Genomic DNA, 72,089 nt, shown 5'->3' on the forward strand with positions numbered 1-72,089 from the left:
TTTTTTTTTTTTTGTTTTTTTGTTTATTAACAAACAATATAAGTTTGTTAAAATATCACATACAAAAATTGTTAGCCTAGAGGAAAGAAAAAATTTTTTGTCAGTCGTGAAACAGGTATTTCATCGAATCAGCATCTGGTCAGGTAACCTTTTACTTTGATACATCTTTGTAATTTTTGTATACCTTGTTAGTTTCTTCTAAAATAAGCTTATCACCCAGTTCACAAATAGCTCGTGCAGAAGCTCCATCTTTACATTCTTCTATAAGTTTCTTCAATACACCTGTATTAAAAAAATACTAATAATAACTAAAAATAAACTAAGATTTCTTTTTTAAGTTTACTTACTATTTTATGAAGTTATAGCCTTGCATAAATGAATTTTATTAAAAAAAAAACATAAATTTTGTTTAACCGTTGTTCTTTTGGTGTGCCGAAACATCAATTAACGCTTAAAAGTCTAAAAAATGTTTAAGTATAATTTGAACAAGTTTTAAATAAAAGACAAATTATAATCAGTATCTACTTATCGTTAAGTTATATTCACGCTAATATTTTAAATTATCATTTTACTATTAATACATATATTTGTAAAATGATAATTTAAAATATATATATATATATATATATATATATATATTAAATTAAATTATCATTTTACAAATATATGTATTAATAGTAAAATGTGACCTTTAGGTTTTCTTGAAATTCCAACCCAATAGTAACGATACCAATATAAACAGTGATCGCACTGAATCCACTTTTGAAGTTTACTGGCTGATTAAATTTGTTGACAGTGATAACATGGCCAACTATAGGATGAAGTGCTCTTACATCGCACTTCAATTTCTGCCCAAGCAGACTCATCAAAATATTGTTTAAGCTCATGTAAATTAGCTCTTTTATCATTAATGATATAAGGTACAGTTGGAGAAAGATCATTACTTGAGATTTTACTACCACTTTCTAATGAATTTTGTGCAATAGAATCTTTGAAAAACCAAGTTAAACGAATAAAATCTTTTTCATAAATGCCAAGTTTCTCAAGAGGTTTTGTTACGTTGTAAGAAAGTCTCTGTTTTTTTACAGCTGGTCGATCTGGGGGAAAGCGCTGTGGTTTACGTAATACAATGTCAATGTCTTCTAAAATTCTAGTGGTATACCTTTTTTCAACAGGAAAAGTCTTACAAGTGATTGTTGGAAAAGTTTTTGATGTAGTTACAGAGTTTGTTTGTAGAGAAACTTGTGGTGAAATAGGCAAAAAAACATTCTAATGTTAAAGAAGAACTTTCAGGAAATATTTCAGCATTTGTCTGGAAAAGATTTTCTGAAATAACATCATCTTCAGAATGCTGCTGTTGAACCTATACAAAATTTAAATAGCATTATGATTACAAGTCATGATGGATTGCACATAAAGAAAATAAATGTAAATGATTTATCAGGAGATTTAATGAGGTAGTATAATAGGTTCTTGCTTATCATTAAGTGGTTTACAGTTCAATGCTCCCTAGAAATATGTTGTTTAACTTGCATCTTCATTTAACGACCTTGGAGATTGTATTTCAGAGTTGAGAGAGTTACAACTAAAATTGAATTAAAAAATGCTTCCTTGACTATATTGGCCCCAGCCTTGTGCAAGTATAACTTTAGTTTAACTTATCAAATAAAATTTAATATTTTTATTTATTTATTGTTTATTAAATTGATTATGGATTTTATTATTTTTACCTGCAGTTCCCACTCTCCAGATATGCATTGTTGGCAAACTGATTCCAGCCATTTAGTAGCTAAATCAAACTTACTTGGTGTAAAATCAGACAAGATAGATGCCAAAGGCTGCAAATGGCTCAAAGTTGTATTATATCTTTCCTTAACAGTGGAATTGCATAATGCCACTGGCTGAATTGAAAATGTCATGCATGAATTAGATAAATTGTTCCCTTGTTTACATTTGCAATTTGATAGGTAGGAACAAACCACCTAAAATTATTTTATTCATTTTAAATATTTTTTAACATACTACTACTATTAATACAAATCAAAAACAATTATTGAATTTTATGAATAAGATCTAGATCAGATAAGTTCATATTTTTTTATCTAATTGCAAAGAAAGCAAAAGAGCACGGAACTCCATAACCAGCAGCATTATCACATTGGCAAGTCCAGTTATAAAGGGGAAACAAACAATCATTGTATCTAACTTGCAAGCAATTATTTTCCTGAAGATATTTTAATCTCATATTTTATAACATGTTAAAATAAAATAAATTGTACTTATAATTATCTTAATTAATATAAGTATAAAAACAGAAGTTTAAAATTCTTTCATTATTTTTTTTAACAAGAACAATCTAGAGAACAAAAATTTTTTTTTCTCTAGATTGTTCTTTAATGAAACCTTTTGCAATATATGTAAAAGATGAAACCTTTTGCAATGTCTTTGACACTATTTAAATTAGAAAATAAATTTAGGGCTATTAAACTAAATAGTGTGAAAGACATTTCAAAAGTTTTCATTTTTTAAACTAAAAAAAAGGCAAAGGTTATTGTCAAAAATTACTAATTTAAATAGTGTTGCTTGCATTGTTGGTAGTGACAAAAACAAAGTAAAAAGTAAACTTTAAGCAAGAAAAGATAAAGTAAAAGAGAAAGAATTGTTAAAAAAGTTAAGAAAAAGTTGAATTCTCTCCTGTTTTTATGTTTTCCTAAATCATACAATTTGCAATTAAAAAATTACAAATCGTGTGATTTAGGAAAACATGAGAACAGGAGAGAATTCCAACCTTTAATGCACAAGAAATAATAATGGATGAATAAAGATTTTTAGCGCACGAAGGAACAGATACAGTAGGTATATGCAAATTTGCTAAATGACAACTAACGTCAGATTGAGTAACAGTTGGTGGAATAAAAGAAGATAGCTTGCTGAAGCTGAGACCATGTTAGTATCTATAAAAAAGAAAAATAGATGCCATCATACGATGGTGGGACAGGAGCTAAATCTAGTAAGCTGGAGAAGATCCAACTATATTTACAAACATTTTTTACCTTGTCTAGAAGAGAAAGTGAATCATTAGAAGAACTCGCCCAAATGTGACAATTGTCTTCCATAGTGGGATGAATAAGATATTTATAAAGGTAGAGAATGGAATATGGTGTAAGAAAATGGTGAGCACAATTAAAAGTTTTAAATTTCGCTTAGTAAAATTTCACAACTAGGAGTTGAAATTTTCGCTAAATAAAAACTTTGTTTGCTTAAAGAATAACCAATTGAAGTAATATTAAAAGTTCTTTGTGTTTAATAGATAGCATAAAAATTTTATCCTATCTATTAAACATAACTAAAATGGTGAGCACAATTAAAAGTCAGCCAAAGCAGATACTTTGTAATGATTTGTAAATAAGATTTACTACTCATTAACTCAGGAAGATGAAAATTAGAGGACTCAGTAAAAGTGTTTCCATAAATCAACAAAAGGATATCTACAACATTGTGATAATTATTAGCAGTAAACAACTGACTATGTTCAACATGACGCTGTTAATATTCATCCAGTGCTCATCATCATAAGCAGGAAATGATGTAATACAAGCTTACATCAATGGCAGCCAAATAAATAAAGAAGGGTCTTAGTAAAGTTTTTGCAAAAGAAGTACTTCTATAAGACAGTAGTCAGGTGCAATTAAAACATGTTTAATATGAGTACATTTTCTGAGATACCATCTCTAACTTCTCCTCAACCAAGAACCCTAAGGCAGGGGGTATTTCATATCAGAGTTAATTTTCCCTACCTTTACTTATAAAAGCAAACTCTACAAGGCAGCAGAATGTGTAACATCTATTACAACTATGTGGCATGGTTGTACTGGACTAGATGTTACCAGTAGCAGGGTGATCATTATGATATTATCATAATGATCATAATGGTCATAATAATTATGACCATTATGATTAGGTCATAATGATTATGACCTAACCGAACATTTATTGCAAAAAAATCAACTCAAATATATATATATATATATATATATATATATATATATATATATATATATATATATATATATATATATATATATATATATATATATATATATATATATATATATATATATATATATATATATATATATATATAGTTTAAGCAAACGAAGTTGTACTAACGGTTCGTTGTGTTTAATAGATAGGATAAAATTTTTATGCTATCTATTAAACACTAAGAACTTTTAATATAACTTTCTTTGTTTAATCTTTAAGCAAACGAAGTTTTTATTAAGCGAAAATTACTTAAAGCTTTTAAAAACAAAGCAAATGTTTGTACAAATACTTGTTTTGTTAATTTTGATTGACAATATATGTCAATGAATACTAAAATTAATCCTACATAAATCGATTGTCAGTATATTATAAATATTCAAACACCACAATACTTGTCTCCAATATTCTTTAAATTTTTTAAACGTCGATTGGTTCACTTATAAATACGTCATTTTCACGGAAAATAGCCAAAATTGCTTCTTAATTTCCGTGAATTTTCATGGAAAATATAATTTACGGTTTTCACTGGTAAAAACTATTAAAACTATTAAACCCATGACGTTCTAGAACTTTTCCGTAAAGGAATTACATTAGAGGTAAGTCAAGAAACGATTATTTCTTAACATCACCTACGAAAATAATACTTTATTTGAGGTAAATATATATGGCAAGTGCTAAAAGCCCATCTTGGTCCCAGAAATCAAGAGCAGAAAAGGAGAAGATTAATACAGAAGACATACTTAGAGATTTCAGTAACGCACTTGATGAAGAATGGATCTTTAGCGCTGCAGTATCTTGTTCAGTATCTTCAGTTATGAGTTATTTCGTCTCAGATTCAGCAGATGATGTTGGTTGCTTTAGAAAATTAATGAAAGGAATTAAAGATGTATTGGAAACAAAGTTTGAAATTGAGGGTGCAAAGTTAGTTTATGAAGCGTGCATTGACTCCATTTATGATTATGCTAAAATCAATGATGATGCTCAGCACCTAGAAGTATTAAATGATATCAAAAACGAACTTTCTCTAGTGTAGTTCAGATATGAAGCAACGAGTTATGTTGGAGGTAATCTTTGAACCTAAAAAGTTATGCTTCACTTTATTCTTTACCTATATATCTGTTTTCTTTATGTTTATGTACATTATATAATTTCTTATTTGTGTATATTTGCATATGCATATGTAGGTGTGGACACATTATGATAAGTGTTGGACCTATATTTTAACTCTTTTAAAAGCCTGTTTAAAAATGTTACTTATAGGTTTGTGCAAAGTTCTACTTTTATTATGTGACTTATTTCTTACATTTTTTTTTTTTTTTGTCTTTTCTTTATCTTATTTAGATCGTTGTGTTTTATTAGTAAATTACTGTTTGCAATGACCTGTGTTTTTTGTAAGATCTTTAACACAAAATATATTGATATTCATTGATACTGAAAAAGGTTTTGTTCAAACACAAGGATTATGCAGTTACTGCAAGCACACAAAAACAGTAAAGAATTTTTATTTTACAACTTTTCTTTTTTTTTATTTTAAAACTTTTTTTTTTGTTTATTATCTTTTTAATTCTACTTAAAAGAGAAAAAACAGTAAAACAACAACAACAAAAAAACAACACAAGAATGCAACAAACTCGACCCAAACCAAAAAAAAAGTTTTTACCTTTCAAGAATAAAAAGTTAAAATTATTTTGCATATAAAAAAAATGGATTTGTAAGTAGTTGGGGACAGCATAACCACTTAATCAGCTTGAAGTAAAAGTTCTCCACTTAATTAAGCCATATCTACATTATACCATTCATGTATTAATTCTTGAAATGCCATAGCCAGAATTTTTACTTATTGCATATCTAGCAGCAAAAATAGAATCCTTTCCGGTGCAAGAAAGAATTGTGAGTGGTACTTCATAATCATCTTTGGTAACTGTGAACTCTCCATCATTGTCTTCAATTGTTGACTTTTTATCCTTTACCCCTATTCTAGTACTATTGCCTAAAATTTCCTCGAGTTTTTCAATGGAGCTTTGAAATGTTAACATTTGTTTTTCTGCCAGGAAAGTCTTATTAACATTCATTTTGAAATATAATAACCAATCATATAGAATAGCTTTATTTCTATCGTTTAAGGCTTTAATATCTTAACGATATAAACTTGATCTAAAGTCATAATATAAAATAGATGAAAGAGCTCCTCTGGTTTCTCCATATTTTGCACCGAAATCTCTTTCTACTTTAATGCTTGAGGGAACAGCTTTTTCCATTGCAACAGGTAATTTATTTACTAAATCATCTATAGAGGGTTGCAAAAAAACCGTTTTGCTGAGTTTAAGAGTGACAACTTTACCAGCTTCATACGCTTTTTTAATTTTGTTGAGTTGTGTGTTAGTGACAGCTAGAGCATGTTCCCCGGTTAAGTCTTGATGAGAAAGTTTAATGCTAGCATCAGTTTTATCATGCATTGCTTTCTTGATTTTATCAGCTTGTTCTTGCGAGATGTTTATGTTGATCTTTTGATAATTACTCATTTTTTAATAGAAAAAGTATTTATTTCACTTCTCGAATATGATATCGTATTGTAATATCCTCTCCACGAAAATCAATCAAATCTCCATTTTGATCAATGATACGAGTAACCATTGTTGAAATTTCGAACAGTTTAACAGGGAGATAAATCAAATGCATTGGTCTCTCAATGATTTTGTATCCAGGATTAACATTTAGATAAAAGGAGTAAATGCAATTTAATTGGGTTCCATTAATATAGGACGATCCAATAACGTTGTTAACAATTCTGATAGTGTTGGTGCTTAAAATTCTAGCGATATGATCAGACTCGTATTCAGAATTGGAATTTAATTTTCTTTTATTAAACCCTAAAACTGAAGCGATGCTGTTCTCCGCGTTAAAGTCAATCAAATAATTCATTCCAAGTTTAATGGTTGATTTTAAAGTGTTAAGATTGATTCAAATTTGAAGGTTGTTTGAAGAGTAATTAATTTTATTCGCAATAATATAACTTCCACGTTGAGCTGTTTTTATCGTGTTTAAAATAGCCTTTTGCAAATAATCGTTGATGTCTTTAATTTCATAGCTTCCATTAGGAATGATAATGTTTTCCCAATTAGCTCCATTGTTCATGCTGTATTTGAAAGAATTGTTTTTACTTGTGATGTTTGGAAAGCTGTTGTACGTCTCAAGCCCGAGAAAAGCCATTTCATAACTTTTTCCTTTATCAAAAACGATTTTGTCTAAAAATTCAGTCGTGATAACACTTGATTTTCCATCTATATCGATTATAATACCAGACATTTTCTAAATAAGAATTATTTTTTTAAGTTGTTTTTAGAAGAATAAAAAATCGTCAAACCCTCTTCGGTATTTTCCATTATCTTTTTCGGAGGATAAATCAATGACAGCAAATCCGCGAGGTTTATACCAGCAACATCTGCAAAACTCTCTAAATTCTTTTAAACTCATGTCTAATGAAGCATGATTTTTATAAATTTGACAAACATTATTATTGTCTTGAGGAAAAAGGCAAATAAAGTTGGAATTTGTTCTAACTGCATGTCTATCAAGGTCGAAATAGTTTTGAACAAGATAAAAGCAATCTGCATTAGAGTGGCTTCCTCGCGTGTAATATTTTTCGCACATGCTTTGTTTTTCTCCTTTTAAATCGTCAAAGATCATTAAATTGTTTTTGGTAGAATTTAGATTTTGAGGTTCAGGAACGACTTCTTCACTTTCGAAAAATTGGCACTCTATATCTCCGCTATCGAAATATTCTTTAGAAATTCTTTTAATGACGTCCTCAGGATCCACATTTTTTTGTTTGGCTTTTTTTAGAGCGATGAACAATTCGCAAATGATTTCTTTTGGAAGGTTATTTTCAAAGGCTTTTTTAAGTATTTTGTATTCGGGTTGAAAAAGGGATTTTCCAAAAACTTGCAAGTGGTTGTAATCAAGCCATCCAGATCTCATTGAGGCTATAAGAACAACAAAACCTGTCATTGGGTATGGACCTCGTAGGCGGACGACTGAGGCAAGACCTCTTCCCCGTTCGATAGATCAAAGTCCTGTTTCGAGACCGGTTCCAGCACCGCGTCCTGTTTCCAATGACTTGATTTCATTCGGACCTGCTCTCTTACAAAATCGGGTGATTAGATCCGATTACACCGCGTCTATTATAGATGAGCCTTTTCAACATTCAACGAATGTTATTACACCGAGACCAGTTCCAGCACCAAGACCTGGCTGGTTTTCAAAAATTACAACAACTGTCTCCAACGGCTTCAACCAAGTTCTTACTTCTATTGATCCGTATGTTCCAAACACGGTGAAAAATACAGTGAGAAGCGTAAGAAATGGAGTTGAAAAAACAATCAAGCCTCTCAAAGGCATCGTATTTGATGCTCCTGTTCCTACTCCTAGTCTTGTTAAAATAAAGTTTAAAATGACTGAACATTCAGCAGAGCGCTCTGTTAGACAATTTTCGTACGAGCCTTCTTCTAGATTTCAGGACCTTGCAGCTTTTTTTAATTTGGTGAGAGAGACTGCTATTGATACTATGGAAGGAGAAAGAAACACAAAAGTTAGGATTATTCTAACATGCGAAATGAAATGTGTAAGCATCCTAACTGGTGAAGAAGTTACTCGAACGGCTAGCTTTTCATCCAACTCGGAAATTGTTCTAGCAGCTACGGATTTAAGAACGTCAATGGGTGAAATGGAAGAAAAAGTCTTAGAGCGTAGCACCAATTACAATAAGTTGGGATCTAATTGCGTCATGTCTAAGATTTTTAAAATGGATATCAACTTTATCGATTACAGACCATTAAGCGCTTCTTCCTACATTGAACTACCTACTGACTTGAAAAACAAAAAGGCGATCATTAACATGGAAAACAACGACAATGAATGTTTCAAGTGGTGTGTCACCAGAGCGTTGAATCTGAAAAATATGCATTATACAAGAATTGATGAAGACTTGGTTCTAAAATCAGAAGAGCTTCATTGGGAAGGAATTGAATTCCCTGTTGATTACCATAAATTCAGCACGTTTGAAAAAAATAATCCAACTATTAGCATTAAGGTCTTTTGCTATACTGAGAAAACACCTCAACCTTTGCGAGTATCTGAATTTGAAGAACGAAAGCATTGAGTTGATCTGTTGTATGTCACAGACCATTATTGTCTCATTAAAAGTTTCAGTCGGTTTGCTGGTTCTTCGGTATCAAAAGGTTAAAGAAAACAACATTTTTGCAGAAGGTGTATGCAAGCTTTTGACCAGGAAGAAAAGCTTCAAAAACATAGAGAAGACTGTTATAATAACGCACCAATGAGAATCGAACTTCCAAAAGAAGGGTCGACCGTTCAGTTTAAAAACTATTGCAGGAAAATGAAAGTTCCATACATCGTATATGCTGACTTTGAAAGTTTCACCAAGGCTGTTAACACTTGCACACCAAACTCTAAACAGTCATATACCAAACCATACCAAAAGCACGTTGCAAGCTCCTTCTGCTATTATATCAAATGCTTCGACGAAAGCCTTTATAAAGAAAAACCCGTCACATACACAGCAGAAAGCGATGATGACGATGTAGCTCAAAAGTTCATAAACATGCTTGAAACAGACCTTAAAAAGATTTTCGATAAGATTGATTTAGTAAAAAAGTAAGTGATGACTGATAAGGATGAGAAAAGTTATGAAGATGCAACCGAATGTCACATTTGCAATAAAGATCTTGGAGATGATAAAGTCTTAGACCACTGCCATTTGACTGGGAAGTATCGTGGAGCTGCGCATAACAAATGCAACTTGGATTATAAACTTCCAAAATTCATACCCATCGTTTTCCACAATTTGTCTGGTTATGACAGTCATTTGTTTATTAAGAAATTAGGTGGAAGACTCAATTGCGTGCCCAACAATGAAGAGAAGTATATCAGCTTCTCTAAACAAATCAAAGTGAGAGAATTTATAGATAAGAAAGGTAAACTTCGAGAAGTATGGAAAGAATTGAGGTTTATTGACAGCTTCAGATTCTTACCCTTCGGTTTAGACAAACTATCTAAAAATCTAAACGATAATCACTGCAAAAACGTAGCTGAATATTATCCCGAAAAGAAACAGTTCAGTCTGATAAGGAAAAAAGGGATTTACCCTTACGATTGGGTAGACTCCATTGAAAAATTCTCTGAAACAGCATTGCCTCCTATTGAAGCATTCCATTCCAAACTGAAAGATGAACCAGCAAAAGAGGAAGACTATGCGCATGCTCAAAACGTTTGGAACGAATTTGGGTGTAGCACCTTTAAAGATTATCACGATCTTTATAACATTTCAGACGTGCTGATACTTGCAGACATTTTTGAAGATTTCAGAAACACATGTTGTACTCACTACAGCCTTGATCCTGCTTGGTACTATACCTCTCCTGGATTAGCTTGGAATGCAATGCTAAAGAAAACTGAAATCGTCATAGAGCTTCTAACCGATATTGATATGCTCAACATGGTTCAAACAGGAATTCGAGGTGGGATTAGCATGATCTCAAACAGACATGGAACTGCCAATAACAAATACATGGGCGACTCATACGATCCTTCAAAACCTTCGAAATTTATTCAATACCTAGATGCTAATAACCTTTATGGATGGGCAATGAGCAAACCTCTTCCCGTTAGAGCATTCAGATGGATGACTGAAGATGAACTCGACCATTGGTGTAGCAAGCCGTGCATTTTGGAAGTTGACTTAGATTACCCAAATCACCTTCACGATTTACACAATGACTATCCTTTAGCCCCTGAAAGAATGGCTATTGGAAAAGTAGCCAAACTCGTTCCCAATTTAAACAACAAAGAAAAATACGTCGTTCATCATGAAAACCTAAAGCTCTATGAACGGATGGGCTTAGTTATTACCAAAATTCATCGAGGAATCACCTTTGAAGAAGAGCTATTTATGAAAAAGTACATTGATCTCAACACTGGATAAAGAGCAAAAGCTGGAAACGAATCTGACAAGGAATTTTTCAAGCTTATGAACAACTCTGTTTTTGGGAAAACAATGGAGAATATTCTAAAGCGTGTTGATGTTAAACTCATTACCACAAAAAAAGAAGCTCTAAAATTGTCTAAAAGTCCTCGATATGAACGAAACACCATTTTTGATGAAAACTTGATCGCGGTTCATATGAAAAGAACAAATGTCTATTACGACAAGCTTGTTTTCTTGGGAATGAGCATCCTCGATATCAGCAAGACTTTGATGTTTGAACACCACTACGACTACATGAAGCCTAAATATGGCGATAAGGTGAAATTGTTAATGACTGATACAGACTCGCTCTTTTATGAAATTGAAACTGAAGATTTTTATAAAGACATTGCTAATGATGTAGAAAACAAGTTTGACACGAGCGACTTTAAACAAGATCATCCTGCTGTTAAAAACGTTGGGTTCAAAGTTGGTTTGAATAAAAAGGTTATTGGAAAGTTCAAGGATGAGGCTGCTGGCAAGCAAATTAAAGAGTTTGTTGGACTTGGACCTAAGCTCTACTCTTATGAGGTCTTTAATGAAAAAGAAGAACACAAAAGATGTAAATGGGTTCAGAAAAGTGTGGTTGAAAATCGCATCACTCACCAAGATTATTACAACTGCTTAATGGATAAGAAAGAAAAGCTCACAACCATGAATGTTATCCGTTCCCATCTTTACGACGTCTATACTGAAGAAATTAACAAAGTCGCTCTCAGCGCAAAAGATGACAAGAGGATCCTATTGAATGATGACACTCACAAAACCTTGGCCATTGGACACTACAAAACAAGACCCTCTCCTGAGCCCTGCTTTAGCTTCATGGACTACGATCAAGTCTTTGGTTCGGAATAAAACCTCACAGGTATAGGAAGCCACCATCTTGGAAACCATTTTTTTTTATTCAAAGGTAAGTCAACTTTTTATTTTAATAAACCGCCATTTTGGAATTTTTTTAAAGATTGAAAAAAACCTTTAAAACTAACAAGATAAACAGCCGCCATCTTGGAAAAAAACATCGACACCCTCCCATACTTAAGGGGTATCAATGTCCCAGAACCGGCATATCCTAGTAGTAATCATTTCGAAAGAATACTTGCGAACAATTCCTTACCACGGTTGTTTGGTTGCGCTGTTATTGTACGCATGCGCAAATTTTAACGGAAAAAAAATCAACGCTTTCAAAATGGTTACGGATCTTAGCAACGAAAATAATTTTTCCCTGGAAACCAAGTAATTGCATATACTCCAATATAAATAAGTTTTTTTGTTGCTGTTTTAATTTAAATTAGTTTAACGATAACCCGGTTGTGTACTAAAACACTTAAAACAAGAGAAGGAACATCTAAATGTTCGTTAACATTTGTTGTTGAGAAAGATGGCTGGTTAACTACACGTGATTTGTTTACATTTTTTGGACCCTATGTTCTAGGTTTTTAATCGTGGAAATCTAACCATATTTCTTGAAAAAGTTTAAGGAGACCTTCTTCTATTTATTTCTTATGGCTGTTCTTAGAATTCAATTTTTTTAATGGACAAAAAAGGCACTTTTCTGCATTACCTTATTGACCATTATAGCTACATTTTTTTTGCCTTTAGTAGAGACAAATAAAAGAAAAAAGGAAATACATATTATTAAGAAATGTAAACTGCTATCGCCAAAAGTGTTTTTAACTATGACAATTTTCGTTTTTTCTTTTTCTTTTTCATGATTCTGGAATTAACACCCTACTTTTAGGATTAGTTTTCTGATGGTAAAATTTTTTGATGCTTTTTAACCGCTTTGTTGGACAACGGATAGATTGATAAATAGGCTTTAAATTTTGAACTCAAGATAAATTAATTCTTCACCTTTTTCGCCTTACAATCCAAAGCCAGCGCCCCATTTTTTCAAAAAGGGAATAGCGTGATCTTCCAACATGTGTAACTTTCAAGGTACTAAAGCCTTAGGTCAAGTTGTGCGATAAAAATGCATCAGTTCAAAAATATTTTTTTCTAAAGAAAATATGATAGCAACATGAATCATGTTGTACTTTTAATCCCAGCTTTGTAAGTTAAATCATCATAAATCATAAAAATTATCTTGCTAGGGATTGTTGTAGTTTCAGTAAACTCTTCAACCTCAATAGCAATAAACACAATAAATTTCCAAAGCGCTTTGAGAAACTCATTATAAACAGAAAGAAAAAGAAAAAAATCAAATAAAACTTATTAAGTTCATTTAGTATTTTTGTTGTCATCGTATTTTTTGAGTAGAATATGGTATAGCATGCAGAAAATTTATGAAAGTGTAGTTTATGTTTTGTAATGATTTCAACTGCTATCTTGTGCAGACTTGTCCCAGAGAACCCTTCATCATAAACAAGCTTTTAAATAGAACTACACAACTTTAGCATATAGTTTTTCTAAAAAAGAAAAATGTCTCTTTAAAAGATATATTGCATGATTTTATATTACTTGTTATTTTTGTTATTAATAAAAATGTTTCAGATTTGGAATAAACTAATTTATAAAAGAAATGGAACCTGAAGCATTTTATGCACATGATTTCTGATAAAACTATTTCCATGGTATGCTTATTGCTAAACTTTCATTTTTTGCAATATAGCTTCAATCTGTTGTGTGCATGGTCCCTCACCTTTCTTCAGCGTAGATTCAAGCTCCAGAGTATTACATTGTTTTGTCTAAAGAAGTGTTATAATTGCTTTTAAATTAAGACTAGTTAAACAGTATCTTAACATTATATAAAAGATTAAAGGTTTTAATCAAAAACTAAACTGAGATTCATTTAAAGAATTAAAAGTATAAAGAAAGGATTATAATTTGGTTATAAATTATAAACTACTTAAAATTTAACTTTTTTTAACTACATATCTTAATATTAAGAAATAATAATGAATATTTTATACCTGAATCGGTTGTCTTAGTTGTCTCAACCTATATTCTTCAAAATAACGATTCACATATTCTACAGCAACTTCTTCCTCTTCACCATTAGGTAAAAAAACAGTAGTAGTCGTTGAAGATACAACAGCCATTTTTTAATAAAAAATTAAATAAACTGGTAGAGCTTCCGCTGGGCAGTGTGGCGTAGATCGCTGTACTGCTCTGAATGGATTAAAACAGACAATATTTGCTAACTCTTAGAACTCTTAATCAGAGTTCTAAGAGTTAGCAAATATTGTTTTTTCCTTCTACTTTTTTCCTTCTACTTTTTTCCTTTACAGATTCCAATTCTATTAAACTTTGTGGAAATCTAAATCTAACAGAAGAATTAAAACTAACCATTTTTGTTGCCATACAAAACGGTACAAGGCATACACAGTTTGATGAGATCAGAAGACAGCGCCGCATGTGTGGCCGATGAGATTGTAAAACACAGAGAAATTTTATTTCGAAGGGATCGAAACATTTTACTTTCTCAACGCCGTTAATGCATGTTCTTGAAAATACACGAATTTTGCGTTTTTATAAAAAGGTTAAGTTTCACTGTATTTTTTTAGCCCAAATAATTTTTTTTTTTTTGTAAATTTACGTATCATAAATTTTTTGATAAGATACATAATGTTGATAATGTTTGATAACATACAAAATATATGTTATCAAAACATTCCCTTAATGATTTGTTTTGAATAACAAGTTAAAAACAATTGTCTCAATTATTGAGAGCTGAAATATTACAAAGAATAATATATAAAATAACATATATTAAAAAATAATATTTTGTACTTAATATTTTTATTAAATACTATATCCATTAATTACATATATGTATTAAATAATCCTAGAAGGAACCCCTGAGTTGTGTGTACTCACAGCACTCAGCTAATAGTTCATGCAGCATGTACATATCTGGTATCTTGCTACAAACATTGAAAATATAAAATTTGTCAAAATTGTAAGTAGACACCACTGCCGCTTACCATACAGTCATGTTATCAACCTTCTAGCATACTGCATTGGGTAACTAAGAACTAAAAGGTACATAGATTATGCATAAATATTATTTAATTGTAAAGTATATCGAATATTTTGTACCAAAGTAATTATATATTATTATATTATATACTATTAACATAGTATCAAAATAATTACTTTAATTGTCTGATTTTTTTAGAAATTATTTTATTTCTTTAGAGTCATTAAAACTTTATTTCATAGTCTAGTTTTTCTTTCAAAACTCTATTTATTTTCTTTAATATTTCTGTAAAAAGCTTTATAAAACGTACATCGATCACCGCTAAGAGCTCCGATCGCCGCCATCTTGGGAGGCCAATTTTGGCTTCAATTTTTTTTGAAAAAGGCAATTGAATACGCTATCCAGTTATATTTTGAGATCAGTGGTAAAATAGCGGGCAGAATATAAATTTTTAAAACTTAACATATCATTTTGTTTATAAACAAATATTGCAGACCGGAAAAAAACAATGTTTGTTATCACCGAGAACAAACAACCAAAAAAGTTTGAGTACATGCATTAACGGCGTTGAGTAGGATCCGGGTGCTGTAACATGGTCATTTACGTAAAGCGAAACAGCGCTGTTATTTGCGCATGCTCCAGAAATAGAAATCGAAAGCGATGTAAACTTGAAAAAAATGATTTAATCTATATACAACATTACAAAGCAAGTTTTACTGAGCATTCAATATTTTTACTTTACGTGGATGGCTTACAAGTGATGACAATATTGCACTGGTGTTGACTGGTTCTAAACTATGTACAAGTGCCACGACTCATGGAGCTAGCATTGTTTATAAATTCGTATTCTCTAAATAGTTGCTGAAACCTGGTCTGGAGATGAAAATGTGGTTGAAAATACTCCTTTCACCTTTTACAAAGAAGAGAATGGAAAGTTTGAAATAAATCTAGCCCCTTAGGGTTATGTAAAAGATCTATCAACACATATTCTCACACATCTTGATCCACTAGAAAGGTCTAAAGTTACCTAAGCAAAAAGTAAAATTTTTAGAAAAAAATTAGTTTAGCAAATGTAGCATGAAAGAGTATAGCATATGTCAATATGTTGAAAAACTTGCTTTAATGTAAGAGTATAGCATATGTCAGTTTGCAAATGACATATGCTATACTCTTACATTAAAGCAAGTTTTTACACTGCTAGTGTAGCTTACAGCAATAAAATAAGATTTATGTAATATGTACATCTTTAAAAGTTGCCAAATTATTTATATTTTTGTTTTATGCAGCTGTAATGGTCTTTTACATCATAAGTTCATTCCTGAAAAAAGATATTCAAGTTAAAATTGTAGGAGATTGTGTTTGAGGAAGTTTTAAGTTGAGCTACCAGATTATAAATACTTTAAATCTAAATAGTAAAAAGAATACTATCATTTTCAACATTTTTTAAGGCAAAGGACTACAGATTCAACATCAAAGTAGCCATGACATGATATCAAGAACATATAGAAGATCTGCAAAGAATGAAGTATAAGTAAGAGAAACAAGTTATATATATATATCTAGGGATATCAACATTACAATATTTAGGTGATTTGAGTTTCAACTTTTAGTGACTCATACACCTACATTTATATCTAGGTTTCTTTACCAACTTTAACACATAGTTATTTGGATTAATCTTAAATATTTCAACATGTTTGTAGAAGAAGCCCATGAAATTGGATATTTTAATGGTATTAGAAAAAGTATTAAAAAATAATAGCAGCATCTGTTCTAAAAAATATCATGAATTTATATCAAAGCAAAAACAACTGTCAGACCTTCAAAGTTCTATTTTTAATCTTGATGAACAAATACAGCTGGTGAATGTTGCAATGGAAATGGCTAATTAAATAATCCTGATAAGGTGGAAAATATTAAGTCAATTTACTTCCCTCAACTTGATTTTCTAAAGAAAAGGAAAAAGGAAATGGTAAGTATTTTTTTTAAATGTGGCATTGACAACACAATAATGATAAGTTCTGTTTTTTATAGAATTATTGTTCTGCTTTAAAAGGTACTGTCCTATAAAAACTAAAACTGTTAATCCTTTAATTTTTAGTGTAATATTTGATTAAATGCATGTACAATAAAAAAACTTTCAGCGTAAATAAATAAAAAACTATTAATGTGCCCATAAACATGCAGAGTCAGCAATTAATATGCAATTTTAACTGCATTTTTAGACGATAATTTCTCCTTAACTAGTCATAGTTTGAGTCTAAACTTTTGCAAAAAGGTTAACATGTTGAAAAAGGGATTTGATCAGAATCACCATCAAAGCATTTATAGATGCAAAATGGTGGCATTTTCAATAATGGTTTTTAATTTTATTGTAAAATCTGTGCTGTTAATATCATTATCTCAAGAACAGCAAACTGTAAAAACCTTATTTTTTGTCAAGCCCCTCGAAAGTAACCTGATAACCAGTGTGCAAATATTTTAGGTATAATCTCCAAGTAGTTAAAAAGACATCCTTGTTCAAAGTTGAAAAATTCAGAAAGCAAGAAAAGAAAATAAAATCTCTCTGAAACATTCAAGACACTTGAGTTATCATTACAAAAACATTTTCTTATGACTGACATTTTAGCTCATTTTTTTACTAAGAAACATATAAACAATATACATTTTTGAAATCTACAATAATTATATTATTCAAATTTATAAAGTAAAAAACTTGAAAAATTTTGATATTTTATAGGCTATTACCACCTTAACCATTTTACATGTTATATCTGGGTTATTTACTAGTTATTTTTAACTTAGATGAGACTGGTCTCACAAGTGTACATAAACCAGTAAAAGTTTTGGCTTTAAAGGGGCAAAAGCAAGTTGGCCAGGCAACATCAGCTGAACGAGGTGTCTTGGTTACAGCATGTTGTATTGTTGGAGCTACAGGAACTGCAATACCTCCATATTTGCTGTTTCCCAGAGTGGTTTTTAAGGAACACATGATTAAAGGCGCACCTGTTGGAACAAAAGGTGCAGCAACAAAATCTGGATGGATGATTTCAGATATTTATATTGATGTCCTCAAACATTTTGTCGATCACGTAAGACCTACAACAGACAGTCCAAAGTTGATATTATTAGACAACCACGAGAGCCACTTAAGTATTGCTGCGTTGAATTATGCAAAGACTAATGGCATAATGTTGCTGACCTTCCCTCCGCACTGCAGCCATAAGTTGCAGCCTCTGGATGTGAGCGTATTCGGTCCCTTAAAAAAACACTACAACAGAGCCTGCAATGATTGGATGACAAACCATCCTGCGACTCCAATCACAATTTATGACATAGGAGAATTACTGGGGACTGCTTTTCCGTTAGCCTTTACGCCAAGGAATATTTCCCAAGGGTTCAAAGCAGCAGGAATCTATCCATTTGATTCCCAAATATTTACAGAGGAAGATTTTTTAGCTGCAACAGTTACAGATAGACCAGATCCAACTGTTACAGATAGACCAGATACAACCATTGAATCGACAACATTACCCTCAACATCAGTATCAACCACTATAGAAATACCAACCTCACTAACTGACTGTCAACTTATTTCTCCGGAACAAATACGACCATTCCCTAAAGCCGGAATGCGTAAAAATAACAGAAAACCAAAGCAGAAAGGAAAGTCTGCTGTTTTAACGGATACTCCAGTCAAACGGCAATTGGAAGAAGCTGCACAAATGCGTGCAAATAAATCTAAGCCTAAGTCCATTGCCCCAAGAAAAGAAAAGCGTAAAATATTAATAGTGTCCAGTGATGAAGGATCATCAAAAGTAGAGTATGCCGATTCTTCATTGGATATTTCAGAATTATCTTCTGGAGAAGATACGGATGATTTTAACCAGCCCATAACCGTCGATGATTTCGTGCTTGCTATGGTGCACGGAGCTAAGTCTAAAAAAAGTCTAGCAGGCACTATATTGCCAAAATAATTTCGAAAACGCAAGATGGTTTTAGCTGAAAAATCAAAATAGGACAACAAAATTTTATGGCGCTACTCCACTTTCTCCCCCCCCCCCCCTAATTTTATGATTGATTCTGATAGAGAATTTTATGCTGATTAAGAATCGTATAAAAACATGGGTCTCAAAATCAACGGAAAGTGCTCTAATCTGATGTCGAAAGTACAAAAATATACCACAAATCGCTAATATTCGCCATCTTGAAAAGTGATTTTTTTTTGTTTAAAAGTTATCCTTTCAAAGTATCAACAGCCTGGTTTTTATTTTTTATATAAAAGATTTCGAATAAAAGAACAAAGAACCGGTGCGTTAAGTTTCATAATCAGGTGTATTGACCGCATTTTTTTTCTCTTACCAGGTAATGAAATTCAATGGCATTTACTCTTATCGCGTCAATTTGCTTCAACTGGATTCTTAGTTTGTTAGCTTGAGTGTCTTTTAAAACTTTTGTCAAATAAGTTGAAAAATTCTTTCATTGATTATATTTTACAATTCACTTTAAAACAAGATAAAAATTTTTTAATTATAAAAATAATTCTTTAAAACTATTGACTTTCTTTTAAAACTTCAAGTTAACCCCCCGTGAATTCATTTTCATTATGTTTGTCATATAAAAAGGAGTGCTTCAGAATAGTTTTTCTGCTTCTTCATTTATCTACATATCATGGCTCTTCGAAGACCAACAATAGACGTTTTTGACTCACTTTCTTTGACAGAAATAGGAGCAAAATTCAAATACGATATCGAAGCTACAATTCACTGGTGCAGAACTTATGGTTTACTCGCTGAAAGCATGAATTGTAGTGTATGTAACGTGCCCTGCACACAGCAAACAAAGAATGGGTCAGTTGATCAAGTTATTTGGAGATGTCCAGTCAAGCGCTGCAAAAGAACCTTTAACATTAGAAAAGGCAGCTTCTTTGAGAAATCTCACCTACAATTGTGGCAAATATTGGGCTTAACTTACGCTTGGAGTAGAAGTGCAGGTAAGAGCCGGGGATTATCAATAAGTGATTTAAGGCAAGAGTTAAATATCGGAAACGACAGCACCATTGTTGATTGGAATCAATTTTGCAGAGACATTTGCGTCTCATATTTCCTCAATAACCCTGATCCAATAGGCGGTCCAGGGTGCATTGTTGAAATAGATGAATCTGTTTTTTGTCGAAGAAAATATCAAGTTGGTAGAATAATCCCGCAGCAGTGGATATTTGGTGGGTATGAACCTGCAACGAAGAAAGGCTTTTTGATTCCTGTCCAGAACCGCGATGCTGCAACATTAATTCCTATCATACATCAATGGATACTTCCTGGCTCTATTGTCTGGAGTGACATGTGGAGAGCATATAATGATTTGCAAGCTCCAGCATATTTACATGGTACCGTTAACCACACCCTCAACTTTGTAGATCCACAGACAGGTGTAACAACAAATCACGTGGAAGCTATGTGGTGTCGAGCAAAAGCAAAATTCAAATCAATGATGGGGCCAACTAATCGCGAAATGGTAGCTGATTATTTATCCGAGTTTATGTGGATGCAGAGATTTTCCGAACACCGGTTTTTTCACTTTTGGGATCAAGTTTTAACAGCATATCCTGTTTGACATCCTGTGTGCATCAAACGTAACATACATTATAATTCATGCCTAAGGTTGTGTAAATCAAAAAACGGCTATTTTCATAGCCACACAAAATTATTAAGAACATTTTTTGCAAAGAACATTAAGAAAGCCCTTTTTTATTACTCTATGAAAGTTTGTCTTTCCAATTAATTTTTTTCTTTAATAACAAAAAAAAAAAAATAACCGAAAAAATAATCGTAAATTCTGTTACAAAACTAAATTTCATAAGAAGGAATCGCAATTTCGCAAGAGCGACACGTTTTATAACTTTATAACTCGATCGTCTGCCTGATAGCTCTGGAAAGAACTTACGCGTCTATATTAGCCATTCCAGACGATTTTTTTATAATTCAAATAAACATATACAATGATTCTTACGTCGCGAAAATAAAAATAAAAAACGTCATAAAATATGCGAAGGAATATAGATATATATATACATAATTTCTGTATACAAATCCTTAGAATCTATTCTTCAAAAAAACATAAATAAATACTTGTTATAAAAAGAGAAAAGAAAATAAAAAGAAAATTTCGTGTTTTTTGTCAAACGTCAGATGTTTTTCGTTGAGCCGTGGAATCGCTATCTATATTAAACCAGAAAAAATTCCTTATAGTAAAAACCAGGCTGGCAATGTTTTGCGGTTAAAAACAATATCAACCGTAAAGTTAGTGAATTCAAGATGGCGAATATTAGCGATTTGTGGTATATTTTTGTACTTTCGACATCAAATTAGAGCACTTTCCGTTGATTTTGAGACCCATGTTTTTATACGATTCTTAATCAGCATAAAATTCTCTATCAGAATCAATCATAAAATTAGGGGGGGGGAGAAAGTGGAGTAGCGCCAAATTTTATATTACAGATGAGGAGCTGACCTTCGTTCCTGCATCCGATATTGTTCGAAAATTGCCAACTCCTCTATTTCACGGAGAAACGGGACGATTCGCCAATTTATATTCCTTTCAATTCGATTTTTCCAATTATTCCATTGTTATGTAAATATAGTGTTTTATTAATGTTTAATAGTTGAAATATTCATACAATTTTTTCACATCGAAGGTGTATTTTTTCACTAATTTGTGTTTTTTTTATTGTATAATTTTATTGTTATCACGTTTATTTTGTTTATTAATTCTATCTTTCTTAACTAAATATATTATCAAAATAAAAACTAATATTATTGTAGTTTCACTAGTATGTACCCAGTTAACCCCATAGGGTGGCCCAGTTAAACCCGTCACTGTGGTTAACTGGGCCACGGGACACATGTCTAAAAAATGCAATATTTACAAGGCCACAGCATATTTTAACTAATTCATTTGAATTTATTAGATGGAATATTAATATTCTCATAGTTATGAACAGAAAAAATATTGAAAAGCAGTAATTTGTTACAATTACATCACCCAAAAAAAAACTGTACCCAGTTAACCTCACTTAACCCTATATATATATATATATATATATATATATATATATATATATATATATATATATATATATATATATATATATATATATATATAGCTCTTATAAATCCAATATAAACATCAGATGTTTTGCCATCATGAACCTAATTTTGAATCTAATTTGTCATCTGGATCTACTTTCAAACAATCTAATCTGTGTTCTGGTACACTTTGACTCTCAATTTTCAATTTTTTCAAAATTAAAATTTATATATTTTTAATCTACACTCTTACTGAATTCTTACTTTTAGCTTTATCTGACACTTTTTTACCTCTACACTCAACTACAGAGGAATAATCACCTTAATATTCTGGTGCACTATGTATGTATTTTGAATTTTGTTCATTAAAGTTGGAATATTCTTTTATTGTTAACTTTATCTTTGCCTCAATTATTTTTACCTTCACAATCAACTGAAATGGAACAATCAAATTTTTTTTTATATTTAGTTTTTTTTTATAGACTCTAAACTAAAAAATTGTAAGTTCCCCCCTCCTCTTACCCCTCAACTTTTGTGGTCTCGAGGATCTAAAGCCTCAGCCTTGGACAGGCATTCAAATAAGAAAAAAATGTATCAATGATAACAAAGTACTAAAAATTTTTAAAAAAGATTTGTTGCAGATTAAAAAAATAACTTTTTATTATTTATATTGTATAATTTTTTTTTTGCTTTAGTTATACCTCATACATCAGAACCAAACAAAAAGCTTCAGAAAACAGATATACAAGAAAAAAACCATGATTGAAGCGCTTGCACCCAAGAAGTTACTTAAAAATAAGTTTCCTATGGAAGTTGGAAGTAAGCTCTTTAACATTTACTTGATTTTTTATTTGGAGTAAGTAAAATGTGGAGAGTGTTAGTACTCACATTTGGATTTTTTTTAGGTATAAGAATTGTTGTAGATAATTTTAAAAACGTATTGATAAATGTTTTGGATTCTAAATATTTCTTTTTTCATTTTCTTCATATAATTTAGAATACCAGCGCATGATATTGAAGATGGTTTCAAAGGTTCTTGAAAACCAGGAGCTCATTTTAGCTATAAACAAACAACCCCATAGTGATTTTGCAATCAAGAAATTAGACACTATTGCAGAGTATGAGAAATTTATGAAAAGTTTATAGGATGCTTGTGTTCGACTTGATTTGGTAAATCTTTATCCATATGTAAAACTTTATAATCCATATAAATTAAAAATGAAAATAGTTATATTTGTATAATTATTTTGCCAAACTTTTATTTAGGTTAAACAGCTCAGTTTTTTAGGTGCAGAAGATTTTAAACAACTGACCAGATTGGTCATGAATAGGTTTTTTTATTATATTTTGTATAGCAATCATTTTTCATATTTGTTTGTGGTAAATATATTTTTTATGTATAGTAATTATGGAAATCAATAACTATAAATTGTTTAATATTTTTCATAAATTTTATCATTTATTCGATATGTTTTTCAGATTATTTACAAATAACCTGTTGACACAGTTCATCTTAAAACGTTCTGGTGGAAAGATTGGTTTATTATCAACAAAACTCTATGACTTAATAGAAGGTTATCTAAAATAAGTTTAAATTATTCAACTTTTAATTTAGTTAAAAATCTGTGTTAAGTTAAATTTATTTCCAATATATTTGATAAATATATCCTACATGATGCTCTATTTGATTTTTAGAAGTTGTAAAAAGAAGAATTGAAAAAGTTTCAAATGTTGAAATTAAACAGCAAATTGTACAGTATTGTAAAAATGCTCCTTCACGGAAAAAAACAGACTAAAAAGAAATATTCTTTTTTATTGTGTATATTGTATATACAACTATATGTTGTATAAATTGTTAATAAAAAGATACTTGGTCAATACTTGCTTAATGGTGTTTTTAATGTTGTCAATCCCATCATAATCAGTACTAGCAACTTAAATACACCATTAATACTACACAGTTTTCTTAAAGTATAATGAAATAAATCTTTAGGCTGTCCTCAGTAAGACGTCTTCAAATAATCTTGAGTAAGACGTCTTTTCGACGGACAACGGAGACCTTCTTAAGACATCTTAAAGACGTCTTTTTTTTTACTTTTTACTAATGCTTTTTCAGCAGGGGATTTGGCAAAGTATTTTTTAATGTCTAGTTTATATCCTAAATGTAAAATATATTCAAAACATCTGAGCCAGCAATGCAGAGTAGAAAGACCCAAAGATAAAGCTTTTTCATTGATTGGTTTAGATCTGATCAATGCTGGGTTATTAAGTTCACTGGGCTTAGCTCCGCAAACATTACATGATTGCGAGGACAGAGTGTTAGTGAGGGCATTTACCACTTTACCATCAAACATGGTTAAATCTAGTTTGAACTTAAATGTGATAGTCGTATCCGGTTTGCCTTCCTCTACTTCTAACTTTACTTCAAACTTGACTAGTCTATTTATTTCTGCTTTTAAAAGTTCATATTCATTTCTTATCAATTCTTCCGTTTCTTTTTGATATTGGAGATGGAGGGGTCTACAGTAATGTGTACTAGAGGGCTTTTTATTTAACCATACATTTTTGTTCATGATGGTTAATTTAAGTGGAACAACAGTTGTCTGGAAAAGACTTTGTTCATTAACTTGGGCTTCACCAATATTTGTATCAGTGTATTTTTGTTTATAGACACTTTGACTGGAGGCACCATCAAAGCCACCTTTAAAATGAAGTAGACCTTTAAACCTCCCCTTAATTTCAGCAAACATTCTCATAGAGTCTTGGCATTCCGTAAAAGTTAATATCCTTGTTAGAGTATGATTAAACATACCCTGTAGAGAAGTTGAAGCAGATGTTTCTGTCACAATTAAACCCTCAGGATAACATTTGTGTCTCTCATTCCTAATTTCATGAAGTGATGGATAAATATCTGCATTTTGTATTATCGATGAATTTCTAATAATTTGATACTGTTCATCAGAAAGGTCACACTGAATTTTTAAGCTCAAGGCACCTTCGGTTTTCATTTTTATCGGAAAATTTATCTTTTTGATTTAATCTTTTTCAGAGTTTGTAGCACTTTTCACAAGATCAACGAAGTCTTTTTTGCTAGGATCTCTAGTGGCTTTTTTTATTGAAGCTAATGCCAATGCTTCAGCAGGATGTTCAGCCAATTTGGCAACCTTAAACAAGATAATATTTAATATTTAAGCTTGTAAACTATTTTTTTAACTGGGTTGAATTTTATTTATTGATACCTTAGATCTTCTGCTTCTATCACCTAAATCTTCCCAGTTCTTGCACTTTCTACCTGAACCTCATGCAACATTTATTTTGTTAACAATAATATCTTTGTTCAACCAAGTTCGCTCGTGTTCTAAAAGTCTAGAGAAGGTTCTTGCATACTTCCGCAACTTTGATCGGAATTTACATTTAAATATTATTAGAGTTTTCTTTAGATTTATCATTTCAGGTTTTTCAATACTTTCATAGTATAGACCCTCCAGTCTACAAAACTCACGTAGAAGAACCTCGAGTAAGTTATCATGATTAATTCCTAACTCTTGAATTATAGGAACTAAATGTATTCTTTTCATGTTGAATGTAAGCAATGAACTATTTTAAGTTCTTTTATACACAAGTATTAATTTTAAAACATGCACTATGCCATCAAACGTTGCATTTATTAGTTTTTGAGGTTTGATAATTAGCACCATCTGCATGAGCATGAGTTTTTTTACTAATAGGAACTAAATGTATAATTTGTGTAATGAATGAAAGCAATGAACTAATATTCGCTACTTTATACGGCAAGTTTTAATTAAAAACGAAAAAAAAACACAAAAAAGTATTTGAAAGGTCTTATTTTAATTGGGGCAAGTTTGGGTAAATGATTTTTATTTTTTCTGCTTTCATATATACTTATTAATGGGAAAATATTAAAACTACCATGGAATCTAGTGGAATCGTTTAGTTTTTAAACTAAACTCATAATTAAACTAATTTAAAAAAATCAATTTATGACACATTTTTGAGATCTCAGTAATGAAAAACTAAAAACAAAATTTATTGTCAAAAATGTTGTTAGTAGTTGCCAAACATCTTAAACATATGACTTCAAAATAAATTTTGAACTGTTTTTACCCATGTCAATCTTAAAAGAGTGACACAAAAGCTAGATTTTTTTGAACGAGTTTTCCGATAAATAAAATAAAATAAATAAGTCTCGGAAAAAGGCGTATAAATTGGTGAAATCTTGAAAATTGTTCACAAAAAAGTTAATTATTGACTTTTAGTGGTATTTAGTAACATTATAATTAAATTAATTTCCAGCAATACTTTTTTTATGGGGAGTTTTTTGCCGTTTTTATGGATTTTGACTCACTGTGCGGCGTGTGTCATCTTTGCCTAGATAAGGGAAACCATTTGCCAGATATTTGCTATCCTTATCAACAGCTAGCCAATATTTGTGGCCATATTTATCTGGTTTGGAAGGCATGTACTGCGTGAATGGACACCTAGTTTTGCTTGGGAAAAGTTGCTCATCCACCGTTATGTATGGGCCAGGTTTGTAGCACGCAATACAATTTTCAACAAACCTGTCCCACACAGTAGAAAATAGAGCAAACTTGTCCGTTTGCAATCTCTCCGATCGAGTAGATTTCTCATCAAATCTGAAAAACCTCATAATTTCAACAAAGCGGTCCCTAGACATTGTCGCTTTGCAAAACGGTATTCTCCAGTCATTACACCAAATACTGCTAATCGAGTGACGGTTCGTGCTAGATATTCCACGAGCATAGAATATCGCAATGAATACATCTAGCTCCTCATCAGATAGAGTAAACTGTAAATTACTGTTCCTGCATGCTTCTGCAACCGTACATTTCTTTATATGTGTCAATATATATGAATCAAAAAATAAACGCCATGCGCTCAAAGGACTATCAATAATGATATTTCTTCTGGCGTATCCTGTAGGGCAGGTGCTTCTCGAAGAATATTTTGGCTGTCACGCCCACGAATACCATCCGCTGAAACTAGTATTCCTTCAGATTCGCCTTCTCTGGTGTTTGTTGTTGCATTACCTTCGCCGCCATTGTTATCTGTTGTTCTTTCATTTCTGGGACGTTTTGCTGATTTTTTCTGTCCACGACAAGGAAGATGGTCACGAGGCAACATAACTGCATGAGCCCAATCATCAGTTGATGTGCTTGGAATATCTGGAAAAAAGTTGATGAATATTTAGAATTCTTGTTTTGTAAGGGTCCGTGCACATTTGCTGGATTGCACAATCCGGCCCGTACCTGCCCGCTCAGGTACAGAGCGGAGTTTTATAATTAAAACGAGTTTTCGAATGATCTTTAATTTATTGGGAACTTTAGATGCTCTCAACATGCATTTTTAACTTTTATTTCATACGTCGGGTATATAGCTTTTCTCCTTATTACAAATGGCGGATCAAATTTAAACAAAAAAAGTGGATTCACTTTTTGTCCGATAAAATCCCGCTAGTTAAGGTGAGTTTCCACTCGTCCGATTTTACTACGGGAAAAGGAAAGGGAAGGGAAAATTAATCACGTGAGCGTGTGCAGTTTGTAATTTAATTTTGAAAATTAATCACTGCGCATGCTCAAGTGATTAATTTTCCCATCGCTTTCCCTTTCCCTTTCCCTTTCCTGTACACAGTAAATAAAAAACCCGTTATATTTTTAAAAAACATAACGGGAGTTTTCCTCGCACATAACGGTTCATTGCCGTTATGTTTTATACTTAATATGTATGAAAATAACAAAACGGTTTTAGCGTTATGTTTTTTCATAACAAAATTGCCTTGAACATAACGGTTACATAACGCCAATTAGCCGTTATGTGAGAGGAAAACTCCCGTTATATAACGCGTATTTTACCGTTATGTTTAAAACCTGATGTAACGGGTATTTATCTGTTATGTTACCCGTTATGTCAAATTATAATTATTTTAAAGTAGGTTTTTTGAAACCCATGATTAATAACAGAAATTGCTAAATAAACTAACTAACATTGAACATTTTTTATGTTTATAAAAGTTAATTTAAAAAATAAAACAAATTCATCCAGTTTAATTTCCAAGTATATTTATGTTAAATTATTTTTCATAATCATGAAAATTATTTACAAAATAATTGAAGAAATTAACTTATTAACATTTATTAATTCAAAAATACTTCACATTGCTGTAAAAAGATTGCAAAAGAAAAATGCTTTTTTTAGAAAGTAAAGCTGATCGTCCGAAGCCGCAAATATCTTGCAAACATCCCAGAAGCTGCCCAAAACAAGAAGGATATGTCAAATCTAGCAAATAGTAAACGGCCATCAAAACAACCACCATTTCACATGTACTGATCAAGGGCTGAACATCCATCTCGACACCTCTACGACTCCTTACTCCATATTCCGTTCTATTATAGATAACTTGTGGACCATACAAGCTTGGCACTCTTAAGTATTCATGTATTGAATCACACTAAAATATTGTAAATACAAAATAAGTATTGCAACCATAAAAAAGAAACTATTATTAATACATTAAATGGGTTTGAATCAATGTTAAGTTTATATTGTATAAAACTGGCTTAATACCAAATAAAAAAAATAAAATAAAATTTACATCAACTTTCATAAACAATTTATCAGTTGTCTTCTTAGAAATAAGTGATTTCTGGAGCAGCATTAAACTTTCAGTATGGGTTTGCGAATCGGGAGAAATCCAAATCAACATCTTTTGAATCTTAAGAGACGAATCTTTAAAAATAAGATACAAACGAATCGCTTCTTCCAGCATCAATCCAGGAGCATATGTAACTCTTTTCGGAAATACACTATAAGTCTCGTTATTAAAAAGATGTCTGTTTAGAATAGACAGTGTTGAAAGTGATGGCTTTTTCTTATTAAGTTCATTCTTGGTGAAAGAAAGAGTTATATACATTCCTTATTTTATAGCTATTTAATAAAATAAAGTAATGACCTGACACTTAATATTAATTTTAACATTTCAAAATTTTTTGCGTCTAAGTTTACTTAACTAGACTATAATTTCTGATATTAGAATTAGAAATCATTTTTATCCAAAAATTAATAAACACAGAAAAAATCTTACTTCAACATCTTGTAATAGCTGTTCTTTATCTACAACTGATTCGGACAAAATTGGATTTACTGCTCGGCTACTATTATTGATGGAACTATTTACAACAGAAAAATGAGGAAATCGCTTAACCTTTAAACTATGACATTTACTAAATTGTCTTTGGCGATAATTATTAGGCAACTTTTTGAACAAGAAATCCTAATAGAAAATTAAAAACTTTAATTAATTAAATTGAATCAAACAATTTATGTATACAACAGCAAATTTGAAAATCTGAAGTAAAATATAAAAATGATGGAAAAGGAAGGAGATCAAAAATGTATATTAAAATAGTAAATATTACAAATTAAAAAAATAAAAAATATTATAGTATCAAAGACGTGATTCTTACCCATTTATGGCTGTAAGAAGGATATAAAGAAATGCAAGTAGACTTTAACTTTGCAAAGAATATTTTCCGTAACAATATTCTATTTTTGATATTATTATGATTAGGCGCATGCGAACAGCAAAAAGCTAATAAACAAGACATTAGCTCTCTAGATATCACCTTATCTTCAATAGAAAACTTGTTGCTCAGAAATAGTTTAATGTGAGGTGGAAAAAAATCAATGAGAGTTTGTTTAATATCACCATCAAAAGGGATTCTGTTAATCTAAAAATTTATTATTAATGTAAATGTTAAAAACATAGGAATAATAAAAAACATTTTGTATCATCATGTGAAAATTGACAAAAGAAAGCATTTACAACTACTAAAGTTGACAAAATAAAGAAAACAAATTAGACTAAAGTAATCATATTTATTGCAAATAATATAAACTTTTTATAAAATTTCAATGCAACTATATGATAAGGAATGGCAATGCTGGGGGTACAATATAGAAAATATCCCCTTCTTTAAAATAAAATGCTGGCCAAGGAAAAGCGAAGCCTTCAGCTGCAATAGTTCTAAAAGGAACTGTGTTGTCCTCAACAGCAGTAAAAAAACCTCGTAACACATTGTAATTAAGGCACTGAAGCTGTGAGGTAATAAATACTGTTTTTTCTCCTTTTACTTGAATTTCTTTAATAATAAAAGCAGAAGATTGAAAACCATCATGAAACCATAAAGACGATTCAGGACAGTATTTAATTCGATTAATCTGGATGCAGGTAACAATATTTTTTTTTATAGTAACTTGATTTAATTCACAAAGAACTCCATTACTAATTTCTCCAAAAGAATTATAAAAAGATGCAACAGTGTTTAAAACCATACTCTTCATAGCACTTAAAGGCATATTTTTGAAATTAAAATGCTTAACATTTTTTATTACTTGATGTTTCCTCTCAAAAGCCATACACATGTGGTATCGTAGTGAACCAAATTGTCTGGATTGCTCAGGATAATGAATAAGAAAATGAAGCTTTGGTATAAACTTATCTGGGTATAAATTCATAAAAAGAGTATGATGGGCTGCAATTGTTTCTTCTAAAGAGATGAAGTAAGCCTCAGTGGTAACTGGAGAGAGACACATTTGAAGAATACGCAGCAGCTTAATAAGACACAAGAAATGACAATCAATAGTGATACTTCTTTAAAAAATTGGTAAAATACAACAAATAAAAAGAACTTGAGCACTGCCAAATTTCCCCTTAATAACCAAATCTACTATACAGGTGGTTTTTCACTGTCTTTTGGGTATTGAAACAATTTTATAAAGTTGTTCAAGCTATCTATTGTAAAAAAACCTTTCAAAACCCCATGATTCAAGTAAAGTTCTATCTGCAAAGGTATTACACCTTCTAACAAATCATGCATTGGATCAAAAAGAACTTGCTTTGTCACATCAAATTCATTAATTTCAGATAGAACACTGTTAGATTGAACGCCATATAGTTTTGACCATTTTAAACTCGGGGAAGACTAGAATTATCTAGTTCTTTGACTCTCATCTTGTGTTCCTCTAAACTCCTTATTTTACACTGAGAATGTTTATTATAAACTAACATTTCTGACCTGGTGGAATTACAAACTCTACAGCACCTAACAACTTTCTTGCTAAAACCCTCTTTAAAACCAGCAACTGCATTGCAAGTTAATGAATCTCCAATAAAGAGTTTTAACTTTACCATGATTTTTTTACCATTAGCATTAGTTAAAGTTGAGGAATCAATCGATGATAGTTCATTTAGAGATTGTACCAAGTCAAGAAGAAGAGATTTCATAAAGCCTTTTACCTTAACAGATTTAGAACCAGTTATTGCTAAAGGGAATATTGAGAAAGATTTACTTAAGCAGCTTTGCGGAATGTTTAACAACTGAAAATATAAAACCCACAACTTGTGCTTTCCTCTAGATTTGCCTATTGGATTAGTTACACCTAAATCATCTGAATACAATGAGATAGATATTTCTGAAGAATACTCTAGAAACTTATCATATTCATTTGATGTAAAAATAAACTGAAGTATTTCTTTAAATGGAATAAAACATCCATGTAAACTGTTTTTGTATACTTACTGAATTTGTGGCATTTTAAAAGCATTTTGAAAATATCTTGTTCTAGAATATTCTGTTGATAGTTCTTTACAAATTGTAGAAATCTATTCATTTTGTGATTTATTATTAAAAATATTTTGCAAGCTTGAAAAAATAATGTTTACCACATTTTCAGAGCATCGATATTTTCCTTGCAAATGAAGAGCTAATGCAGCAAGTTGATCTTTTCTATTCTCATTCAAAAATTGAAAATCATCCGGTTTTTCAATATTAAAATCGTTATTATTGTTAATTACTTCAATTTCAGTATCAAAAGGAGCAAAACAATTTCTATTGTGAAGTTTAAAACCTTTAACACTTTTAAATTTTGAAAAACAGTTTTCACATATAACTGAACCTTCCTGACCATGTAATTTAAGATGTGATATCATTACATATTGTTTACTTGTTTGAAAACTACAATTAGAACAAGATAAAATTACTTTTTGAGATCCAGGTGGTTCAGCACTTGATTTTGGTGGTTCAGCAACTTGTGCAGCAGTTGATATTAAACTTAAATTTTGCGATCTTGAAGACAAATCTAAATCCTCAAGTACATCTTCTTCATAATTAGAGTCTTGGTATAATGTTGATTCAGTTGGAAGTTGAGGAATAATGGATTGTTGGTTGTTAAAATCGAATGAAACAGAATCAGAATGTCTATCTACAGCTGAAAAAACAGCTTTAACGGAGAAAATCCCTTTAAACTTTGAACAAAAGTGCTGAGCTCATTATTTTTTGCTAAGGATACAACTTCCACTTCTAGATTTTGTTCATTTAAAATGGCAACAAATGTTTCAGAATTGACTTCACATCCATTCCACATGATGCCACTTATATCACTGTTATCAAACTTTTTAGAAGCTAAAAAAGTATAATTTTAAATTAAATAGCTCAACCATTGTTTTTGGCATATATAATAACTTGATTATTATGAAGACAAAAATGAACTGTAAAGAATTTGAAGATTGATTAAAAAAAAAAAGAAGATTGAATAAACAAAGAATGTGCATTAAAAAATAAGCTTACTATTAGCTAAAAAGTCTGCAATATTGCTATTACTAGCAAGAACAATTTTCTTTTCACCAAGATACTTGACAACAACAGCCTTTATCATTTTGAACTGTTAATTATTGTAGAAATCAGTAATACAGCTATTATTACTTAGAAAACTTAAACTATACAAATAGTATATTAAACATTATATAATAATTGCAATATAAAATAAAATTAATTTTAAGAATAGTAATAAGTAAAAAATGGTAAGTATTAAATAAATAGTAGTAAAGAACATTATTAAGCAACATACAAATACAGTGAACTCCTAATATCTTGAAGCCTCCAAGGGACCAAGAAAATAGTTGAATTAGCAATATTATTATAAATATTTAATAATTGAAATATAATATCTATATGTTCAAAGAAGTTTTTTCTTGTTATTAATTTATAACATACACACATACATACATATATACATACATATATACATACATACATACATACATACATACATACATACATACATACATACATACATACATACATACATACATATATTGTTATTATTATTATTATTATGATTATCAATATTATTAAATAATATTAATAATATAAATAAATATATAATACTAATCATTAACAACCCAAATGACGTTTAAATGCTAAGAAGTAACTACCTTGAGAAAATAAAATAAAAAAACTAAAACAGTAAAGACCTTATAAACAAAAATTGCGAAGATTCTTTAAACTCGCGCTATTTTTTACTGATAAAATAATCTGTTTAACATAACGGTTAAACATAACGCTTTGCAAATATATATTACTATACTAATGATTTAAGCACCATTTACGCATTATAACACTTTCAACACTATTTCAACTTAACATAACGGTAAACATAACGCCAAAATTTTCGTTTACCGTTATGTAACCGTTATTTTTTCGTTATGTTTTTTGCTGTGTATCCATTATGTGAAGCGAGTTATTACCACCTAAACTATTTACGTTTATATCAGCATTTTCCGCAACGTATTGAATAAATGTGCCAGTTTGTGGTGGTAAGATAAAAGGCGGATGGTGAAGAACTGCTGCTGGCTCATACATCAAAGTGTCATTGCAGGATGCGCATAGACCAAAAGACGAAAAGATTTGTATAAGAAGTTTGAAACCAAACCTCTTATACAAATCTTTTCGTCTTTTGGTCTATGCGCATCCTACAATGATTGTCAAAAAAACAGATAAACGTTAGTTTTCCCGGTTTTTCATTTTATTACCGAACTTCAACTTTAATCGTGTCTTAATTGTTCTGTTATCTAAATGTGGATTTTTGCAAATATTTTTTAGTTCTTCTAATGAAAACTGGCAGTCATCGCTATTTTCAATCTATTTAAATATTTCTTCTATCGCAATATTTGTAGATTCATCTTGAGGACGACCGATTTTACACCCATTGATTGGTCTCAAGAAAGAATTATAACAGGTATTATGATATTTAGCCTCAGCAGCAACTAAATCAAATTCATATTCAATGCGTGCAGTAACCTTTTTTGCTTCCTCGTCAGAACGACTCCATGCTACCTTCAGAATTGATTCTTTAAATTCAAGAGTCGCAACTTTATGAATTTTACGCCGAACTTTCTTCGCTTTCTTCTTCTCGGCCTCCTCGTTTGCTTCATCGCCGCAAAATAAGCAACATTTTTTTAAACAAAAAAGTGATTCACTTACGCGCGCTCTGGTACGAGGTGGACTATTTTCAGATGTGCTGACTTGATCTATATCTTGCTGTCTTTTAAATACAACAATAGTACTCTTCCGAGTATACTTTTTACGGCACACCACATGAATCGCCACAGACTTCAGATCTTTCACGTATATATAAAACCCGTCACTTCTTTTAACACTTGTATCAATCAAAGTCTTCATTCCACGATCAACAACAACAAATAATAACATCAAACAACAACAACAAACAACAACAACAAACAACAACAGTTTCACTTGCTATTCACAGTTTACTACATATAAAACATAGTTGCGACATTTTAATAAAAGTATTAAACGGTTCCAATCGTAATAAAAAATACTACCCGATACTCTTAACTGCAATGGAACGTTCAACGCTAAAAGTATTTCATCGTTTGTAACTTAGTTCCAAGAATTTTGGGAAGTCAGACGAGAAAAATCAGTTGAAAAAATTATTTGAAAAAAGCATTTTTCTTTGTTCTTATACAAGTTCAAAGAAAAGCCGATGAAACAGTTTATTCAAAAATGCGTTTAAATGCTGTTCGCTTTTGTTAGATCTATTTTTATGATAAAACATTTTCTTTTTTTTTTAAAAAAAAAGCAACTTTTTTTTATACCTTAAACCTTGAATAACTTTTTTTGCAGATATGGGATCGATGCGGACTTTTAATACTTTATTTGTAATAATGTGCTCAAGGTATGTACAAATTTTCAGCTCTATGCGAATTATTGCAAATCTGCCACTATTTTTTTGTCGATTTTGACCGGATTACATGGTTTTCACCGCTGTTTAAATTTTTAAACTTTAAACGGTTTATCCGAATGCTAATCATTGCGGAAATTATGATATAACTTCCAAGCATAAAAAACCAGGTCAATAACTGTAACATTTTAGTTATTTTATTAAATTCGTTATCACATTGAAAAAATGGCGAGTTTTAGCATTTTCGTATGAGTTTTTAATTTTTTCAGATTGAAATTAGACCACGTTAAGTTGGTCTAAAAGTATTGTTTCTTATACGTTTTCTTCGTTTTAAACGACGATCTTTCAAAATCTGCAATAAAAATAGGGGGGAGGGGGTGCGAAAGTAAAATAGCGCCCATGTGTGTATATATTTTATTTAAATGATGAAATGTTAAAGCACTTTGGTTCCTAATGGACTCGATGATAGTGAGATAGCAAATTGCCAACGGATTTGCACCTAAATGAACACTTGGCATAAAGAAAAGCGATTGCAATTATTTTTCGCGCGAAATGACAAAAATTTTATTCCAAAATAAGCTTTTTCTTCGTTCGCCCTTAGAATTTATTTTTAAAGCTTTATGTTTAAAAGGTGTCGTCGACACCTTTTTCAGACACGGACACCTTTTTCCGTTGTTGCGTTAAAAAAGTTAGTCGTTAAAAAAGTTTATTAAATGTGAAATCTGCGCATGCGCAAAATCATTAAAACTTTTTTAACGCCTTACGGCGTTAAAAAAGTTTGCCCGTTAAAAAGTATTCAAAATGGTACCGTCAACCGGGGTAACTTTGGTCGCCGGAGTAACTTTGTTGACCGGGGTCAATTGTTGATTTTTTTTTAAATTCCTAAAATTAAACAAAGATAACATGTTTTAATTTTGTTAGAGATACCAACAATATATATTGACTATTATATCAACAATTTTGGTATATCAACAGTTTTTGTGAATATAGCACAGTTACTTCGTAGACTACATTGAGTTTATTTTGGCATTTTTTGACACTTCTGATACATTTATTGAACCATTTGAATTCTTAGCCGGTGAAAATGCCGAGGAAATTTAAGCGAAAGCGTGGTTCAAGAGCATATGCAACTTCATACAGTCAAGAAACGTTGTCCAATGCTATAAAAGAATGTTTATCTGGAAGAATAAGCGTGAGAAAGGCTAGTCGGCAGTTCGGAATATACGCTTCCCATTTGCTTCAACCGCTGGACGTTGCTGTTTTCCGTCCGCTAAAGATAGAAACGCGCATAAAAGAATCAATACCAAAAAATCAGTTCCTCGGTCTTCTTGCTCTACTGCAACGTCAATTGAAAAGCGATAATTTGAGATCTGACTTCAAGGGTAGTGGAATATTTCCCTTCGATAAAGAAATGGTCATGAAGCGTTTGCCACAGGTTAACAAAGACATTGGAGGAGGTACCGGTAGTACTGTTAAGGAAGTATTCAATGAAGATATAGAAGGTCTATTAGTGAAACATTGTGGACAGGATGGGAAAACAAATCGCACCAGAGGGAAAAAGATCACACCTGGCAAAGCGATAACACCACAAGATCTGGTGAATAACACAACTCCTACCACATCAAAGAATAACAATAACACCAAGAATAACAGTTACACCAAGAATAACAAGAAAAGGGCAAGAGTTGAACAAGTGTCATCATCTTTAGATGACGATAATGACCTACTAGAAAATGACTTTTAATGACTTGCACAATAACAGGGAGTTAGTTGCAAAATTTTTTGTCCATTTAAATGTTCTTTTCATGTTTCTCTAAGTGTTTAAGGACTGATGATTTTTTAAAACTCCAAAAAGTGACCAATTTTACCCCATAGCAGGGGTATTATTGATCAAACATGATAAAAACCTGGTGTAACATTGGTCACTTTTCGGCATTCAAAAATAAATATTTGTAATAAAAAAATGAAAAAAATAAATATAGAGCCCTATAGCCAAGACCTATAATGTTATTACCAAAAGAGAAAACTGTAAAATAGTTAATAAGATTCAGAGATGTTTAAGAAAAACTGCCAAAACTGACCAAAGTTACCCTGGCTAACGATACTGTTTAATTTGCGCAACCCTCAAATCCACAACAGAATATGCTTTGAAATTTTGATTAAGGCATTGGGAGGCATTCTTTTTTTATTTTTGAGCAAAAGCTCTCAATGAGAGTTTCAATTATTTTTTCCAAATTTTTTTTCTCTGTAATTTTCTAATTCTACAAAGTTATACAATTTTCATGACATTTTCTTTTTCATTTGACCTCCTCATAGTATCAAAGCTTTTAAACTCCTAAATAAATTATATTTCATGAAAAAATAGAACATAGATACTCACTTCTAAAAGAATTATACAATACTAATTATAGTAATATATACAAAATCAAATATTTTTAAATTCTCATATTATAGTTCAGAAATATTAACATTTCACCATGAGCTCCTGTTAAGCTATATCTCTTTGCAGTATATACATTTCCACCTATACTAAAAAGTCTTTCACTCTCCACAGAAGACGGTGGGCAGCTTAAATACTTTAAAGCAAGCTTTGCTAATAGTCGCATTTTGGTTTTCTGTGATTTCCACCACAACAAAAGATTGCTTTCTTTGTCAATAAGGTCTTCATTTGAGTAGTGTTGAATTTTGTTTAATAAAGTTTCATTTGAAATTAAAGTTTGTGGTTGAATGATTTGTTTAGAATTAAATCCTACAAGTTCTTCAAAGCAATTGTCAAAACCCATTTGTACTATATCTTTCTATTCATTTAGTACTGTACCATTATTTTCATATTCTGAGTCAATATTTTCAATGTCACAAGCTGCAGACCAATCATTTTCAGTAACTTTGATGTTTTTTATATTTTCATGGGTTTTAATAAGTTGAATGGTTATGTTCTTAGTAGCTGAAAGTTTAGTAGCTTGTTTTAACTTAGTAACTTGTTTTAGCAGCTGAAAAGGTGTTTTCATTTTTGAACATTTTTAATTTGAATCTGGGATCAAGAAATATTGACAAGATGATGTTACAGTTATCAGTATATTGTTTGAAACTAATCTCCATTGAATTAGTTGTCATCAATTGAAATGTTTCAAAAACTGTATCTGTGGTATAATATCTGAGACAATAGAATTTCTTTCACTCAAGCGAACTCTTGTTTTGTGGAAATATTTTAGCAAAATACAAAACTGTCCAATAATCATCCATTTATTTGCATTTAATAAAGGAAGCTTACCATTTTCAAGTGCATATATGGTTAGAGGTTTCCTTTGTTCATAAATTAGTTCTAACATATGACAGGTACTATTCCACCTTGTTGGAACATTTTGAATAAGTTTGTGCTTAGGAACATTGTTTGCTTCTTGAAGAGCTTGAAGGCTTGGGGAGAATGGCTAAAATGCCCAACAATTGAATGCCAGTTTGCAATGACATTCTTGACAACTGTTTTTTTAACTACTAGTTGCAGTGTGTGTAAAAACAAGCCATACTATCATATGGGCTATCTTTAATAGCCTTAACAATATTTGTACCATTATCTCTAGCTATTAAATGAATTTTTGAAGTTGATATTTTAAATTCAGCCATAATATCTTCAATCAATTCAGCAATATTTGCTGCTGTATGCCTCTCAGGAAATAGAACTACTCTAAGTACAACAGTTTTCTGATTAAATGTATTGTCTAAACAGTGACCTGTCAGGCTCATGAAGCTTTCATTTGAACTACTGGTCCATATATCAGTAGTAAAGCTTATAAATTCAGCAACTGACTAAACATGGACAGCCATTTTTAACATAAAGTATAAAATAATTTCATCAACTGAGTAAACATGGACAGCCATTTTTAATATAAAGTATACACTAATTTTTATTATTTTACTTACCCTAATGAAACAATGCAACTTTTTTAACGTCTAATTTCATTCCCTAACGAACGCTCCTTTGACCATACTGCGCATGCGTAACGCATGCGCAGAAATATTTGTTAACTTTTTTAACGACTAACTTTTTTAACGCAACACCGTAACAGTGTAGTTTTTTCTCGCAATCAACAAATAAATAATGGCATAATTTTCCCTCCTCACTAAAACCATTTTTTTACAAATTTTCTCCTTCATTTATACCTTAAACTTTTCCTAAAATATCCTTCAAAAACCGTCATAAATAACCGCAAACACATATTTAATATTGTTTGGTTTTCACTGGTAAAAACTAATCACACTATTTAATCCATGACGTCATTAAATGAATCTGTTTTTTAAAAGGGCTGATTTGACATTTTTTTTAAAATTCACTTTTTGTGTGTTTTGTGTCCATGATAGTTTCATCAGTTTATGTTAAAAATGTGTTTAAATTTTATCTTCTTACAGAAATAAAGCCACCTGAAAGTTTTTGATTTTTTTTAAAAGGCAAATTTGTTTCAAATATGTCCTTTTTAAAAAAATCACTCTCCAGCTGATTTGTATTTTTAGCCGCAATACGCGGAAAATATAAACAGTTTCGATTTCGGAATATTCGATTTTTTTTAAAAGGGCCAATTTTTCGAAATTTCATTAATTAATTATTAACAAACGAAATGTTATAACAATTATCAAAGTGTACTAAGATATCACTCTTGCATATATTTTTTAAAAATATATTACACAAATTCTGTATATTTAATATTAAAAGATATAAAGAGTTTTTTTTAGTTTTCTCAAAAACGGGTTTTGAGCAAATCAGCCCTTTTAAAAAACACTGATTCAAATGTTCAAGAACTTTTCCGTAACGGAATTACATTAGAGGTAAGTCAAGAGAGGATTATTTTTTAACATCACCTACGAAAATTATACTTTATTAGAGGTAAATATATATGGCAAGTGCTAAATATCCATCTTGGTCCCAGAGAGCAAGAGCAGAAAAGGAGAACGTTAATATAGAAGACATTATACTTAGAGATTTCAGTGACGCACTTGATGAATATTGGATCTTTAGCGCTGCAGTATCTTGTTCAGTATCTTCAGTTATAGGTTATTTCGTCTCAGATTCAGTAGATGATCTTGGTGGCTTTAGAAAATTAATGAAAGGAATTAAAAATGTATTGGAAACAAAGTTTGAAATTGAGGGTGCAAAGTTAGTTTATGAAGCGTGCATAGACTCACTTATTGATTATGCTAAAGACAAAGAATATTCACAGCACCTAGAAGTATTAAATGATATCAAAAACGAACTTTCTCAAGAGTAATTCAGCTATGAAGCAATGAGTTATGTTTAGGCAATCTTTGAACCTAAAAAGTTACGCTTAACTTTATTCTTTACCACTATAACTGTTTTCTTTATGTCTATGTACATTTTATAATTTCTTATTTGTGTATATTTGTATATGCATATGTATGTGTGGACACATGATAAGTGTTGGACTTATATTTTAACTCTTTTAAAAGTCTGTTTAAAAATGTTACTTAGAGGTTTGTGCAAAGTTCTACTTTTATTATGTGACTTATTTATTTCTTAAACTTTTTCTTTTGTCTTTTCTTTATCTTATTTAGATTGTTGTGTTTTATAAGTAAATTACTATTTGCAATGACCTGTATTTTTTGTAAGATCTTTAACACAAAATATATTGATATTGATTGATACTGAAAAAGGTTTTGTTCAAGCACAAGGATTATGCAGTTATTGCAAGCACATAAAAACGGTAAAGAATTTTTAAAACATTTTATTTTACAACTTTTTCTTTTCTTTTTTTTTTTTATTTTACAACTTTTTTTTTGTTTATTATCTTTTTAATTCTACTTAAAAGAGAAAAAACAATAAAACAACAACAACAAAAAAACAACACAAGAATGAAACAAACTCGAGCCAAACCAAAAAAAAAGTTTTTACCTTTCAAGAATAAATAATTAAAATTATTTTGCATATAAAAAAAATGGATTTGTAAGTAGTTGGGGACAGCATAACCACTTAATCAGCTTAAAGTAAAACTTCTCCACTTAAATAAGGTGTATCTACATCATACCATTCATGTATTAATAATTCTTGAAATGCCATAGCTAGAATTTTTATTTATTGCATATCTAGCAGGAGAAATAGAATCCTTTCCGGCGCAAGAAAGAATTGTGAGTGGTACTTCATAATCATCTTTGGTAACTGTGAATTCTCCATCATTGTCTTCAATTACTGCCTTTTTATCCTTTACCCCTATTCTAGTACTATTGCCTAAAATTTCCTCAAGTTTTTCAATAGAGCTTTGAAATGTTAGCATTTGTATTTTTGCCATGAAAGTCTTATTGACATTCATTTTGCAATATAATAACCAATCATATAGAATAGCTTAATCTCTATAAGTTAAGGCTTAAATATCTTAACGATATATACTTGATCCAAAGTCATAATATAAAATAGATAAAAGAGTTCCTCTGGTTTCTCCATATTTTGTGCCAAAATCTCTTTCTACTTTAATGCTTAAGGGAACAGCTTTTTCCATTGCAACAGGTAATTTATTTACTAAATCATCTATACAGGGTTGCAAAAAAACCAAAAATCATAGGTGTATTTGGTTTTTTAATTTAAACCAAATTTAAATTTAATTTAAACCAAAAAAGCCATGGTTTTCTTTTGTTTAAATTAGGTTTTTATTAAAATATGCCGTATTTAATTATCTTTTAAATTGAAAAAAGAAGTATAGCGCATTTTATTTGAGTAGACCATATTCTTTATCAATATTGCTGTTATATTTCATCAAAATTATTCAATACATCACTGTTTAATGTTCTATATATAAATACAAGTTTTGCTGCTTTTTCTACCCCCAATCGGTTTCTTAAATCTATCAAAATTTAGCTTATGAAAGTGAAGCATCCATATCTTTAATCCAAAAAGTTGAAGCTATATGTATAAAGTAAAAAAGTAAGTGATATACCTGTAAGTGTATATCACTTACTTTTTTACCAATGATTGGCTCCAAGTCTTTATTTTTTCAAACATTGTGAAAATGATGCTCCAGTTGTTGACATATTTTTCAAGTGAATCACATACAGAATTCCAGCAAGTTTCAGTAGGAAGTGGCAATTTTGTTCCTCTGCTGAATTTATAAATTGCTCCAGCTTGATGATTATTATATTTTATTATCTGTGTAACATGCTTGCTCATATTTTCGGTGTTAAGGTCATTTGCTAAAAGATTCAGCATATGAGCAGATCACCCATAAGTTATGATAACATCTCTTTCAGATGACAGTACTTGTCTCATTGAATTCATATTAGCCGCATTGTCAGTCACAAAGCTTTTTACTGTGCATCCAAATTTATGTCTTACAGAATCTATTGCTTCTCTTGCTAATTGTTTAAGATATTCACCAGTATGTGAATGACCAGAAGTGTTGATTATTTCTACTAAAATGTTAATGTTATCTGTAATTACAGAAATACAAACTATAGGTTCATTATGTACATTAATCCAGCCATCTAAAGACATGGCTACAATTTTCCAATTCAATACATAGCATTTTTCAATTTCTTCTGTGTAAAATCTAATATTTCTCCTCCAATTTGAGTTCTATTAGGTAGAGTGTATCCTGGATGAAGCATACTAATAAATTTTTTAAATTCTTTGTGTTCAACTGTTCTAAAGCTAGAGTTTGTACTGTATATAAATCTACCAAGTTGCAGATCAAATAAATTTATCTCTTTGAAGCTTGTTCGTGTGAAAAACTTATCAATTTTCAAATATTTATCAGTTGATGTTGAATTGGGCTGAGACCTTTTCATTTGTTGTTGTGATATTGGTGGTGAGTTACCTTTAAAATGATATTGCAGTTTATTGAATTATTCTAAGTTAATATGTCTATACGTGATAGTAATTTAAATATATATGTTTACGATTTAGGGAAAGTATAAAATTTAAAATGACAATGCAGTAACTTAATTACCTTCAAGAAGTTGTTGATCTCCAATTGACTCCATAATTTCATGGGGTTGGGATTGCTTGCACCTTTTTATATGTTTATGCATCCTTTGAATTTGACCTTCCGATTTTTATTTCTACATGCATTACAAATTGCTCTACACCCCTTTCTTTCTGGAACAGTCACTTGTGTATATTTTAACCAAGTCATATCACATTTTCCATCCAGTTTTCCTGTACTTTCTATACTTTAGAAGCTCTTACATCACCCTTGTAAATAGTATTGATTTCAAACATTTTGATTGCACCTACCGGTTTATGATTTGCATCTTAATAAATAGCAGTTTTAGCATTACTAGGGACAACGATCGTGCCTATAGCAGAATCCTCCTTATGACTTAAAACATTTTTTACTATCCCCCTCATAAACTTATGATAAGCCCTAGTTTTTGCTAAGAAATCTACTGCATTCTCATCTTTAGTTGCAGCAAAAAAGTGAAGATTAGAAATACCATGTTCTAGCAAATATTGGGTAGAGTCCCTTTCCCTTGCATGAAAAAACTTTAAAAAGTAGTAAGTCTGCTCTACTGCATTGTTTAGTATTTTTTGTCTAGCACTATTTGATTTGTGAGCTTGCAATATATCTTCCATGTCATCTTTTGATAAAGATGATTTTACATCTTGAGTAAACTTTGCACGTTTACTTTACCTACTTTAACATCAAAAGGAATAGCCATTGCCTTTGGCTCATCCTATTTATCAACTGTAATTTGGTAAAGCTCTAATAAGTTGTTTTCAAATATTTTTGGGAGTGGTTTACCAATATATCTTTTATAAATACCTTTAAATTCTAGCAAGAAATGTTCTTCTACTTTTAATTTAGAAAAATTACTTTATATAAATTTTCGTATATTTGCTTTGTTGGTGACAAAATAAGCCTCACCCAAAGCCAAAAGGAATTTATGTCTTAAGCTTAAAAAATGCCCAAATGTATAGTTATCTCCTATAACCTGGGTTGTTTCTTCTATTCTTACTCCTAATGACTCTGCAATATCCCAAAGCTCAGCATCTGTTTTATCTACTTAAAAGAAGTTTTAATCTTAGAATATTTCGTAGCAACAGGCCTTTATGGTAAAAGTCAAGCTCCTATATCTTGGAAAAGGGAAGCAAGTTTGTAATAAGTATGACCTAAGCCCTCATTAAGATGAACTATAAAAGATCCTTGTGTTTGAACAAAACCTGTTTCCAAAATCATCTGAATCTTCGTCATCTGAGTTGTCCCCAACATAACTATCTCGAAGCCTCATTACTGAACTATTCTTGAGAGATTTCAATACTGAACTATTCTTGAGAGATTATGGGTAGTATAACCAAAAACTGAATTAATGCACTTTTCAATTCTTTGCACTCTCTATTTAATATTTTGCTTGTAGTAAATCTTTTCTTCCCAATTTTAATCTTTTAAAAGAATGTATATTATCTGAATTGAAATAAGTTACATTTGGTAAATTGTAAAGTGAAATGTTTCAAACTTATAAAATTTAATATTTAAGAAGTAGGTATTTTTAAAATAAGACACAAATTCTTACTGATTCTAGTTTATTAATTTTTTATTGTTATTTTAATAATTATAGGTTAATTATAGATAACTATTTATAATTGTATAAATATTTTAATTACAGCTAGAATTTGGAAAACAGTAGATGAGCAACGTGGTAGACTAGGCAGGGAAAACATTGTGAGAGAGCGAATGCGACCGAATGGAAATCCTGCTACAGTGCGTGAAGCTATTGATTTATTTTTAACAGCAGAAATGAAAGACCAGATACTTCATGAAAGTATTCGAGAGGCCCAACGTGCCATAAGTGCTGGAGAAGTTTCTCAACATATTTCACAACGCTGGTAAGTTTTCAATAAACTACTATCTATTAATTTGTTAAAAATGTAATTTTGACTTCATTTATAATGTGGTCTTGATAAGTTTACACTATTGTGTTTACTTTACATAAATATTCATATTTTTTTATTGGTCTTCATAGGTATGACATAACAGAGGAGAAACTGGTTGGATATTTTGGCATTCCTTATCCTATGGGTGCTTTGAGACAACGCAACGTGTTTCTCAGAGACTTGTGGAGTGACGAACTTGGAAATTTGCCTACAAAGCCACAATGTCTCGTGAAAGATTTGAGTTAATCACAAAGTTCATGAGATTTGATAACAAGGAAACACGCACTGAAAGACGCCAACGTGATAAACTAGCAGCTTTTAGACAGATATGGGAGCAATTTCTCAAACGTTGTCGCCAATGCTTCATAGTTTCCGATATGGTTTGTGTCGATGAACAAATAGTTACAACACGTGGGCGAGTGCCTTTTAATGTTTATATGCCAAAAAAACCTGAAAAATATGGCATCAAAGTGCGGGTGTTAACTTGTTCAAAGTCTTGCTACTTTCATAATGCTGAGATTTATTTAGGAATGATTGCTAGGGAAAAAGAAGTAGGGCAAAACGAGTGGTGCTACAGCTAACTGAACCAATTCATGTTAGTGGGAGAAATATCACAACTGACCAATTCTTCACATCTATTCCGCTAGCCAAAGAACTTCTAGCACGGAACCTCACTCTGCTCAGAACCCTTAATCGTAACAAACCGGATATCGCTCCCCAACTACTTCTTCCTCGAGTTCAATTTGATTCTATAACTGTGTATTCTGAAAAAATGCAGCTAGTGAGTTACATTCCAAAAACTAACAAGGTTGTCATGTTTTCTACTCTCCATACATCTACGGAAGTGTCAGAAGAAGCGCATCGAAAGCCATATTCGATCCTCCAATACAATAATACTAAGTTTGGTGTAGATACTGTTAACTAACTAGTTTATGCATACACTACACGGCGAAAAGTAAGACTAAAATTTAGTAACAATAGTTTTTTTCCTTACGATTTTTATAATTTTAATAAATTTATAATTTTTTAAATCTTGTAATTTTTTCTAGACACTGCGTTGGCCAATGACTTTGTTTGGGCATCTCCTCGATCTTGTTGTCATTAATGCCAGTATTTTGTTCCTCTTTAACAAGCCACAGTGGGAAGGTGATCATAGTGGAATAAAAAGACAACAATTCTTGCTGAAAATGAGCCTGGAAATGATGAAAACAGCAATGGAACACCGAATTATTGAGCATCCGAGAGGGACATTTCAACCTGGCCTTAGACGCGCCATTGCTTCTATGTCTATAGAACAGAATAATCCACCCCAAGATGCCTTACTCAAAATTAGAAAATCATGTCATTTGTGTCAGCTTCGTCAGCGACGTCTCTTTACAAGATGTTCCAAGTGCACTAAACACACTTGCGGAGAACACTCGTCAATTATTTGTGATATTTGTAAATAGTGACTTACAATTATCGCCGACATGAAATATTGCTATTTTGTTTTTATATTTTACTTAAAAAACCATAACACATAATTTTGTTGTTCTTTTAAATAAAAAAAGTTATAATGGATTCCTACTAAACTTGAAATGTCGAAGCCTCATATTTACTCTCTGGCTGCAGCAGCCAAGGGCGGTGCTTAAGGTTGTAAAACAAGCGCGGAAATTAAGGGCTGATAATGAAAACGTAAACAAAGTTGAAAATAAGTTTAAATCTTTACTTGAAATCCAAATTTCATACTCCCCAAGCGTTTTAAAGTTCCTGATCTTTCTCAAAACACCAAGTATAAGGAAATATATAATTTCTACATCCTATCAGGAGAATAACATTTTAGAGTTGCCATTAACTAAGCCGTACTCGATAATAAAAATACAAAGTTTCATGAAAGATAATACTGTATCAGATAAAGTAACGAAAAAAAAATTCCCTTGGATATTATCTTCAAATCCCCAACAGATTTAAATAAAACGCAAGAATATGATCAGAAGTTAATGGAAATAGATTTAATGACAAATAAAAATCATTTTGTTATTTTGTTCCAGGTTTACCAAAAAGGTAATCGAATTTCAAGGAAAGTGAATAAAAGGTTTCACGGATAACATACGTTTGAATAATGCATAGGGAAATTCACCAACCCAACCCATGTGAGCGATTTAAAATGTTTCATTTGATAATTTGATAACTCTTTGATTATGATGGTGATGGTGATGGTGATGATGATGATGATGGTGATGGTGATGATGATGATGATGATGATGATGATGATGATGATGATGATGATGATGATGATGATGATGATGATGATGATGATGATGATGATGATGATGATGATGATGATGATGATGATGATGATGATGATGATGATGATGATGATGGTGGTGGTGGTGATGGTGGTGATGATGGTGTGATGATGGTGGTGATGAGCATATTTATTTTCTATTTTTATAATGCGACCTCTTCGTTCGGTAATTACCAATTTGCAATGTAGCTTGTTACTTGCTCCAAAATGTGAAGATTGAATTGCAGCAAAATTCTTGCAAAGATAGTTCTCAGATACATCTATATGTATAACAGCTTCGTTCACATTTACTGTTTCTTTTAATTGTTTGTACATTCTGAACTGGTGTCTTATTATAAAAACATGCTTGCATAGCTCATTTCGAATTGATTCACAGAATTTTAATTTAAGATCTTTATGTGTTCCACGCTTCACACTTTTCCTGATAACATTTGTTGTTTTCTTTTCTCCCATCTTTTCATATTCCTGTTTTTCTTTTTCCCACTGGAACCAAACTATAATTCTTTCATCTTTTAGCAATCCTTTTGCTTGAAATTGAACACGAGACTTAAAACGAATGTTACATTCTCTAAACATGCATTCTCTTCTATCAATACTACAACAAATTTGTTTCACTACTTCAATATTTTTTTCTTTCAAAACACGCAGGTTAACAAGTTTATCACAAAGAAATTGTATGCTCTCGTGTTTTTTGCACAGACATATATCTCTATCTTTAGCTGACGGTTTGCGGACAAAAAATGGGCGATAACGAGTAAACGTTGTATATGAAATGTTGTTTCTCGTATATTCCGCGCTAAATTTTTCATAAAGGTTTATTAATGAATCGAGTAGTAGTCGCTTTTGTTTTTTATCTTTATCTTTATTTGCTTGTAAACCAGGCAGGAAACTTTTAAGCCTTAACCAACGTTTTTTGTATTTTTGGGCTGAACAATTAGCCGTTTCCAACTCGTCCGTTAATGTTTGTATTTTTCTATAAGCCTTTGTTTTTCGGTAAGCAACCTTTACTCTACCTCTTTGTTTGCGTTCGTCATTCCTACTCAACTCGCGTTCCGGTGACTCTGATAACGATGTTTCAATCTTTCTTTTTGCAGCTCTAAATTTTCCTTTCTGGACGCGCCAACAACGGCGAACAATTCGTTTTTTTTTTTTCTGATAATTCTGATATCACTTTAACTTTCTTCTGCTCACGCCGCATATGCCAACGTTTGCGTTATTTTTCACGAAATATGTCTGCATTTTTTTCTGATTGTCTGTCCCGAAACGCTTTCTGAATTTCAGCACGAGATTTCTTTGAAGTTTTTATGTTATATGCCTAGTTGTATTTCTTTTGGAAAAATAGTATAATAACTGTAATTGGTAATACACCAAAAGTTTATTTATTTATTATTAAAATATATTTCAAGATTTACATTTTTAAAAGCCAAACGTATTAGAGTCAAATGTAAATAAAAACCAAACAATAAATGAAATCCTAATACTAAAATACTTACAAATTACTCTTACAATAACTTGAAAGTAAAAGAACGCAGCGTATATATGGTAATCATATTTAACGCTGCAAGGTAACCATATTTTATCGCTGCAGTATATAAAATAGCTTAGTTTAAAGCTTTTGATTTTTTTTATCTTCGTGATGTCAGCTCCGTTATGTTGTTGTCAACTCCGTTATTAATAGGAAATCACGGAGTTGACAGTAACGGAGTAGACATAATTATACATAATCAATAATATCTCATTATTACTCATTGGAAAACATCTTTAAAATCTTTTATTGCTATATTGTCCAAAAGATTTAAAGAGTACTAAAACACGCCATATAAAAATTTGTAATTTTACGGAATAAAAAAGCGTAACGGAGTAGACTTCGAATAAGAATATCATTTTTAAAATAAGGTAATTAGGCTCTCATTTTTATATAAATATTGCTTGCAGCACGATATAACTTTAAATGTTAATAAATTACATAGAACTGGACTTTTTTTCATTATTTTAATTAGTAAATAAGTATAAACTACAATCCTGTGACTATTTTAGAATGTAATAACGGAGTGGACAAAAAATGTGGGTACAGCAAGTTTTTGACAAGAGCTAACGGGTGATTACTAAAAATCTGGATAAAATTGCTTACATCATATTTCTATATGCAACTAATACTTATTTTTTCAAACAATTTTTAAAATGTTGCAAATTTATTCTTCTTTTGAAATATATATTAACTTTTATATAAGTATTTTAAATTTAGTATTAAAAATGGCGTCAAACGAAGAGCTCCAGAGAAAACGTGTGTACCAGTTTTATCAAGAAAATTCAGATAAACCTAAATCATTCACTGTTTCTCATTTTGAAGCAGAAAACTTATCAAGATCGACTATATATGGAATTATTAAACGTGTAGAAGAAGATAAACCATTTGAAAGGTAAACTGGTAGTGGTGGAAAGCCGAAAATAATGACTAAGCGCGCCATCAGTCAACTTACCAAGCTTTTTGACCATAAATGTGGCATTTCTCAGCGTATAGCTTCAAAAAAATTCAAATGTTCTCAGTCACTTATTTCTAAGACATTGAAAACCAAAACATCAATAAAAAAAGAAAATAAATGAAGATTTCATGTCGAACTGAGAGCCAGAGAGCAAAAAACTGACGTTTGTGTGGTCAACTTTATAAAAATTATAAAGATTTTATTTGGGTTCTTGATGTCGAGTCTTATTTTTAATATGTGTATATATTTTTGACGATTGCAATATAAATTTTTTATTAAATAATTTTTAAACTAAGTTCCTTCTACATCTGCTATAAGTGGTATGTGTACAAATTTTTACCTTTCAATATGTTTATCTTGGCAATTAGAGTATTTTTTTTTAACTACAACTTTGATAACCTTTAGTTACATCTTCATTGGTTACTACGACCAGTAAGTTTAAAAAGTATTATTTGCAAACATGTACACACCTTTCATATCAATTGCAAATTTTTATAAAAACTTTTTTTATCTTTAGTTACATGTGCACTACCTTCTGCTGGTAAATTTATGATTTAGAAAAGTTTCTGAATGATTATCGAACTTATGTTTTTATTTATATAGACTATTTAATCCATTAGTATTGTGTTATCCCTCAAAGTGCAGTAGAATGAAATGACCAATCTCATTAACATTTTTTAAGCTATCATTGATTAATATGTTGTTCATATTATTTATTCAGCCTATCACTTTTACAATTAATTGTTTTAAATTAAATTTTACATAATGCTATTATGTACTAATCTATTTACTAATCATTGTAATTAAGAGCTAACATATCAAGACTACCTATTGTATAGGTCCCAGCATCCTGGACCCACAAGCAATCGATCGTTTAAGCGATGGGTTGAGTTAGGAGGAAGGACAAAGACTCCTTTCAATGGTCCTCTTATCCTCCTAACAAGGGTGCTGGGAGCCACAGCAGAAGGGGAGGTGGTCGAGGTCGTGGCAAGTTTGCAAGTTTTTTAGCTTGCAAATATGGTACAGCAAGTTGTGTAGCTTGCAAAACATTTTTGATAGACGGCTCTGGCTTACCTTCACGTGGTGTCTATTGTTAAAAATGATTTATTTAGTTTTATTATTGGAATTTTAAATAATATCATTTACTAAAAGCCAAGACATAAATTTACTATATTTTGTATTTTAAAAATTTTTTAAATTTATTTTATCTTTGGCTTATTTTTAGGGTGGATACTCCAACTTGCATCTTGTAATGGTAAGGTTTGTAAAGTTATATCTCTCTTTTTAAATAAACACAATTTAAAAACATTTTCAAGCTTAAATAAGTATTGGAGGGGGGACGTTGGGCGTGGCACATGCCCCTTCCCTAACTAACATAGTAAAATAATCTTGAATACTTATTTCTCTTTTTCCATAAACTCTATTTAAAACCTTTATTCATATATATTTAAAAATTTTTTTTTAGGTTAGATAAGACTGGGCGGGGGGCGCGGGGGGGGGCGGGGCGTTAAGCGTGGCACATGCCACGCCCCTAATGTCAATTTATACACCACTTGTATATGATGTAAAATAAGAAAATATAATTTAAACTTTTTAACACAAAATATAATCAGTGTTTTTTAGGTTTAAATATGTTTAAGAATGTAACATTTCACTACGAGGGTGTTAAAACATAACAAAGACGTCCACCCTTTAATCTAAAAAAGACCACTAATATTTGGAAATGGAATGGAAGCAAATTAGATTAACTTTTTGTGTATAAAGATAACATATTTTATGAGAAAAACACTCTTTCGTGTGAAAAACTTGTATTTTTTAAGGCTACGATGTTGTTCCGGTTCCCCCTCTGGCCCTCTATACACCCCTTCTATCTATAGAGTTATGTGAACTTGTAGCCTACTCTTACATCTATCTTTTGATACCAAGTTTTAGGCATTTGGATAAGATTTGACAAAGTTATAACAATTTCAGCGAAAAAAAAAATTTTTTTGGAACCAATTTCTTCAATAAATCCATATATCGAAAATTTGCTACTAAAAACATCATAACTTTTTTTTAAATTGTTCGTTTTTAATAATTTTTTCACCTTTAAAATACTGTATTGAAGGGCTTTCTAATGATATATAACATTTTAGTATATGTTCAGTTTTAAAAAATCAGTCCACGTACCTAGAAAAGTAGGTATCAAACTAGGCTTGACACAAGTGAAAACTGATGGAGGATCGCGAGGCCTTTTATGGCCAAATTTGGTAACTGTTGGATATCCAGATGGAAAGTGTCTTTCACAAACAACTGTAGCTGGGCTGTCAGGTATATTATCTCGTGGAATGGCATTCATCCAACGATTATATTCTTCTTTTTCAGAAGGAAGCCGAAAAACTTTCTCTTTATTTGTAATTACCATTACAGTTGGTCACGCAACATTTTTTAGGCATTCTAGATAGATTTTAGATTCAAACAAGATAATATTTTACTTAATTTGAAAATTAACCGAAATGCGCTAGAAATTATTAAGACAAGATAGCTTTAGAGTACTTGATTGGCCCCCAGCTCCAGGCCCCGATTTACGCGTTTACGAGGCCTGTTAGTACAGACGGCCATGGCTGTTAGTTAAGGTTTCGCAACTTTAAATAGTAGAAAACAGCCGCTCTAAATTAAGTGACAGACCGACCATAACCCGTATTACGGGTTGCTTTTTGCTAGCTGTAATAAATCGCGCGACTTAGAGCATTTCATTGTTAATATTAAAAAGTGGCGTGAAATTTGAACATTTTGATGGGACATTTAAGAAATTGGCGTGACATTTTTTACAGTGTACTTATTCGGTTTCAGTCACGGCGATCTATACTGCAGGCCTTGCCATTGCGCAAACGGGGTATCTGACTGGGGGCCTATTTTATAAACAAAAAAACTAAAAAAATCAGTTTAGCAATTTTATTTCAACTCAATAAACTTTTTTCTCTCAAAAAAATTTACTATATATATATATATATATATATATATATAATCGCCAAAAAAACTTTAAAAAATCGGTAAACTTTAATTAAATAAAATATATATATATAAATTTTTAATATTGTCAAAGAATTCAGGATAATTTCAATATTTTTTGAGCTGGTTCTTTATTTGAACGTGGAGTCAGAAGTTTACATAAATTGTTCAAAAAGATATTTGAAAGAATATTTCCATGGTGTCGCTGCATCTCAAAATTGTAAAACTCTGAAATCATCATTAGAATATTGCTTAATGATACTCTGCATACTCTATCCTTAATTGCATTGAAAACTATAAAAGAAAGTATTACCCATTGACAGGTATTATCTGTGGGAATATTAAGCCCACCACGGTCAATTGAGTCTATATATTGTCCATACTTTTGGTGGTAAAAAGTGGTTTTATCTAGCAATTCATTTTCTGATGGTTCTTTATCCTTACGAGTTAAATATCCTGATATACACTGCGATCATTTTCTATAGACGCATGTAAAATTTAGCGGATTTACAGTGTTACAGTGGTAATAAAATTGTTCTAATGGTACTTTTGAATAAGTATATGTAAGAAAACAATGATCCATTATGCATTTAATTATTAACTATCTTAATTGTATTAAAATAATTAAATTTTTAATATTCACGTGGCAATTTTCTATAGACGCACTAAAGTTTTTACGAGTTTTGTCGCAAATTTCTTATATTCTGTAGTATTTTTTATTTTGTGAGTCGAAATTAAGTTGAACTTAACCAAATGCCGAAAGGAAAGGTCCTTACCAATATTGAAAAAGGTCAAATATTGGCTTATCATCGAGAAAAAGTTCCAAATCGAGAAATTGCTAGAAGATTGAAGAGATCAGATCACGTTATCCGTAATTTCTTGAAAAATCCAACAGATTATGCAACAATCAAGAGGAAACCAAAGAAATCTAAGGTTTCAGACCGTGAAAAACGCAGGATTGTTCGACTCGCATCAAATTCATCAAAAAGTTTGAAAACAATTAAGTCAGATTTGGGTTTAAATGTTTGCAAGGAGACGATTAGGAAAGTTCTCAAAGACAGCCCACACATTGTAAGATCAAAAATGAATAAAGCACCAAATTTGAAGCCTGTTCACAAACAGAAACGGATGGAATTCGCCCGCGAAAGCATGGCACGCGATTGGGAACAAGTAAGAAATTTTAGATTAAACTCTCATAAATACGTGAGATGTCTAAATAGCTGAATATTTTTGTTTTCAATACCAGGTGATTTTTTCGGACGAGAAAAAGTTTAATCTTGATGGGCCTGATGGTTTTAGTGGCTACTGGCGTGATTTGAGGAGAGAACCCAAATATTTTTCGACAAGGAATTTTGGTAGTGGATCTTTGATGGTTTGGCTTGGGTTTTGTGCAACAGGAAAGTTAAATTTAGCATTTACATCTTGCAAAATGAAAAGTTCTGAATACATTGATGTGCTAAAATTATCTTTGATTCCATTTCAAAACAAATATCGACGCAAAAAGTTTGTTTTTCAACAAGATAACGCCAGCATTCACACAAGTAACGAGACTAAAGCTTGGTTTGAAGCTAAAAAAATCGAGCAAATGTGGTGGCCTGCTCGCAGTCCAGATTTTATTCCTGTTGAAAACATCTGGGGAATCATTGTAAGACGTATCTATGCTGACCAGAAGCAATATAACTCTGTGGCAGAGCTAAAAGAAGCGGTATCAGAATGCTGGGAGGATATGGAGCCAAAAGTGCTGGAAAACTTGGTGGGAAGTATGCCAAAACGAATTTATCAAGTAATTGAGCGCAAAGGAGGTCCAATCGAGTACTAAAAGTGTGACAAAAACATTTTTTGGATAGTTTTGTTAAAAAATGTGAACTGCATCTATAGAAAATAGTCAGCTATCTTTTGAATTTAATTCATTTATGATTGACCTATTTTCAAATTTGATATTAATTTTTGATAATTTTCATTACTTTTTGATATTTTATTTATTATTTATTGCAATGCTCTATAAAAATAAAGTTAAGTACATTTTTAAGACATAATCCACATGCGCCTATAGAAAATGGTCATATTTAAGAGCCATATTTATATCGAGAGAAATAAAAGATTCAAGATCTGGTAGATTGTCAAATATCTCAGCAGAGGGCTCATCCAATAGAAAGCCACAATTTAGACAAGAATAGGTTGTATCAAGACTTATCTCAACAGCTGGGTTATCAAGTGACAGCAAAAGCTTAGCTCTTGAAATATTCAACTTTTAAATCACTTGTTGTACTGTTATGAAATATGTACCTCCCACAGTGCCTCACAGATACGAAAAAACGGCAAAAACCCTATTAATTTTTTAAATTTATTTTGATGTTTTTTAACTTTATCTTGATTGTTATAAGCATACTGAACAAGGTAAACCCATTTTTTATGATTTTGTAAATTTTTACTCTTTTTGTGAGCTTGTTATATGCAGGTTGTTTGTGGGCAAAAATTCACTAGAAATTTTAGAGTTTTCAAGTAGATCTTAAAATTGTCACAAAATGGTCATTTTTAAAAATTTTTCTTTCATTTTTTCGGTGAACATCATATATATATTATATCATCCGGTAAGTAACTGACATTGGACTTTCATCGACACCAAAAATTAATGTTCGAATTTCACAATTTGTGAAAAAATTAAAAATTTTCAGAAAATAATATTCACAATATTTACTTTTTCTAAAAATGTCCACACTTGTCCACCCTGAATTTTGATGGGGAAGTATCTTGAATATATACAGGAATGCCCGGAAAAAAAAAACCGCCCCAAAGTAGCACGTTTTTGAGAAATTGAATTTTAAAGTTTTTTGCAATTAATAAGAAATCCGCAAAAAGTTTTTTAAAAATCCAAAAAATTAGTTAGTAATATGTGCCTTTGTGATTACATCTCAAAATGAAAATAATAGACTTGATTCCCAAAGTAAGAGAAATTTGTATAACTAACAAGGATATTGTGAGCCTCCTTTATGAGGAAATTTTGACATCAGAAGGTTTGGATGGTGAAAAAGTGCATAGTGAAAAATTAACAGAAAAAATCCGAATTTTGGTGATAAAATTGAAAGCTAAGTGGATTGCAGTAAACAAAACATATGACAGGCTGTTAATGAAAGAAAAGAAATGGTTGCAAACCGAAATTCAAATTGTTATGAAAGCTGACAATGTAAGCAGAAAAGAGTTCAGTGGAGGGCGACCAAAGAAAGATTGGAAAGATCTAGGAGAGAGAAGTAAGCGAACAAGAGTTGTTGGATTATCTGCGCATGATCCAGAGGTTTTAGCTCTGGCTGCTGTTAAAAGTGCAAAATCATCAGGTGACTTACAAGACTTTGTTTATGTGGTTAAAGAGTCTATTCAGAAAGCATCTGAAATCAGAAAAAGTATGGACAGCAAGGAACCGGTAATGATGAGTGAGAAAGAAGCACTTTCATTAAAAGTTAATTGTGATCTCAGTGATGATCAGTATCAAATGATAAGAAACTCCTCAATCAAACACAATGCCAATATTTATCCAACATTACATGCTCTATTCAAGGAAAAAAGTAATTGTTATCCAGAGGACCTTGTTGTAACTGAAACTTCTGCTGAAAGTAAATTACAGTCCATGGTAAATCATACTCTTAAAAAAGTTATTGTATTAAGTGAAGACAATTTAAAAACTCTGGATACAGATCAAAATGTGCTCAATGGTAGTTTTATTCTAAAAGCAGGGTTTGATGGTGCATCAAGCCAAAGTTTGTATAAACAAAGGTATGATAACACAGACATTGAGGAAGCTAAAAAAAATGAAGAATCCCTTTTCCAAACTGCAATTGTACCTCTTAAGTTAAGTGTAGAAAGTAAAACAATTTGGGAGAATAAGAAACCAAATAGTTCTCATTTTTGCAGACCTCTTCGTCTTCAATACAAAAAAGAAATCACAGAACTTAGCAAGTCAGAAGAAAAACACATTCGTGATCAGATGGCTGATTTGGAAGATTATGTTGAGATTATTACACTTGCGGATGGAAGAAAAGTCAGTATCAATATAAAATCTCATGTTGAACTAACCATGTTTGATGGCAAAGTGGTTAATGCCTTAACCAACACAAAATCATCTGCAAGCTGCAATATTTGTGGTGCGAAACCATCAGAAATGAACAAGCTAGATCTAGTTAAAATTAAACCTGTGAATGATGATGCTATGTCCCTTGGTTTATCATCATTGCATTGTTGGATTAAATGTTTTGAATACATACTTCATTTAGGCTACAGACTGGAGATGACTATTCCAAGGACAGATGTCAGGTTAGCCGAAGATAAGGTACTTGTTCAAGCTAGAAAAAAAACTATTCAAGATAGGTTTAGAGCAGAACTTAGTTTACTGGTAGATGTTCCAAAAACTGGATTTGGGAATACAAATGATGGTAATACTGCCCGAAGAGCATTCATGCATGGTGAGGCTTTTGCTGACATAACAGGAGTTCAGGTTGAGTTGATTCTCCGGGTGAGGACAGTTCTTCAAGCTGTTTGTTCAGGGTATGACCTAGATATTGATAGATTTAGCCAATCCTGCAATGAGACTCTAGCCTTTATAGTTAATAACTATGATTGGTACAGAATGCCTCCAACTCTTCACAAACTTCTAGTTCATGGACCTGCAATTGCTGAAAATCTAGAACTACCCATTGGTTATTATTCTGAGGAGGCTCAGGAGGCCCAAAATAAAGTGATAAGACATGCTAGGTTAAACCATTCATGCAAAATTTCCAGACTCAATGTAATGAAAAATCAATTTCAATATTTGCTGATCAGAACTGATCCAGAAATCTCGTCGATCAACTTCATAAAACACAAATCTTCCAATGGAAACCCCTTGTCTGAACAAGTTCTTAACTTGCTGAAACACTAAGTTTAGTTTTTTTGTTTAAATCTAAATTATATTGTTACATGTTATATATGTTATATGTTACAACATACAGAAATTGTAGATATTTGTTTCTGAATAATGTAATCTTTATTGTTTTCACTGTTTACTGACAAAATCAGCTGTTATTAAAGGATTGTATGTAGAGTGTTTAAAAACAATGAAAATTTGTCACTTTTTATGTAAATAAACTATATATATATTTATGAATTTGTCTCTATAAGTACAATAAAAAACGACAGAATAGCATGTTGAGAAAGTGGGAAAAAAATTCAGAATTTGCAAATTTGCAAAAATATTTTGAAAAAAGTGTGCAAAATTACTTTCTGACTTTCGGGTTGGGTTACTGATTAAATTTTAATATATTTAGAGCCAAAAAAGGTTGAACTCCATTCAGAAACACTGATTTGATGGTTTTTGCCGTTTTTCCGTAGCTGTGAGGCACTGTGCGACCCCGCTTTGTGAAATTGATGTTAGAAATGACCCTACTATTGTACGACTGTATTTTACTCATTCGCCCTTTCCATAAAAACGGCACAATAATAGAAACGTATTTGATGCTTTGAAATCTCTTCGTTATCAACTTGGTGATATCTAGATTCATGACGGCACAAATTTCACAGAAGCAGCTGTTTATACATCACGGAGATGTCTGGTTATTGCAAAATCCATTTCTAGTTTGAATTTGGATGTTTCTCTGGTTGTATGGTAAAATGTGTTGATTGAGACCAATAAGACTTGTAAGCAACTTCAAGCAAAATAATTAACCGAATTAAACCGGAACTATTATAAAAAAGAAAAAAAAAAACATAACAAAAGCAACCTTTAGGCTGTGTGTGTTCACTTTGTCTAACTAATAGATCATACGGAATAAACACATTAGACCGTTCACCGTTAGACACCAGTGATTTTCAACTTTTTTTGGAAAATGAAATTACTTCAAGCTGGAGTACCTTCATTAGACCATAAAAACATTATATGCAAAATATAAAAACTTCAGGTATTACGGATTCTATCTTATTTGGACTTGAATTTATCAAATTTTATCGTTAAAAGTATTAACTTAAGTAGTTAGGACAACAAATACTTGAAAGGGATATTGGGCACAAAACTTTAATTAATGTATTGCTAATATGAACCAAAAAGATTTTTAAAATATTTTTAGTTTTTAAAGGTGTGTTTGTAGGGTGTTAGAAAACAATTATTGTCATAATTTAAACAAGCGGTTTTTAATATACATTTGTCGTTAACTGAAAAACGGATTTAAACACAAACAACACTGTTGTTACAACTATAAAAGGCGGGTTCGGGGACAAACCCATTTTTGATGCCCGTTGTGAATTTTTTTGATGATTGAGGGGTGAAAATTTTTTGATGCCCGTTGTGAATTTTTTTGATGATTGTCCCATAAAAAAAGGGAGGTCAAAAACATTTTTCATGACGTGAAAATGCGTAATGAAAAAAAAGTTTTCAATTTTTGTAAAGGTGTTGAAATCGTTCGCGAAAAAATTAGGCGTAATAAAACACCTGTCCGAGCAAAAGGTAAAAGCTTCCGGATTGACCGACTTGCGCGTCGCCGGAGTTGAGAGTGACGACGAGTCTTCTTCCGGATGAAACGCTGGGCATGGAATCAGCTTCTCCGAAATTTCTGTAAAAGGAGATGGTGGTGGTGGATCCGATGGATGCGGTGGATTGGTAAAGAAGGCCTGTGGATTTGTTGTTAAAGGAAGTTAAATTTGCACCGTTCCATGACGACAAATAAAAATCTTCTAATCCGGAGGAGGCAAAGAAGCATGTGCTGTCACCGTCATATCCGGGAAAGTAGGTGTAATTTTTGATGTTGTATGGAGTCCAAGGAGTGAGAACGGTTCCGTTTCTAGGAGGCACATTTCCGTCATACATTCTGACTCGAGATTCCCACCAGTTTTCAGAAGCGCCGATGATGTGCATTTTGATGTATTTCAATGACACGCCATTTCCTTTTCCGTTGGTGTTCATCAAAACGTATTCGCTGCCATAAGTGGTGTTTAAATATCGGAATGTGCTGCAGTAAAGTTTGAAAAGAGGGATGGTGGCTGGAATGGAAGCAAGAGTGGAAATGAAGGGTTGAATCCAATACGTGATGGCTGTAGCATTTTTGTTTACAAGTTGGATGGAGACGTCGTTTCTGAAAGGCATGTCCAACGTGAAATATCCTCCCAAGGAAGTGGTGTTGAAAACGTTGCATCCTTGCAAAGAGTTGGCGTAATATGGTCCTCCCAATGGTGAAAAAAGCAAATCGGTGGCGAGATCAGTTGCGTCCACGCCGATTCCTTCCGTGGTTTCTGCATAATTCCCCACATTGATTTCGCCGTCAGTAAAGATTCGAATAAAAACTTGACCGGGAATATTTGTGCCAGAGGCGCTGTATAAAGCCAGCCACAGCCTTCTCAGCACTCCAGATTTTCCGGAAAAAGAAAACAAGGGAGAAGTGGTTAGCGCTGCCACGGTCTGTGACTTAAAACCCAAACTGGTGAAGCTCGAGCTTGGAACGACACTGGTCAAACTCGATTTTTGCAACAACAAGTCGACGTAACTTTTTGTGGCTCCGTCTTGTGCGCTTGACGGGTCGAGCACGTTGATCAATTTGTGAGAATTTAAATCCAAGTCAGCTGTTCCCACAGTAGTTGATGCATGTGTGTCGACATAATGTTTGGTGGCTGAATCCGAAGCGGAAACGGGTTCCGCCATATTGGTCAACTTGTGTTGTGTCATGTTGACGTCTGTGTATAAAATATTGGAATAGGCCACTTTTGTGTCAACGTACCCTTTTGTTGCCGCGTCGTGAGAAGTGGTTGGATCAAGAACATTGAGTAATTTGTGGTTATTTAAATCCAAAGCTCCAGTGATGGTGCTCGATCCGTCCACTTTAATATTCATGCTCGAGCTGACGTCGACGTAATTTTTTGTCGCGGCGTCATGAAGAGCTGTCGGTTCGTTCACATTGATCGCCTTGTGAAAATTCAAATCCAAGTCTGCAACTCCAATCACCGTACCAGTTCCTCCACCAGAATGCGTGTCAACATAATTTTTTGTGGCGGCGTCGTGTGAGTTGGTCGGTTCTGCCAGGTTGATGATTTTGTTCGAATTGAAATCCAAATCTGCAGTGATGGTGCTTGATCCGTTAGTTTTAATATAAACGTTGCTTGCTGAGTCTGCTGCAAGGTTGTCGAAGTAAACGCTGAATTCGTTTCTGTTGAATTTGTCAATCATTTTTTTAAACGGACGAAAAATTTTTTATATTGCCTTCACCAAAGGGTGTTGACAACGTCTTGAAAGCTGTTTCCTTCTTCACATTTTTTCAAGACGTAAAGACACAAGTGACCACAATAAGACGTGTTTCCAAATTGAACCCTTTCGCTGTTGTAAAAGACTGGGCTTTTCAAATAGTCGACGAGCTCGACGAGAGGGGGCTGAGCATAAGAGTCAAAGCTGAACTTTGCGTCTCCGTCTTTGTACCAGCACACCCAATGAAACCCTTCTGTGTTCGAATCCCCAGTGTTGACAATGCCGCATTCTTTTTTTTCTCGGTTTTTTCGGCAATGTGTCTCTGAAAAAAACTCCCCGAAAGTTTTTTATTTTCAGTTTTTTTACTGCTTCAAGCAATTGAAAATTGGTCAAAGCCTCGTTCGGCAAAATAATTCCTTCCACATTGATCATTTTGTTGTTCATTTTTTTGTTAATTTTTTTAAATTTGTTCCCTCATTTTTTGTCACTTACCTTTTGTTCCCTCATTTTTTGTCACTTACCTTTTGTTCCTTTTTTGTTAATTTTTTAAATCCTCTGTCTCGGGTTCTGGACCGAAATATTTGTCGTAATCAATCAAGTTGAAGCATGGTTTTGGATCTTCAGGAGCAGATCTTATTTTGTAATGTCCATAAGCCAACGTGTGGATGCCATCTTCCAAAATGATCCTTTTGTCTTCAGCGGCGCTGAGAGAGACTTTGTTGATTTCTTCAGTGTAAATGTCGTGCAAACGTGATCGGATAACGTTCATTTTGTTCAACTGTTCTTTTTTGGTTTCGAGACATTTTTTGTAATCGTCGTGGGTGATGTATTTTTCGACGACATTTGATTTGACACCTTTGCATTTTTTGTGTTTTTTTTCTTGGTCTTTTTCATGTATTTTGTAAGAGTACAATTTTGACCTGAGACCGACAAACTCTTCAATCTGTTTTCCTCCGGCTTCGTCTTTAAACATTCCAATGACCTTTTTGTTTAAGCCAACTTTGAACCCAACGCTTTGAATGGCTGGATGGTCTTTTTCAAATTCGCTCGTGTCGAATTTGTTTTCAGCATCGTCGGCAATGTCTTTGTAAAAATCGTCTGTTTCGATTTCGTAAACCAGCGAGTCCGTGTCCGTCATCAACAGCTTTGCTTTGCCGGGATATTTTTTTCTGATGTAATCGTAATGGAACTCAAACATCAAAGTCTTGCTCAAATCCAAGATGGACATCCCCAAATAAATCGGTTTGTTGAAAAAAAGCTTTGTTCTTTTCATGTGAACGGCGATCAAGTTTTCATCGAAAATCGTGTGTCGTTCGTAATTGGGTTTGGAGGACAATTTCACGGCTTTTTCCCTTTTTGTGGCCAATCTAACGTCCACTCGCTTTTCAATGTTTTCCATTGTTTTTCCAAACACCGAATTGTTCATCAGCTTGAAAAATTCCTTCTCAAATTCGCTGGTGGCTTTTGTTCTCAAATCGGTGTTGAGGTCAATGTACGGTTTCATCCAATCCCGTTGCTCAAATTTGATGCCTCTGTGCACCTTTGAAATTTTCATTCCCAATCGTTCGTACAGTTTCAGGTTTTCACAGTGGAGGACGTAATTTTTTTTGTCATTTAAATTTGGAACGAGCTTGTCCACTTTTTCAATTTTCATTCTCTCAGGAGCAAGAGGGTAATCTTTGTGCTCGTCGTGAAGGCTTTCCGGATAATCCAAATCAACCTCCAAAATGCACGGAATCGATTTCCAATCAGACAGTTCGTCTTCTGTCATCCTTTCAAAACCGTTGGTGGGAAGAGGTTTGCACATGGCCCATCCATACAGGTTGTTTGCGTCCAAGTATTGAATAAATTTGGATGGCTGGTTTGGATCGTGCGAGTCGCCCATGTATTTGTTGTTTGATTTTCCATGTCGGTTTGAAATCATGCTGATTCCTACGCGGGTTCCTTTTTGCACCATTCGAATCATGTCTGGGTCACTCAACAATTCCAATTTTATTTTTGTTTTTTTTTAAACAGGCGTCCCAGGCCAACCCTGGTGACGTGTAATACCAGGCGGGGTCGAGCCTGTAATTTTTCATGCAAACGTCTCTGAAATTTTCAAAGACATCTGACAGAATCAAAACGTCCGACACGTTGTACAAATCGTGATATTCTCTGAACGTTTTGCATTTAAACGCGTTCCAAACCGTTTGCGCATGCGCGTAATCTTCGTCGCTTATTTCATCATGGTTGAGTTTTGAGAAAAACGCTTCTTTTGGTGGCAATTGCGTTTCATGAAATTTATCGAACGTGTCCATCCAATCATATGGATAAACTCCTTTTTTGCGCAACAAATCGAATTTTTCTCCTTCAAAATATTTTGCGAGGTTTTTGAACTGCTCTGGAAATTAAATTTTTTGACAAAGTGTCCAAACTGAAGGAAAGGAATTTAAAACTGTCGATGAACCTCAATTCAATTTTTTTTGTCTTTCGGTTTTCCGTCTTTCCCAGTGTACTCTCCCACTTTGATTTTTTTCGAGAAGCTGATGTACTTTTCCTCGTTGCATGGAATGCAGGTTATTTCTCCACCCAATTTTTTGATAAACAAATGGCTGTCGTAACCTGACAGATTGTGAAAAACGACCGGAACGAATTTTGGGATTTTGTATTTGAGATTGCATTCGTTGTGCGCGGCTCCTCGATATTTTCCAGTAAAATGACAGTGGTCGCGCACTTTTTCTGTATCGAGAATTTTTTCTTTGCAGATGTGACAAACTGTCGCGGCTTTAAAATTATTTTCGTCTTCCTTTGTGAGAACCATATTTTTTTTCTCGATTTTTTCAAAGACTTCTTTTATTTCTTTTTCCAAACTTTCAACAAAAAATTGGGCCGCGTCTTGGTTCTCGTTCGACGATTCGGAAATGGATGGTTCGCCGTCATAAACGGTTTCGTCAAAACATTTGATGTAAAAGGAAAAGGAACTCGGGACGTGTCTTTGAAACTTTTTGGTGCACGACTGGTTTTGTTCGAACGAGTCCATCGGTTTGACAAAACTTTCAAAATCCGCATAAACCACAAATGGGACCCTCATCGACCTTTCTATGTGCTCAAATTTCATGAACGAATTTTTTGGAGGAAGATCCATTCGAACCGCGCTGTGCTCTCTGCAATAGGTTGAATGCTTTGAAAGATCTTCCTCGCTTTTCATCCCCTGCAAGCAGTTTCTGCAAAAATATTTTTTCACGTTTTTTTTGGATGCTTGGGAGGAGATGAGTCGACTCAGATTTTTGATCAGACAATAATAGTTCGTTTTTTCGTCTGAAATGAGCAGCAAATCGATTTCATGCTTTCTGTTCAAGCATTTCGATATGAGCAAAGGGTAGATGGATTTATTTTCACACCCGAAAACGTTGACGCTGATTTCCGGATTGTTTTTTTCAAACTTTTTTATTTGGTCGAGCTTGATCGGAAAATCAATCCCTTCCCAATTCAACGCTTTCGATTTTTCAATCAAGTCTTTGTCGATTCTTTCACCGTGTTTTTCTTTCATGTTCAGTGCCCTGGTGACGCACCACTTGAAGCATTCATTGTCTTCGTTTACCATGTTGATGATTGCTTTTTTGCTCGCCAAAAAGTCGTCGAGAGGAATGTACGACCGACCTCCGATGGGTTTGTAATCAATAAAATTGATGTCCATTTTCAAGATGGCTGACACGGTGCAATTCGAGCCCATTTTGTTGTACTTTTCCATGTTTTCCAAAATCTCCTCTTTTACCGTGTCGTAAAACTCTCCCAAATCCGTCGACTCCAAAATAATTCCAGACTTTGACGAAAAAGGGACAGTTCGAAACACTTCCTCTCCAGTCGTGAGGCTCACACTCGACATTTTGCAAGTCAAAACAACGAACGCCTTTTGTATTTATTTTCCTGGAAAATTTTTATCGCGCCGTCTTTTGCTAAATTCAAAAATGCCGAAGCGTCCTTTTGACTTCCTTTGACTTGGTGCGAAAATTGTTTGGCAGCATGCTTCAGCGCGTGATCGGTCAATTTAAAATGAATGAGTGGTTTGTAAACTGATTCTCGCACAATTGATTTGAGTGTCATTAATTTGAGAGAGTCGATTTTTTTTTTCACTTCGTTCCCCACATTGCTCACTGTTTTCTTCACCGCCTCTGGAACGTACGGATCAACAAACTCAAGCAATCTGTTGAAACTGTTGACTGCCGCATTTTTCACAGCTGTCGAAAAACTTGAAAAAATTCCAGGAGTCATCACAGGAGTCAAATCTGGAACAGGATCGTCAATGATATAACGCGACGGATCTTGAACAGTCGTAATGACAGGGTTTTGAGCGATTTGAGAAGGAAACATCCTCCCATCTTTCGTTCGTCTACGAGCTACAGGATGAGAACCAATGACAGGTCTTGTTGTTTTTATCGCCTCAACGAGCTGTTCCCTTGTCATTTTTGAAAAACCTTTTATCGCCCTGTCTCTGGCCTGACTTTTCAATGTTGTCATTGAGACTTTTTTTTCTTTGACAGTTTTGCTTTCCATTTTTTCTTTGTCAAGAAAATTATTTAACTCAAAATCAATTTTTTGGGTTTTTCCATTTTTGCGCATTCTGTTTTCCATTTTATTACGCCAAGAAAAAAATTTTTTAAAATTCAATTTTTTTTTCTTTTTTCCGAGAATTTTTTCAATTCTTTTTTTCCGAGAATTGAAAATTTTTTTTTTCGGACTTGGATTTTTTTTCATTTTTTCGGACTTGGATTTTTTTTTCTGTTTTCGAGCTTTTCCGAATTGAAAATTTCAATCTTTATCCCATCCTCAACTTTTCCATCTCTGCGCTCCAAGTATCTCCATCCATGACCTGTCATTTTCATCGCTTTGTAAAGGGATCCGTACTCAACCACCTCCCCAGTTTCGATGTTGGTCGTTTTCACAGACACAGGTTTTTTTCGAATTGAGCCAAGCCTCTTGTATTTTGGATCGATTGGTTTTTTCGCATTTTCCGTTGTCGCATTTTCCGTTGTCGCATTTTCCGTTGTCGCATTTTCCGTTGTCGCATTTTCCGTTGTCGCATTTTCTTTTTTTGGTCGACCCACCGGTCTGTACTCTTTGGCACCTTCCAAAAGCAAATCTTTGTTGACCAGATTGTTCTCAACCGCAATCATCAGCAAAGTCAACAAATTGTTTGAGGTTTTTGCGACACCATTTTCTCTCAGCAAATTTTTCAGATAATTTTTTGTGAGTCTCATGTTTTATTTTTAAAAAGAAAAAAAAATTTTTAAATCATTTTTTGTCAAGAATCACATGACGGTCTTTTTTATCTAATAAACAGCGCTCATGTTTGTTCCGTCTGAAACAAATTGGATCAATTTGTCGGAAATGATCACTGCGAAAATGACGGTGCTGTCTGGCACTGCCGTTCTGAACTTTAGGTTGACAACCAATTCAGCCGTTTCGGAAACAACTCTTTCCTTTTGCTTGCTGATGTCAACAAAAAACAACGGGAACAAATTTTTGTATTCAAGCAGAGACAAACCGGATTGACAAACAAGCTCGTTTGTGCCATAATATTTTTCATCAAACAAGAACGCGTCGGAATGAGCCATGACAATTTTCTTTTCTCCAAAATTCAAGTCGTAATTGTAATTTGGATATTTTATCCCATTGACGGTCACGAAAAAATTGTTGATGTCGCAATGATCGAATACAGCTGGATTTGCGGTTTGACTGGACCCTCTGTTTGTTTGAAGGCCAAACACGATATATCTCGGAACGCTTTTGTCCGTGATCCTTCCAAGGATCCAGGTGAATTCTGTGAGACCAGCTGGAATGGCTTGTCTTTCGACTTTGTTTGCCTTATATGCCACTGGAACGGAAATTTTCTTTGTCATAAAATTCAAAAACTCGGATTTTTTCAAAACATCAAGCTCAAGCCTTGGCATGAAAAGCCTGAACTTTTTGATGTCGATCGCTCCTGCGCCAACAGTCCCAGCTCTGTAAATGGCGTCGTCGTATTCTTTTTTTGTGAAGGTGATGGTGTGCCTGAATCCATAAACGAATTTGTTGTATGTTTCGCAAAAACCAAAAATGTGCTTTAAAGGGATCCTGAAAGAAAATGCGCCAATGGAGGTGGTGTCTGCAAACAAGTGGTCTCGCCTGACAATGAATCCAGCGTTTCCGGTGGCGTTTGAAGTGTCTTTGTACCACATTTGCTTCAAACCATCAGCAAGCTGAAAATCGAAAGGATATTTCAACAATCCAAGCATGGTTGTTCCCTGACCTGGATACATGACTCTTTCCACTTGCTGTCCTGACAAGTCGTAAGAGATGTCGCTGAACAAATACATGATGGCATTGTTCACCAGGGCAATCTGGTCTGCTGCTGCATATGCGGTTCCGTCATTTTTTTTCAGAACACCTTCAACGAGAATGTATGCATCAGATGGAACTGTCAGAACAGACTGGCAATCAATCTCAAAAACGATCGATCCTGAAGAATTTAAATCGAGGTTTGTTGGAAGGTACTCGAAAAAATCAACTTTTTCAATGCCGGTGTCATACTCGGGCATTTCATCAACTCTTAATCTGTCGGTGTTTATCATTTTTTAAAATTAGAAAAAAAATTTTAATTCATTTTTTGATTCGTCAAAAAAATCACGCAATCAAAAGCCCGCTTTCCATTTTGACGAGATCCTGAATTCTGGTCGCATTCTTTTTTGTCATTTTTCTTTTTGGACGAATGGACGAACCAAACATTTTTTTGTGCAGCTCTTCCATTGGATTGATATACGTGTATGGATCAACCTTTGCTGCTTCGTTTACAATCGTGTTGACCAATTGGTTTGGATTCACTGTCCCTGTCTTGGCGTAAACTTTTTGATCGCTTTTTTTCCTTTGTCGATGGCAACGTCTTTGGCGGTCAAAATGGCAGAAGTGGCCAATTCTTTTCCTGCAGATTTGGCTGCGGTGATGGCCTCTCTTCCAATTTCGCTTGCCGCTGCCTTTCTCAATAAATGAAGAGACGATCTCGATGCGTTTGAGGCTGCCATTCTCCTCAAAAAATTTTTAAACGTGTCAACGAATCCTCCTCCTCCAACAACGTTCTTTTTTATATATCTTCTGTTGTTCACAATGAGCATTTTAAAAATGAGAAAATATTTTTTTAATTCGTGTTTCACGACTCGATGTATTTTTGAATCGATCGGTATTCCTCTTTGTTGATTTCCCCCTGCCTCAAAAGCTCGTCACAAATGGCAACAGCTTCGTTTCTCGATGCAATGTTTCCAGCATGACCAGCGACGATGCTCAAACCAAGTCGCTGCACAAGAGCATTTGGATCGCTCGGAAGAATAATCACTCCACGACCTTTTGTTCCCCTCGTTTTTGTGTAACTTTTTTCCCAAATTTTTGAAACAATCTTATCCCACTTTTCACTTCTCGAAGCTTTTGGCACGGTTGGTTTCCGTTCTCTCTCCATCGCATGCGTTTCGACCAGTATTTTTTCATAATTTTCCAAGTCCTCGTTTGTCACCTTTGTCATATCAGGTCTGGATCTTGAAATCAGCTCCCAAAAACATATTGTCCTCTTGTACTTTTCTCCATCAATAATGATGTCGTTTTCATCGATAAAAATTTCTTTGTTTCCAATAAACATTTTTCCGCGTTCTTTTGCGTGAATGCCAAACACTCTGTCTGCAGAAAATTTTTTGGCTGCGTATTTCGACAAATATTCCAAAGCAATATTTCCAACATTCATTTTCCCAAACGTTTTTTCAGCACCTTTTAAGCTTTCAAAAGACGACTCGCTTTCTGGGTAAGTCAAGGCCATTGGATTGTTTTCAACCTCTTTTTGCAACCTCTTATCTCGTTTTGCACCTTTTCGTTGCTCTCGATCAGAGGCTTGAAAAACTTGGACAAATCAGTCAGATAATTTGCATCTGAAATGTTCGCGTTGAGGCTCTCATTGTAAAGCTTTTTCCGGTTGGCCATGTATTCTTTGACAATCTCATCTCTCTTTTTCGGGTCATGTATTTTATAAAACTCCATTTTTTAAAATACTGAGAAAAAAAAACTTAAACAAAACGACTTTGCGTTTGCGCTTGCATTCATTTTCCCTTTTTGAAAATGTTGTTAAACGCTTGAATGGCCTCTTCTCTTCCTTTTTGGATCAACGACTCTTTGGTCAATTCGTCAATGCTGCTTTTTGCATTTGTCCGGATTTCTTCGGTCATGGTCTTAAATTTTTGAAGCTCGCTGAGAACTAATTCGTACTCGGAATCGCTCACAAATCCGTCCATGAGCGATTTTGAAATGTGATCGCTAATCGTGTTCAATTTTGACTCGGAAAGAACTTTTAATTTTTCGTGCTTTTCAGCCTTCAACATCATTTTTTTGTTTTGTTGGTTTCCAAAAATGGACAGTGCACCCATCCCAACCGCAATCCCCTCGCACGCAATCGAAACTGGGGTGGCAACGACTGTTGACAAAAGTGCAATCCCTGTAATCCCCAAAGCAATGCACACCGTTTGCAACCCATCGTCAGCGAAACGAATAATTTTCGACACTCGATGGTACTTTTTGTTCAAAGCCATTCTCTTCACTTTTTCATCCTCCATTTCTTTTTGGATCTCGCTTATTTTTTGAAGCCTGCAAATGTGGCCTCCATCCGTCGGAGCTGTTGGAAGAGTCGGATATATTTTTTCAGTGTTTTTTATTATCTCCATCTTTTTAACAAAGACAGATTTTTTTAATTCGAATCGATGTGATTTATTTTGCAAAGCATTTCGCCTTTTTTGACAATGACGTCATTGATGCTGTTGTTGGTTACATCCAAAGTGACGTCATCAACAGACTCTGAAAAAATGACATCGTTTTTGTAAAAGTTCAATCGGATGCTGATTTTGTTCATCAGAGTGACGACAGCAATCCCTTTGTCAAATTGCAGTCCAACGGACAACGATATCGGCGTTTGAGAAAGAGCAACAAATTTTATGTCTTGTTGGGCAAAAATCTCATGGTGGCCGTTTATGTTAAAACAGTTTGGGTGATCCAATTTTTTTCTCGAGACGATGATATTTTGCGATGTTTTTTTTTGCAGGTTTTTGATTGTCTCCACCAGGTTTTCAAACTCTTTGATCCTGTCCACCAAATTTTCCAAATTTTTGGTCCGGTCTGACTCTTTGAATCGCTCCAACTCTTTTATCCGATCATCCATGTGCTCCAAATACATTTTCGAGATGTCCAGGTTAGAGCCAACGTGCTTCTCTGCTGAGGTGACATTCTTGTACATCTTGTGAGGGGCATGCATTTTTATTATGAAAAGAAAATGTTTTAACTCATTTGCTAAGTACGCCGGCGTCTGTTTTTTATGCTAAGTACGCCGGCGTCTGTTTTTTATCATCTTTCGCGTCGACATCGGCTCCGTTTTGAATCAGCAATTCGACCACTTTGATATGACCGTTTTGGGAAGTCAAATGAAGAGGCGTGAGGAGGTTTTTGTCTTTCGCGTTGACATCGGCTCCGTTTTGGATCAGCAATTCGACCACTTTGTCGTGACCGTTTTGGGAAGCCAAATGAAGAGGCGTGATGAGGTTTTTGTCTTTCGCGTTGACATCGGCTCCGTTTTGGATCAGCAATTCGACAAAGTTAAGTCTATCAATTTTCAATGTCTCGTTTTCAATCGTCATCTTTTTTATATGAAAAGAAAATTTTTTTAACTCATTTTATTTTCATTTTTTTCTTCGTGTTTTTCACATTTCTTCGTGTTTTTCACATTTCTTCGTCAGACTCCATTTCTCCCAAATCCAAATCCGTCACCCATGATGCTTTGAACTGAAGACGCATTTTTTGCAATGACCACTTCTGGAACTCTAACCTGAATGGACTCGATCTGAGTTCCAACAAAAACACCTTCAATTCTCAAAGAGGCAACGACGTTGCACTTTTGCCGAACATATTCCAAAGGACTCACCTTCACAAACTCTTTCGCTTTCTTTTTGAAAAACTCGTTTTTCTTTGTGAACAACTTTCCGAAAAAAATGGGAGCTGCATTCTGATTATCGGATTTGTTTTTCAAAATGGACAAGTACTCTGTCGCTATTTTCTTTGTTCTCCCTCCCTTTTTCAAAATGGGAACCATTTCTTTGACTTTTTCGCGAAGAAATTTTGATACCTTTTCTGTCACCTCGATAAACTTTTTTTCTTTTTCGCTCATCCCTTTTTTCTCGTCGAAACCGAGAAAGGACATGGAATATCCCTCCAGTTCTTTCGTTCCAAAGCTGCAGTTTTCAAACACACCCAGAAAAAACAAAACGGGCGTTCTCAAAATGAAAGGTCCTTTCCCAGATGGATACTCATAAAAAAGCGGAATCTTTTGGTACTGAACTGGTTTGGTTGCGGAATAAATCTCTCCAACCGATAATTTGCTCTCATCAAAATTTTCAACTGTCACGAAATTCATCTTTTTAAAAAGAAAAGAAAATTTTTTTAACTCATTTTTTTCAAACGGATCAATTCATTATTGTCCACCCATGAGTTGAACGAGTCTGGATATCCTTTCCATTTGACCAGTGATTTGCTTTTTGTTCGGCGAATGACTTTTTCAATCCTGAATATTTCTTGATGCGTCTTTTGCATTTCCTGCTCGTAAAAAGTGCCTTGAATGTCTTCACCGTTGGCGTCAGTGACTTTGTACGTTGGTGGATCCGTTCGCTGAACTTTTGTCACTGTAAAAACCTCCTCGGTCCATCTCGGCGTGTATCCTTTTTCAAAATGGGGCTTCTTTTTTGTGATCCTCACTTTGTCTCCCATTAAAAATTTCGGCTCTGGTCTTTCTTTTGGCATCTTTCCATTCAGGTTCATCCAGACCATATTTTTATTTTTTTCCTCGCTGGCTTCAACTGGTGTCATTTTGATGGACGAGTGCTTTGTGCTGTTGTAATTTTTCACCATTTCGTCCAAAACGTCAATGTATTTATTGGTGCTGTTGGCTGAAAAATATTTAAACATTTTTTCTTTCATCGTTCTGTTCCATCGCTTGACGACACAGCTTTTTTCCTCGTTTTCAGTGGAATACAATTGAACACCCAGCGCTTTCACGTGCTTGTTGTAAA

The 72,089-nt window shown here is 32.7% G+C and overlaps 6 protein-coding genes and 6 pseudogenes across 16 annotated transcripts; 4 read left to right on the plus strand and 8 right to left on the minus strand.

The window, feature by feature from the left end:
• Positions 1–692: 692 nt before the first annotated feature.
• LOC149883717 (uncharacterized) lies at positions 693–2,298 on the minus strand (annotated as a pseudogene).
• A 7,426-nt stretch (positions 2,299–9,724) lies between these two features.
• Positions 9,725–12,526, plus strand: LOC149883718 (uncharacterized). Its single transcript, XM_090098624.1, has 3 exons — positions 9,725–10,876; positions 11,087–11,580; positions 12,379–12,526. The coding sequence occupies exons 1-3, from the start codon at positions 9,725–9,727 to the stop codon at positions 12,524–12,526; spliced, it is 1,794 nt and encodes a 597-aa protein (XP_089954750.1).
• Positions 12,527–19,070: 6,544 nt separating this feature from the next.
• On the plus strand, positions 19,071–23,974 carry LOC149883719 (uncharacterized). Of its 10 annotated transcripts, none has more exons than XM_090097707.1 (7): positions 19,071–21,699; positions 22,361–22,432; positions 22,786–22,909; positions 23,088–23,260; positions 23,357–23,421; positions 23,570–23,664; positions 23,786–23,974. In XM_090097707.1, exon 1 carries the CDS (start codon positions 19,677–19,679, stop codon positions 20,616–20,618), a length of 942 nt encoding a protein of 313 aa, XP_089953833.1. In that variant the 5' UTR covers positions 19,071–19,676; the 3' UTR covers positions 20,619–21,699; positions 22,361–22,432; positions 22,786–22,909; positions 23,088–23,260; positions 23,357–23,421; positions 23,570–23,664; positions 23,786–23,974. The 10 variants fall into 10 exon arrangements, with proteins under 10 accessions (XP_089953833.1, XP_089953836.1, XP_089953831.1 ...); XM_090097710.1 differs by having other exon boundaries at positions 23,598–23,664; XM_090097713.1 differs by lacking the exon at positions 19,071–21,699 and adding an exon at positions 22,167–22,273.
• Positions 23,975–24,188: 214 nt separating this feature from the next.
• On the minus strand, positions 24,189–25,668 carry LOC145183337 (uncharacterized; annotated as a pseudogene).
• Positions 25,669–26,438: 770 nt separating this feature from the next.
• On the minus strand, positions 26,439–26,786 carry LOC149883720 (uncharacterized). Its single transcript, XM_090098625.1, has one exon. It carries the CDS (start codon positions 26,784–26,786, stop codon positions 26,439–26,441), a length of 348 nt encoding a protein of 115 aa, XP_089954751.1.
• A 1,766-nt stretch (positions 26,787–28,552) lies between these two features.
• On the minus strand, positions 28,553–32,965 carry LOC149883721 (uncharacterized; annotated as a pseudogene). Its single transcript, XR_016455628.1, has 6 exons — positions 32,755–32,965; positions 32,169–32,589; positions 29,593–29,856; positions 29,211–29,399; positions 28,722–29,012; positions 28,553–28,577 (listed from the first exon to the last, which is right to left on the minus strand). The product of XR_016455628.1 is annotated as an uncharacterized LOC149883721 (transcript).
• Positions 29,991–32,160, minus strand: LOC149883722 (uncharacterized; annotated as a pseudogene).
• Positions 32,966–34,107: 1,142 nt separating the features above from the next.
• On the minus strand, positions 34,108–34,647 carry LOC149883723 (uncharacterized). Its single transcript, XM_090098626.1, has one exon. The coding sequence runs from the start codon at positions 34,645–34,647 to the stop codon at positions 34,108–34,110; it is 540 nt and encodes a 179-aa protein (XP_089954752.1).
• A 6,052-nt stretch (positions 34,648–40,699) lies between these two features.
• LOC149883724 (uncharacterized) lies at positions 40,700–46,558 on the plus strand. The gene is made up of 4 exons (XM_090097719.1): positions 40,700–40,881; positions 44,771–44,990; positions 45,128–45,993; positions 46,088–46,558. Exons 1-3 carry the CDS (start codon positions 40,854–40,856, stop codon positions 45,282–45,284), a joined length of 405 nt encoding a protein of 134 aa, XP_089953845.1. The 5' UTR covers positions 40,700–40,853; the 3' UTR covers positions 45,285–45,993; positions 46,088–46,558.
• Positions 41,548–43,302, minus strand: LOC149883725 (uncharacterized; annotated as a pseudogene).
• Positions 46,559–47,348: 790 nt separating the features above from the next.
• On the minus strand, positions 47,349–52,212 carry LOC149883726 (uncharacterized; annotated as a pseudogene).
• A 2,895-nt stretch (positions 52,213–55,107) lies between these two features.
• On the plus strand, positions 55,108–58,533 carry LOC149883727 (uncharacterized). The gene is made up of 2 exons (XM_090097692.1): positions 55,108–55,650; positions 55,771–58,533. Exon 2 carries the CDS (start codon positions 55,927–55,929, stop codon positions 57,706–57,708), a length of 1,782 nt encoding a protein of 593 aa, XP_089953818.1. The 5' UTR covers positions 55,108–55,650; positions 55,771–55,926; the 3' UTR covers positions 57,709–58,533.
• The last annotated feature ends 13,556 nt before the right edge of the window (positions 58,534–72,089 follow it).

The sequence above is a fragment of the Hydra viridissima genome, unplaced genomic scaffold (genome assembly GCF_058129835.1).
Source record: "Hydra viridissima isolate aposymbiotic clone 2 unplaced genomic scaffold, HvirCarnegie_v1 scaffold_9, whole genome shotgun sequence".
NCBI classification, from domain to species: domain Eukaryota; kingdom Metazoa; phylum Cnidaria; class Hydrozoa; order Anthoathecata; family Hydridae; genus Hydra; species Hydra viridissima.

Bases quoted from the DNA above. Each gene is read 5' to 3' on its own strand.
- LOC149883727 (XM_090097692.1), top strand. From the start codon at position 55,927: ATGAAAGAAAAGAAATGGTTGCAAACCGAAATTCAAATTGTTATGAAA.
- LOC149883723 (XM_090098626.1), bottom strand. From the start codon at position 34,647: ATGAAGACTTTGATTGATACAAGTGTTAAAAGAAGTGACGGGTTTTAT.
- LOC149883720 (XM_090098625.1), bottom strand. From the start codon at position 26,786: ATGTCTAGGGACCGCTTTGTTGAAATTATGAGGTTTTTCAGATTTGAT.
- LOC149883724 (XM_090097719.1), top strand. From the start codon at position 40,854: ATGCAGTTATTGCAAGCACATAAAAACG. The intron at 40,882-44,770 runs GTAAAGAATTTT...TTTTAATTACAG, and splicing joins ATTGCAAGCACATAAAAACG to CTAGAATTTGGAAAACAGTA. The intron at 44,991-45,127 runs GTAAGTTTTCAA...TGGTCTTCATAG, and splicing joins CAACATATTTCACAACGCTG to GTATGACATAACAGAGGAGA.
- LOC149883719 (XM_090097704.1), top strand. From the start codon at position 19,677: ATGGCTCTTCGAAGACCAACAATAGACGTTTTTGACTCACTTTCTTTG.
- LOC149883718 (XM_090098624.1), top strand. From the start codon at position 9,725: ATGACTGATAAGGATGAGAAAAGTTATGAAGATGCAACCGAATGTCAC. The intron at 10,877-11,086 runs GTAGCCAAACTC...GAATTTTTCAAG, and splicing joins AAAGAATGGCTATTGGAAAA to CTTATGAACAACTCTGTTTT. The intron at 11,581-12,378 runs GTTTGTTGGACT...AATTTAAATTAG, and splicing joins GCTGGCAAGCAAATTAAAGA to TTTAACGATAACCCGGTTGT.